Source organism: Quercus lobata, chromosome 5 (genome assembly GCF_001633185.2).
Source record: "Quercus lobata isolate SW786 chromosome 5, ValleyOak3.0 Primary Assembly, whole genome shotgun sequence".
Classification (NCBI taxonomy): Eukaryota; Viridiplantae; Streptophyta; class Magnoliopsida; order Fagales; family Fagaceae; genus Quercus; species Quercus lobata.
This window is the reverse complement of record NC_044908.1, coordinates 44,636,335-44,708,423: the sequence shown is the minus strand read 5'-3', so window position 1 is coordinate 44,708,423 and position 72,089 is coordinate 44,636,335. Positions and strand designations below refer to the sequence as shown.

The 72,089-nt window shown below is 38.6% G+C and overlaps 1 protein-coding gene and 1 long non-coding RNA gene across 3 annotated transcripts; both read right to left on the bottom strand.

The window, feature by feature from the left end:
- Positions 1-23,396: 23,396 nt before the first annotated feature.
- Positions 23,397-43,466, bottom strand: LOC115993108. Of its 2 annotated transcripts, XR_004092779.1 has the most exons (5): positions 43,356-43,466; positions 42,689-42,741; positions 41,953-42,213; positions 24,437-24,494; positions 23,397-23,635 (listed from the first exon to the last, which is right to left on the bottom strand). It is a non-coding gene; the product is annotated as an uncharacterized LOC115993108 (long non-coding RNA). The 2 variants fall into 2 exon arrangements; XR_004092778.1 differs by lacking the exon at positions 23,397-23,635 and having other exon boundaries at positions 23,833-24,494.
- On the bottom strand, positions 33,964-40,847 carry LOC115993107. The gene is made up of 4 exons (XM_031117387.1): positions 35,933-40,847; positions 35,769-35,831; positions 34,680-35,600; positions 33,964-34,502 (listed from the first exon to the last, which is right to left on the bottom strand). The coding sequence occupies exons 1-3, from the start codon at positions 36,014-36,016 to the stop codon at positions 35,151-35,153; spliced, it is 597 nt and encodes a 198-aa protein (XP_030973247.1). The 5' UTR covers positions 36,017-40,847; the 3' UTR covers positions 33,964-34,502; positions 34,680-35,150.
- Positions 43,467-72,089: the final 28,623 nt, after the last annotated feature.

Genomic DNA, 72,089 nt, shown 5'->3' with positions numbered 1-72,089 from the left:
CTTTCGTTGTATGTTCTCGGCAATATCTCTTTTCGGCTCGGGCCTTGGGCCCTAATGTAAAATGGGCTGCGGTCACAAATTCTCTGGCCCCACAATAGCCCTTCAAAATCCTGCTGTCCGGCCCCTCGGATGGAGATGAGGGTTTTGGTGATGTCTGGCCTATGTCACGGCTTGCCCAGCCTTGTCCTTCATCAATGCCGGTGCCTCTTCATTTGCCTGGGACATGCTCCTGGCTATAAGACATTCTTTTAGTTTTACTCACGCTGCGTTCCTACCATTTCGGTGCACGAGGCGCGTTTTTAATAAGTTTTCTTTACGAGGCGACGCAAATCCAACGGTTGAAGATGGCGTTGGGAGTTGAGCGGGACTTATCTCGTTTGTAGCTTTTCTTGGAGATTTGTATGGATTAAATGCCACCAGGCTTGTCCCCCATATAAGAAGTATGGTAGGGGGTCATTTTCTTTACTTGTAGACCCTTTAAGCCTTTCAAACCCCTAACCCTCCAGTTGTGCCCATAGTCCCCATTACCAGTGTGACTGAGCTTTCGGGGGTGATATGGTCAAGGTCAGGATGGGGATGAAGGGACCACACCCTCTCCAGAAGCATTGGGTTTCTCCGAGACTCAAGATGGCCCGGTCAGGGCAAGGGAGACAAAGACTCAAGACATTTCTTCCCCTTGATAAGGCAGGAAAGGAGCCTCTTCTTCCTTCAGCCAAAATCCGAAGCAGGTGGAGGTCGCATCAGATTTTCGGTGCGACAGCACTGAGGTTTCTCATCGTCGGTACCATCCGCTCTCTCTCGAGTGCTACTAATATGACACTTGCTTGATGAGAGTCAGAGTTGGTACGGGGATTAGGCATCCCCGCTTCTTCCTCTCTTCCATCACTGGTGCCACCTAGGTGCCTCCGCTTCTTCTTCTCTTCCATCACTAGGGCCATCCTCACATGCTTAGTTGCTGCTAGAGCAGAATTTAAAGGATTTATCGATCCCCTGTATCTTTTTCTTTTTGCTTTTCATTTTGCTTCTATAGTTAGCTTCTGGTATAGGCTTGCTTAAGCCCCTTATTGTACACTGTACTATTTCTTTGTCTAATAAAAGATGGCGTTATCCCATTTTACGTGTTCTTTCTTTTCTGCAATAATTATTTTGTGAGTGGATGTGATGGTGTCCTTTTCTTTTGAACAATACTTAGGGCCGAAACTCTTGTTAACAAAGAGTTATCACTTTGAACTTATTAAAACTAACGGGCACAATAATGCCGACCTGAAGTAGGTTAACCATATAAGACTAACCGAGATAACAGTTGAATGCTTTGTATTGCATATGGGGTGATCATCCGAGGATGGGTAACCTAAAATGAACTATCCGAGAGGGTCGCCGAGCACTAGGGTGCTTTGCCACGTTCCTGACAACATTCATAGCTTTAACCTTTTTTGGCATCCGGTCCGAGGACCGAGGTATGACTGTACTGGGTCTAAACACTCAGTTGCGTTAGTTTCTTTAAAGCTAGGGATTTGAGGACAGCGCGGGATTTCCATTCTGTCTAGGACTTAAGCCATTTTCTAGTGACTAGTTTCCCCATAGGTTTGAGTTCGAGGACCATACAAGACCTTTGTTCTGTCCAAAACTTATAGTTTTTCTCAAAGTAGTTGGTTTCCACATAGGTTTGAGTCTGAGGACCATGCAAGACCTTGGTTCTGTCCAAAACTTATAGTTTTTCTCAAAGTAGTTGGTTTCCCCATAGGTTTGAGTCCGAGGACCATGTAAGACCTTGGTTTTGTCCAAAACCTATAGTTTTTCTCAAAGTAGTTGGTTTCCCCATAGGTTTGAGTCCGAGGACCATGCAAGACCTTAACTTTGTCCAAAACGTATAGTTTTTCTCAAAGTAGTTGGTTTCCCCATAAGTTTGAGTCCAAGGACCATGCAAGACCTTGGTTCTATCCAAAACTTAGATTTTCTTTAAGTAGTTGGTTTCCCCATAGGTTTGAGTCCGAGGACCATGCAAGACCTTGGTTCTGTCCAAAACTTAGATTTTCTTTAAGTTTCGAGGATTAGCCCTTCGACCAAGGTGTGGGGCATTGACTTGATGTTGGAAGCCCCTAGAACTACCCGTGCCACTAGCGCTTCGAAGTGTAGCCCCTAGTGGAACTTTATATTAGGGCAACAACAGCAGGCTGCTGGAAATGATGGAGGGGCTTTCGCAGACCCTTGTTTGACAGGGGCTTGATCCTACCACCGCCTGTGCCAACGCACAAGCCTCCCACAGACGGCGCCAATTGTAAGGACTCAATTTTTAGCGACCCCAAATTGGTTTATTGGGTTTGAACATTAAAGGCCCAAACAATAAATTTGTAGAGAGTGTGCTAAAAGGCTAGGCCTTGGTCACTGGACAGTGGTTAGTCATGATGTTCATGGTAATCCCACAAGGGTGAACCGCGCTTGGCCAAGAAGATTTTCTCCTCGGCATGGCCTGGGAGGCTCTAGTTCTTGACCTTCCTCCCCCCCCCTCTGAATTGCTTCCTTCTCCTTTTTATACTAGCCTTTACTCTCCCTCCAACGTCCACGTGTAGGTTAGCTTTTCAGGGCTGATACTTATCCTATCAGCCCATACCCAAAGTGGTTGGGAGTGGTTGTAAAAGCTGAAAAGCATTGCTCTGTCAGGCGCAGAGTACTTAATTGCAGTAATGGTAGCCCTTCCCTTGTCCTTTGTTGCTGCACTATTCAGGGGTCCTTTCCCCATCAATACGGAGGTGCTTAGCTTTTCCTTGCACCGCTCCTATACCATACTCCCCCTTTCTTCTAGGAGCGCTTTGGGATGCCGAGGACAGAATTGTCCTCGGCTATATCTCTAGGCCATTTGGACTTTCGTTGTATGTCCTCGGCAATGTCCCTTTTCGGCTCGGGCCTTGGGCCCTAATGTAAAATGGGCCAGGGTCACAAATTCTCTGACCCCACAATTACATATTAAAGTATAACAATAGTTTTAAAATACATAATATATATATATATATATATATATATATATCTCAATCAATTTTAGATAAAATTAAATAATGAAAGTTATTTTTAAATGTCTTAACATATACAATATAAAATAAGAGAAATATAATAACTACAAAAAAACTAAATGAATATTTTTTGTTAAGATGGATGCAAAAACCATTATTCACTTAGGCAATAAGGAAAACTTATAATTTCATCCATTGTGGTTTAGTTATTTAGTGTTAGGGACATATTTATGTAATTGGCTAATCCTTTGACAAAACGCACTTTACTTGTAATTGGGTAGATCTAGAATGAGTTTAGTATTCCAAGAAACAAGTGTTTAAATTTAGTATTGAAGGCATGCAAATTTGACCAAGAAAAAAGTGAAGGAAGTACTGTTCATTAAAGCTCAACAGAAGCTCGACAGAAGTTGTATTTGTCAAGAATTATGAAATCAGAAATTCTAGATCTGATTACACGCATATCCTTGAGTATTTGTGCAGGGTTTCTTTTCTCACAACTCTAAACATATATAAGGATTATTTTAAGGGCTGTCACGATGTTGTTGCAATTGTTGTTACATGCACATTGCCAAGGGTTTTGTAACTAAGGAACTTCTTGATCTTCATTGTTGATGAATTGAAGAACTTTGTAGCCAACAATCATTCTCAAGTTGGTGTGTTAGTCACCTACTAGAATTTGTGCATTGAATGGAGAGATTGTTGCTACAATACAAGTCTAATTGGGTATTGGGGTAAGAGTTCAATTGTAGGTTGGTATTAGGTACTGAGATTTCTTTTACTGGTAACCGCTTATTATTGATAATAGTGGATTCTTGGAAGTGGTGACCTTAAATTCACTTGGTTGGGTTTTGCCACGGTGGTTTTTCCCATTCTTAAACAAATCACCTATGTCAAACTTATTTTTCACTGCATTTAGTTATTTGGTGATTTGTTTGTGCTACCACGCTATTGCATGTTAAATTGACTTAATTAATTATCTTGGGTATTAAATTAATTAATTTGCCAAATGGGTCAATCCATTTTTGGCCTATCATTTAGTCTATGAAATTTCAATTCTTAAATCTAACTTCCTCAAGTATAGATTAAAATGAATTTTTTAGGTTTATGTAAAAATTAATAAAAAAAGGTAGTTAATTTGTGTATAAACAATTTACTCCTTTTGGTTTGGCTCATTCACAATTTAGTCCTATAGGTTTTCTTAATTGTTTCATTTTGACCTTTAAGATTTGGAATAAAATAAAATAACCATTAGTGGATACTTTGGATGAAATCCTAACAGTTTTATTTTTGATTTATAAAGAAATCAAATGGGACCAAATCCAAGTTATGGGTCCAACAATGATAAAACACTTTAGCATGTATCAAAGTTTCAAGATCTTGCCAAAGGCTTTGTAGCTGAATTGGCACCTCCCCATGCACAAAGTGCTTGGGGTCTAGGAGAAAAAGGGTTCGAACTGCGGAATTAGCAGCATGTTGTAATTATTTCTCAAAAAAAAAAAAAAAAAGTTTCAAGATCTTGGTATAAAATTTTTTTTCATAATGGCTAGCTACTAAAAAAGAAAAAAGAAAAAGAAAAGAAAACTTCAATATCAAATAATCTTTTCAAAGAAATCAATCCAGAACCACATATAACGTTAACATAACACTAACAAAGAAAATCTCAAGTCTTCTGGCATTGGGTATCGGCACAAGGGGCATAAATGACTCGTCTTCAACCGCTTGAAGATACATTTTTCGTGATAGATATGCAAGCAAGGCATGCGAGTGACTACTGAAACAATTTGAAACTCTTCCATGCAAATTGTACATTCTTGAATCGAGTTTGACCCTCCTTGAAACCAAACCTTCTCCAAAGCTCAAATGGAATATTTCGCAGCGGAATGGGCTTAGGTTCATAAGTCTCTATGGAGTGCAAAAGTATCATATCATCGTCCGTCTCATCCTCATCGCTTGAAAACTCCAAATCTTGATTCGTGGGCATCCTTATTACACGTTTCACCATGAGCATCATATCCACAACAATTGGCATCCTTGATCCCCTTGAATCGAGTTTGACCCTCCTTGAAACCAAACCTTCTCCAAAGCTCAAATGGAATATTTCGCCGTGGAATGGGCTTAGGTTCATAAGTCTCTATGGAGTGCAAAAGTATCATATCATCGTCCGTCTCATCCTCATCGCTTGAAAACTCCAAATCTTGATTCGTGGGCATCCTTATTACACGTTTCACCATGAGCATCATATCCGCAACAATTGGCATCCTTGATCCCCTAGCCGATGCAGCAACACTTGTTATTTTTTGTAACACAGGAGCGTCATATCTCTCTGGGATGCCCAAGTCGTGAAGCAAACAGAAGCGATCACCATTGTCACGCAACAACACCTTATCTTCTTCGGACAAGAAGGCAGATACCCTCTTAGGGAATGTATTTTCTAAGGAAGTATGTGGTTCAGGACTGCCGCCTTTGTAGATCTCCGATTTCACTAGCATACGCAGTTGGAATTTGATGGGGAAGACATTCAACATCGTTGTCATGAGATGGTGGCTGCTGGTTGCTGCTGGGTTGGTCCTGTTGCCATACGACTCGGGCCCAATGTAGACACCGCATTTTGTACTTGGCCCCTTGTTCCCCAATGATGCTGAAATTCTAAGACTCACGGTTGGTTTAGGGCCTAATCAGATGTTAAATTGACTTGAGAAATGTTAAAATAAAAAATATAACTTTTAATGAACAAATAAATCTATTTTTTGAAAAGTAAAGCCAGGGAAATCCTTAGCCTGCGTGCATGGCCATGATGCATACACACGCAGGCCCAAGCCTACATGTGCATATAGGGTTCCAAAAACTATGAGAAATAAGTTTTTTGCATTGAAGACTGAGGTTTAGAACAAATCCCACATCGTCTGGGAGTCGTTCCAAACTCCCATTTCATAATATAAATAACCATACATGGTACCTTTTCAAAACACACAAAAGTCCTAAGGGAAAACATGAAGATTCACTAGAAATAGTGAATCAAAGAGGAAGTTTTTCACAAAATATCCTTAAGTAAATTTTCTTTTAATTGAGGCTTTTTTTGGCCTTGATCTTCGAGTTTAAAATTACTAAACACTATTGTTTTTAATTGTGAATTGATTTGACTAAGGGAAATGGTCAAAATCAAGCCTAGGAGCTTTTGTTTTGAGGTATTGAGTTCCAAACTCTTTTCTGTTTTAATCTTGTTGTTAATCTTGTTTCTTTGCTTGTTTTATGTTTTAGTATGTTTATATAGCTTAGTTTTAGATAGCTTTTGTATCTCTAAGCATGTTAGGTTGTTAGATTTATTGTTTTAAAGTCTGCTCTGTTTTTTGTGCTTGCTGCGTTTTTGGGCTAGGGTTTTTGAGCAAGCTTGCGCATGCATGCATTATGCATGTGCATGTAGGCCACTGCCCGGAAACCCTAATTCAGGTTTCTGCTTTGTTTTCTTTGCTTATTTCACATGTTATGCCTCTTTTTTAATCCTTTTTCATAGATATAAGTCTCTGCTTTACTGTTTATTTGTTTATTTACTTTTTGCATGATTAAAGTAAGGTTTATCTTTACTTTATTTATTTTGATGTCATGAACACACATTCACATGTTCATGCATTAATGCCATAGGTGTTGAGATGCTGTAAGGTAAGTGAGGAAAATCATGCATTCATATGTACATGCATTTGTTTGTGACATAATCTTGTTTATGGTTGATAAACATGATATGGTGGTTCGAATGAGCATGTTTGTGCTCTTAATTTCTTCCAATGATCCCTTGATGATGCCATGATCATTTGTTGCCTATATTCTACCTTGATTTAATGCTTACATGCTTCTACCTTGGATGTGATATGATGACAAGATGCTAGATGAATGCTACATTGATATCAGTTCCCATGATAGATGTATGTTAGGGTAAGTTGTGATATGTCATGATAGATGAATGATTAGGTTTTGGGATGATGGATGCAATGATTGTATGCTTGTGTGTGTGTGTGAGTATAAATATAATATTGAATGTGCCTTTAATAGGGTTAAGACATAAGATACAATGAGAGGAAGCCAACCCTAGGATTGGGCAGTTTTGGGTGCCTAACACTTTCCCAAAACTGTGTTGACACCCCGTTTTGCAATCCGCATTTAACCTCATATGTAGGGTAAAAGGGTAATTTCATATTGAAAATAGGCATCTTAATTTTGGCCACTAGATCCTTCATTTCATTTCATTAAAATGATCTCGATATTGTAACGATCAAATTGACTAGTCATAAGCCCTAATCGAACCATCAGATTGAAAGTTATCATCAAATCAAGTTTTAATGGCTGAGATGCACTATCACAAATTAAGTTCGACTATATGTGATTATGAACAATTGATTCCAATTGGTTATAACTATAATCAATTTGAGATAATTGATGTGTCATAATTTGAATGGCTACGACTACATCTTATGATAAGATTGCACACACTTAATTAATTAGATAGTAAAATATTAATTATTCAATGAGTAATTTGTATAATTATCTTTTTAATTATGGTAAATTTGGAACTAATTAAGTTTGAAATGGAAGTGATTGGAGTCTATTAATGTTAATTGGAAACTAATTTGGGACCTATTAATGTTAATTATGCTGATATTATTTTCTAACAAATGACCTCTGCTCACCATTTTATTGATATCTCGCATAATATTTTGAATTTGTGAGTGAGGTTAATTTTTCCAGAAACTAGACATCTAAGGCTTCAATGTGAGCCAAAGAATGAGGCAATTCTAGTTAGAATTGAGACAGATATGATTTTTGGAAGTTAGCTCCAAAAACTGTTATAGGAGCTATGGGAAAAACCGAAGTTTTAAACATTTTGCTTACTCATTGTTGATGCTCACTTTTGATAAAGGGCCCAATAGTAGAAGAAGCCTAACAATGTGAAGAAAGTGAGAAGAGAAAATAGTAAAGCAAGCCTAGCAGGCCAGAATGGCAGGAATGATGGCTAGTAGGCCCACAAGGATAATAAGAGGTAAAGAGGAAGTAAATGGGCTGAGGAAGCCCAATGAATGAAGTAGTAAGCCCATGGGAACAGTAAGAGATAAAGAGGAAGTAAATGGGCTGGGGAAGCCCAGGAAATGAATTAATAAATTCATTGGGTTGGCTTAAAGGTCAATAAGCCTGAAAAAGTAATAAGAGGTAAGGATGTGGTAATTGGGTTGAGGAAGCCCAAAGGATTTAGCAAAAGGCCCATGAGAGTAAAAGATGTAAAAAAGAAATAAATGAGCCGAGGAAGTCGAGTAATGAAATGGGCTGGCACAACAGGAATGTTGGCCAATAAAGCCAAAAAGAGGTAAAGATGTGGAAAGTGGGTCGGCACGACAGGAGCATCAACTCGTAAGCCCGCGGGTAACAAGAAATAAAGAAGAGGTAATGCTATAGCTGGAACGATGAAGTGGCATGTCAGGATCCACAGCCAAGAGGCCCACAGACATAGGAAATAAGAGAACATCCAGGAAGGTGAGGGCCTTCACCCAAGCAATACCCAATCTAGGGAAGGAGTGAAAGGTAGGGAACATGAGCCTAAAAGCTCATATGTCCTTCACGCTGCAAGAGTAAAACACCCACCAAAATGTATAGCAGAATCAGACAAACACGGAGGCAATAAAAATGGTGTGAAGGCCAAAAAGGAACAGATTCAGACGAAAATAGAGCATACACAAAAGGCCCAAGCACCACCTACTTGTGCCTAGCTAATACATAGGAGGTGGGCCACAGGTTAAGTGTATTCGAGGGTGTGGTTTGGTGGTGGGGAGAAAGAGGAGGTCTATTTTAGGGTTCCTGCTCAAACTTCTTTGGAAGAAATGTCCTGCTTGGATGACATCTCACCCAAAAGAAGTAAGAATGAATTGAGACCACTTGATGCATGCCATAGAGGTAGGTGAGGGAAAGGCTTAATCCTTATCCAGATAAGAGTAGTGAGAATAGAGGGAGGTAAGAAACAAGACAAGCCATTTTTGTTTGGTAATGAGGAGTGGTGCAACCAACACATTCAGTGAAATGGTAGTGGCTGGGCAACCGGCAGGCCAATGGGCAGTCTTGGAAAGACACCCATAAGGAGCAAAAAGCAATTGAGAGGTAAAAATGGTAAATTCCATCACGGAAGATAGTATAAAGGGTGGTAGCTATGAATAGTAGGGGATCATTAGGAAAAAAAAAAAAAGAGGTATCACCATCAAGGAAAGAAGTGGAGTTAGAAAAAGGAAGAAGAGTAGTGAAAAGAAAAGAAAACACAACAAAACCAAAGAAAAGCATGAGTAATAGAAATAGAGGCATGCATCAATAGGCTACCCATTTCTCTCCTTCTTGACAGACCCACTCTCTGAGAAATTAAGAGTTAAAGTTTAAGTCATCTAGGTCCTTTTCTGAAAGTGCATAATTTATATGGTAGAAGCCTTCTTTGAGATTACTCGCATTGGAGATTGGTTCCCTTTTTGGACTTGCACTTGTTGAGAAGAATACGCTCATTTCTCTGCTAGACAAGTTTTACTTTCATGATTTATGAATGATTAACTTTTTACCTTGTTATTGAATTGTTTACTACAACATTGTTCCCCGCGGTTGTATTATTCTACCATGACCTCGTTGGGTTTTCTTTTTTCCTTTATTTAAGTGTTAGTATTACTTGTCAAATGCTATAGTTATTTTCTAACAGTTGTTCTTGTTGTGGGCACGTTATACACTCGATACTCTAGCCGAGGCACGTTTGTATTGGGATGGCCCAACTTGTGCACAAACTTGCCTAAGGCGTGTTTTACTTAGACTAGCCCCAGCTCTCATACCCTGGAATCAAGGGTCGTGATATACCAGAAGAAGTTAAAGCCCAACACACAAAAGGCCCACCACATTTAAGTTGGAGACTTCACTAGGGAATTGGGAAGAAGATAGGGAAAATAGATAGATCCCTCAAAATGACATGAAATATGAGCACTATGCTATCACAAGTAGAATCGAGGCCGGCCATGCCGCACTAGCCCAATCAAGCAGAAGGTGCTGATGGAGTGGGGGCTGGGCCACTGCAGCAACAAGGATTCCCGCTGACAATACTAACATTCCTAGCAGTGGCTGATGGAGGAAATTCGCTAGTTGAAGGTGGACAAGACTAAGGAAAAAGGAAGCCAACATGACCCCAAGCATATGGCAAATAAGGAAGAAACCCCTGTGGGTGGTGGCTCGCAAAACACAGAGTAGCGTTTCATCATGATGGTTGAGGTCGTAGCATTATTAGAGCAAGAAAGGGCTAAGGTGCCCAAAGAAAGGTTTTATGCACGAAGACCTCCCAATCCACTAAGGATACTCAGCAAGACGTATCTCCAGAGATTTGAGCTGCGAACCTTCACACAATATAATGGTAGAAGGGGAAGCATTGTTGAGCACATAAGTAAGTTTATAGACACCCTTGGTCCCTACGTAGTAGGCAAGGACCTGTGTCTCTGAGAGTTTTCGAAGTCCCTATGTGACTAGTGTGGTGGGCCTTTTTTGCGTCTTGGGCTGGATTGCTCCTGCTGTACCACAACCCTGTGATTTTGGGGTAGGAGTTTTGGGATTGGCCTAACTGAGACACACCTTAGGCCAGCTTGTGCGCAAGTTTGGCCCTTCTTGTGTTGACATGTCCTGGTAGGAATCTTGAGCATATTCATGTGCTTACGACAAGAAAAACTGTTACAAGTGTTATAGCAGGAAAACACAATACAACAGGATAACTAACACTCTTTAACTAAAATATTTTCTGCTAACAACAATAATACATGAACAATTCCACAAAGAAAAAAGTATCACAACATGATTACGGCAGGAATAGATTAATGGCAAGAAGTCACGTTAGTCCTTAATCAACCATGGCAAAAGAAAAGAAGATTAGTCTACTAAAGGAATGGGCTTGGCTCTTTGGTAGATTCAAGTCCAAAAAAGGAACAAATCTCCAATGTGGGTAACCTCAGAGGGGAATCCTGCTATAGAAGTTACTCATTTTGCCTTTTCATCCTCTGACAACTTTGAACTTATTGAAATGGGTCTTGACTTTTGCAGGTCCGTACCCGAGTCAACTTCTTCTAACTTTTCTTCTGCCGGTACTTACATGTCTTTTTTTGCTGTAACCTCCTTTTCACTTTCCATGTCGCTTTTGTCTTCCAAATTTTCTTGGGCCATACATCACACTAAACTTTTATGTTGTGACCTTTGTTTGGGACCCCCTCGCGTGCTGCAGGTTGGCCCCGTGCACCTTTATAACTTGTAGACTATCCTACCGTCAGTGGGTGTTTCTTTCCTCTTCTTCCTCTACATTAGTAGCTCTCTCAGGTTAGGTTCTGGGTCATCTTGAACATCCTCCCACCTAGGGACGAAGGTGCCTTGCGGTTTGAACACCGAACTTTTACCAAATAGTGCCCATTCATCATAGAACATGGTTTTTACTAAATGGGCTTTTGCTTGCTCAAACGATGACGGGTTTGCCACTATCCTTATCATCCTACCATTCAATCTTCCCTTCACGTACTGATGATAGGTAGACGGGACCAGTTGGTGTTTGTGCAACCATGGTTTTCCTAATAATATATGATATGAAACTTATGTTTTCACTACATGGAAGTGGGCCAAGGAGGCTATCGGCCTCACTTTCAGCCATAGCTGAATGTAGCTTGTGGTGTACTCACCTTTTCCTCCAAATCCCGTCACTTCCATTGGGCATCCCTAAACCTTTCCTTTTGAAATTCCTGCTGCTTGTAGCGTGCTAAGCGGGATGAGATTCACTGAAGCGCTTGTCTCAACTAAGACCCTCTTAATAGGGATCTGGTTTATGGAGGCTACCAAGTAGAGAGGTCTCCTGTGGTTTGGATATCTTATTTATATGTCTTCATTGTTGAAAGTAATCTTGTTGGTATACTGTAGGAAGGCTTTGTCAGCTCTAGTTTCTACCGCCAAGCATTCTACTCCTGCCCTTGAAGCAATGCTTACTAGAGCCTTTGTGGCAATTCTTCATTCATTAGCTATAAGTTCTAGTTGATCAAACAGGTTCTTGAATCTAGAACTTCTTTACAAGGTGGTAATGTCTACGATAGGTAGGGCCGGCCTTTCCTCTTTGTCTTCTCCTGAATCTGCTCAAATAATGACTGCTACTACCCCCTTTCCCTTGTGGTTTGAGAGTGGGTTTCTTTGCACTTTTGGCTGGGACAACTCAAGAGTTCCTTCTCTGATTCAGCGGTGCACTAGTCTATGGAGCGCCCATCATTCTGTGGTAGGGTATTGCACATAATTATGCAAACAACAGAAATGTAGGTCCTTCTGCTGTTCCTCAGTGGGATCTCTAGAAACTTGATTGGGCTTGAAGACCCCATCTGTAATCTATTTATCCAGGAGCACATCTAGCTCCTTTGGTGTACATGGTAGTGGCTAACGGGTCTCATACTCCTTCCCATATGATTTCCTCTTCTTTTCGCCAGTAGATATTGCCATAACTTGCTGTGTGGATCTCTACTCTTTGGGTCTATCAAAGCTTGGCCATACTAATTAGGCGATCTTCCTGGCCTTTTGCAATAGCTACGCAAATTGGGAGATTTCCAAGTTCTCCAGGACAACTTTGTACTCCATGATCATTTTACCCATACATAGTTCCACCAATGTCTTCTCTTCATAGTGACCATAGAAATCGAGGGCTATGTCCCTGAATCTTTTGATATACTCCATCAGGTTTTTACAACTCCTTTGCTTAATTCCTTGCAAAGTTACAAGCATTATTGTTTCTTTTCCATGAAAATATTTGGTGCAAAATACATCCACCATGTCATCCCATGTCGGGATTGACCTTGGCTTCAAACTGGTGTACCAGGTGTATGCTTGGTCACATAGGGATTTGGAAAATTCCCGAAGACACAAATCCTCGTCTACTGCATAAGGACTGAGGGTGTTAATAAACTTACTCACGTGCTTGATAGATCTTCCCCTTCTGTCATCGTATTATGCAAAAGTTCATGGTTCATATCTCTTAGGATATGGTTTGCTAAGTATCCTTGGTGGATAAGGAGGCCTTTGTGCATAGAATCTCTCCTTGGGAACCTTGGCCCTTTCCTACTCTAGAAGTGCCGTAACTTTGGCCATGGTAATGAAACGTTGTTTTATGTTCTGTGGGCCACCCACTACAAGGGTTTCTTCCTTGTTTGCCACATGCTCTGAGTCATGCTAGCTTCCTTTCTCTTTCATCTTGTCTGCCTGAATCTTTTGATATACTCTATCAGGTCTTTGCAACTCCTTTGCTTAGTTCCTTGCAAAGTTGTAAGTGTTATTGTTTCTTCTCCATGAAAATACTTGGTGCAAAATACATCCACCATGTCGTCCCACGTTGGGATCAACCTTGGCTTCAAACCGGTGTACTAGGTGTATGCTCGGATTTGGAAAAATCCTGAAGACACAAATCCTCACCTGTTGCATAGGGACCGAGAGTGTCAATAAACTTGCTCGTGTGCTTGATAGCACTACCCCTTTTGCCATCGTATTGTGCAAAATTTTGTGGTTCATATCTCTCAGGATATGGTTTGCTAAGTATCCTCAGCAGATAAGGAGGCATTTGTGCATAGAATCTCTCATTGGGCGCCTTGGCCCTTTCTTGCTCCAGAAGCACTGCAACTCCGACCATGGTAATGAAATGCTGTTCTGCATTCTGTGGGCCACCCCCTACAGGGGTTTCTTCCTTGTCTACCACATGCTCTGGGTCATGCTAGCTTCCTTTCTCTTTCTTCTTGTTCACCTGAATTTGGCGAATCCCTTCCATCAGCTACTACTGGGAATGCTGCACAGATTGCAGCACCTCAATAAAAAAGTTGGTATTGTCGCAAGAATTCGTTGTTGCTGTTGCAACCTAGCCCCCGCTCCGTTAACACCTTCTGCCTGATTAGGCTGGCGCTGGTGGAGCGTGGCTGGCCTTGATTTTGCCTGTGAGGGCACGACACTCATGTTTCACATCTGTCTTTGATCTCGTAGGCATAACATGCGAGGTATTTATTTGCTTTCCCTGTCTTTTTCCCAACTCACTAGTGAAGTCACCAATTTAAATGTGGTGGGCCTTTTTTGTGTCTTGGGCTAGATAGCTTCTGCTGTAGCATGACCCTGTAATTCTAGTGTAAGAGAGTCGGGACTGGCTAATTGAGACACATCTTATGCTAGCCTGTGCACAAGTTTGGCCCTTCTTTTGTTGAAGCGTCTTGACAGGAATCCTAAACATATTCTCGTGTTCAAGGCAAGAAAAAATGTTACAAGTGTTATAGCAGGAAAACATAATATAGCAGGATAACTAACACACTTTAACTGAAATATTTTCTACTAACAACAATAATACATGAACAGTTCCACAAAGGAAAAAGTATCACAACATGATTACAGTAGGAATAGATTAATGGCAAGAAGTCACGTTAGTCCTTAACCAACCATGGAAAAAGAAAAGAAGATTAGTTTGGTAAAGGAATGGGCTTGGCTCTTTGGCAGATTCAAGTCCAAAAAGGGAACCAATCTCCAATGTGGGTAATCTTAGAGGGGAATCTTGCTGTAGAAGTTACTCACTTTGGAAAATGGACCTAAGTGGCTTAATCTTAGATTCTTGACTCGTTAGAAAGTGGGCTATTAAGAGGGAGAGAAGTGGGTAGCCTATTGATGCGTGCTTTTACTCCTATCACCCATATTTTTCTTCATTACTCTTGGTTTTTTGTTTTTCTTTCTTTCTCTTACTCGTTTTTCTCAAATTTCTTCCTTTTCCTTCTCCCTTTTTTTTCCTTCCTTTTTTATAATGCACATCTATGACCTTTTATTTGGGCTCCTTTGGCCCGTTTTTTCTTTCTTTCCATTTCTTATGATTCCCATGGGGTTATTACTTCATTCTTTAGGGCTTCCTTAGCTTATTTGCTTTCTTTGGGGCCACTAATTATTTTGTGGTCCTATGGACCATTATTACTGCCATTTTGGCCCAGTGGTCTTTACTTTACTGCTTTCTTTCTCCACCTTTTTCATATTGTTGGGATTTTTCTGCCATTACACCCTTTTGTTAAAAAAATGGGCATCAATAACCGGGCATACACCTAGTACACTAGCTTGAAGCCAGGATCAATCCCAACATGAAATGACATGGTAGACGTGTTTAGCACCAAGTATTTCCACGGAGAGGAGACAATAATGCTTGCAACTTTGTAAGGAACTAAGCAGAAAACCGGTGAAGACTCGATAGAGTACGTCAAGAGGTTCAAGGACATAGCCCACAATTGCTATGACCATTATGAAGAGAAGACGCTAGTGGAAATGTGCATGGGCAATTTGATCATGGAATATAAAGCCATCTTGGAAAATTTGGAAATCTCATAGTTTGTGCCACTATTGCAAAAAGCTAGAAAGATTGCGCAATCAGTCAGGCCCAGCTCTGATAAGCCTAAGGAGTGGAGATCTACACCGCAGGCCATGACAGTTTCCACCGGCGAGAAGAAGAAGAAGTTAGATGGAACGGAGTACGAAAACCATCTACTAATACCATGCACACCAAAGGAGTTGGATGTACTTATGGACAAATGGATTGCAAATGGGTTTTCAAACCTAATCAAGCTTCTAGAGACCCTATTGAAGAAAAATGGAGGGAACCGCGTTTCTGCCATTTGCATAATTATGTGCAACATGCCACTACAGAATGCTGAGCACTTCGTAGACTAGTGCACCATAGAATTAGAGAGGGAACTCTTGAGTTGTCCCAACCAGAAGTGTAGAGAAACTCACTTTCAAATCATAAGGGAAAGGGAGTAGCAGCAGTTGTCATTTGTGCAGATTCAGGAGAGGATGAAGAAGAAAGGTCGGCTTTGCCTATCGCAGCCATTACTACCTTATAGAGGAGTTCTCGGTTTAAGAACTTGTTTGACCAATTGGAGCTCACAGCCAACGAACGAAGGATTGCCACGGAGGCTTTGGTAGGCATTGCTTTAGGAGCAATAGTAGAATGTCTTGCTGCAAAAACCAAAGATGACAAAGCTTTTTTGCAAGATACCAACGAGATTACCTTCAGTGATGAAGACATACAGGTGGGGTATTTAGACCATAGAAGGCCCTTCTACTTGGTAGCCTTTATAAACCAAATCCTTATTAAGAGAGCCCTGGTTGATACGGGCGCTTTAGTGAATCTCATCCCATTCAGCACGTTGTAAGCAGCAAGAATCCCCGAAAGCAAGATTCAAGGATGCCCAATGGAAGTAATAAGGTTCATAGGAAGAGGTAAGTATACCGCAAGCCACATACAACTATGGTTAAAGGTGGGTCCAATAGCTTTCTTGGCTCATTTTCATGTGGTACAGACAGAAGTTTCCTATCATATATTATTAGGAAGATCATGGTTGGACAAGCACTGCCTAATTCCATCCACCTATTATCAGTGCGTGAAAGGGAGATTGAATGGCAGAATGATATGGATAGCAGTAAACCCATCACCATTCGAGCAAGCGGAAGCCCATCTAGTAGAAACCATGTTCTACGACGAATGGGCACCGTTTAGAGAAAGCTTAGTATCTTAGCCGTAAGGCACCTTTGTCCTCAAGTAGGAGGACATCCAGGATGACCCAGAGCCTAACTTGAGAGATTTGCTAATGTGGGAGAAGAAAAGGAAAGAAGCACCAACTTTAGAGCTAAGCAGTACGCCACGTGGGCCCGCCTGTGGTATGCAAAGGGGTCCCAAAGGAGGGCCACAACATAAGAGCCTAGTATGCTGTGTGGCCCAGGATGGTTCAGAGGAGGAAAGTGACACGGAAAGTGAAAAAGAGATTGCGGTAGAAAAGGATACGCAAGTAAGCAAGTAATTACTGTAGAAAAGCTAGAAGAGATTGACTTGGGCAGGAACCCACAATAGCCAAGACCGATTCAATATGCTTAAAGTTGTTAGAAGAAGAAAGGGCAGAATTGATCCTACTATTAAAAGAATTCAGAGGTGTCTTTGTATAGGACTACAACGAGATGCTTGGGCTAGACCCAGGGCTAGTGGTACATACGCTCAACGTGGATCCTAAGGCTAAGCCGTGGCTTAGCCTACCAGGGTGTTTCACAATGAAATAGAAAAGCAAATAGTGAAGGATGTACAAAAATTGTTGGTGGTCGGTTTCATCAAACTGATCCAACATCCGTGGTGGTTATCCAACATCGTACCTGTGAGGAAGAAAAACAAACAGATATGATGCTATGTTGTTTTCAAAAATCTTAATCGGGTCTACCCCAATGACAATTCCCATTGCCTAACATGGACTTGTTGATAGATTTGGCTATAGAAAATGCCACGTTTTCCTTTATGGACGAGTTCAGCGGGTACAATTAGATTTGAATGGCACCAAAGGATGTCGAAAAAACCGCTTTCAGGACACCTATTGGGAACTTTTACTACATAGCGATGCCCTCTGGGCTAAAAAATATAGGTGCAACTTATTAGCGGATGATGACAGCCATATTTCATGACATTATGCACTAAGAACTGGAGGATTATGTGGATGACATAGTGGTGAAATTAAGAAGGTGAGAAGATCATGTCAAGGTATTAAGAAAGGTATTCAAAAGGTGTAGACTTTTCAAGTTAAGAATGAACCCCCTGATATGCTCCTTCGGAGTGTCTGCTGGGAAATTTTTGGGGTTTTTGGTCCTTAGCAGAGGGATAGACGTAGATCCGGCCAAGGCATTGGCAATAGCAACCATGAAGCCACTGGCCACAGTTAAGGAGTTATGAGTTTTTTGGGCAAAGTCTCCTACATTAGGAGGTTTATTCCTAGTTTAGCATCAATCACTTTGGCTTTTACGAAGTTACTAAAGAAATGACAAGGCTTTGAGTGGGTGAAAGCACAGTAGGCAGCTTTTCAGAAGCTACAACAGATCATGATGAACCTCCCCACAGTACAAGCCCTAGTCCGCAGGAAACCATTGCTGCTTTAGTTAGCTTTAAGCTCGCCTGCCATTGGAGCTTTGATAGCCTAGGAGGATGGAGGTGGCATTGAATAGTGAAGGATGTACAAAAATTGTTGGTGGTTGGTTTCATCAAATTGATCCAACATCCGCGGTGGTTATCCAACATCGTACCTGTGAGGAAGAAAAACAAACAGATATGATGCTATGTTGTTTTCAAAAATCTTAATCGGGTCTACCCCAATGACAATTCCCATTGCCTAACATGGACTTGTTGATAGATTTGGCTATAGAAAATGCCACGTTTTCCTTTATGAACGAGTTCAGCGGGTACAATTAGATTTGAATGGCACCAAAGGATGTCGAAAAAACCGCTTTCAGGACACCTATTGGGAACTTTTACTACATAGCGATGCCCTCTGGGCTAAAAAATATAGGTGCAACTTATTAGCGGATGATGACAGCCATATTTCATGACATTATGCACTAAGAACTGGAGGACTATGTGGATGACATAGTGGTGAAATTAAGAAGGTGAGAAGATCATGTCAAGGTATTAAGAAAGGTATTCAAAAGGTGTAGACTTTTCAAGTTAAGAATGAACCCCCTAATATGCTCCTTCGGAGTGTCTGTTGGGAAATTTTTGGGGTTTTTGGTCCTTAGCAGAGGGATAGATGTAGATCCGACCAAGGCATTGGCAATAGTAACCATGAAGCCACTGGCCACAGTTAAGGAGTTAAGAGTTTTTTGGGCAAAGTCTCCTACATTAGGAGGTTTATTCCTAGTTTAGCATCAATCACTTTGGCTTTTACGAAGTTACTAAAGAAATGACAAGGCTTTGAGTGGGTGAAAGCACAGTAGGCAGCTTTTCAGAAGCTACAACAGACCATGATGAACCTCCCCACAGTACAAGCCCTAGTCCACAGGAAACCATTGCTGCTTTAGTTAGCTTTAAGCTCGCCTGCCATTGGAGCTTTGATAGCCCAGGAGGATGGAGGTGGCATTGAATAGCCAATCTACTACATAAGCCGCGCCCTGAGGGATGCAAAGACCCGGTATCCCAGAGCGGAAAAGGGTATGCTTGGCAATCACCTATGCATCGCAAAGACTACGCTATTATTTCCTAGCCTACAAGGCACACTTAATGATGAAGTCCCATGCGATTAAATATCTTCTCTAAGAACCCATTCTATCTGGCAGGATATCACATTGGCTATTGTAGCTATCACAGTATGACTTAAAGGCGGGAACATCCAAGGCGGTGAAAAGCTAGGCCATAGCAGACTTGTTGGCTCAATTTCCAGGAGAAGAGGAATTCTTGCTAGATGATGAGGTACCAGGAGAAGTGGCTATAGCAGAAATGGCCAAAGAACTGTGGATCATGAAGTTTGATGGTTCCTCTATAGCAAACTTAGGAGGCGAAGGAGTACTCCTTTATTATAGTGAAGAAACTGTGGCACCTTCATTCAAGTTGGAGTTTCCACGTTCAAACAATACAGCAGAATACGAGGCCTACCTGATGGGGTTGGCAACATCCCTTGAGATGGAGAACAAACATTTAAAGGTGATAGGTGACTCCAATCTGGTGGTCTGCCAAGCTAAGGGGAGTTTTTCTTTAAAAGAACTGAGTCGGCCCCGTACAGAAAACTGGCCTAAAGAATGGAGGAAAAGTTTTCCATGTTTGAAGTAGAGCACACTTAAAGGAGCGAAAATCGATATGCGGATGCATTGGCCACGTTAGGCTCATAGGTAGCCTTTGAAGGGAATAGTGCTAGAGTTGAGATCAACAAGCAAAGATGATACGCCAAGAATGTATTGACCCCTTTTTGGCAAATTAATTAATTAAATACCCAAGTGAATTAATTAAGTCAATTTAACATGCAATAGCATGGCAGCATAAACAAATCACCAACTAAGTTAAATGCAGCAAAAATAAATTTGACACAAGTGATTTGTTTATGAATAGGGAAAACCACCGAGGCAAAACCACACCAGGTGAATTTAAGGTCACCACTCTTGAGAATCCACTATTATCAAAACAAGTGGTTACAAGTAAAAGGAATCCTAGTACCTAATACCAACATATAGTTGAACCCTTATCCCAATGCCTAATTGGACTTGTGATGTAGCTGTAATCTCTCCGTTCAATGCACGACTCCCAGTACATGACTAACCAATGATACACGGATCCTAGTACGTGACTAACACACCAGCTTGAGAAAGATGTTGACTGCAAAGTTCTTCAGTTCATCCAACAAAAAGATCAAGAAGTTCATTGGTTACAAATCCCTTGGTGCAAAGACGCAGTAGCTTCTAGAGAGAATATGATAAACTAGGGCAAATTGTTTCTGGTCACAATATGCATGTATTATCACTTTGCATCAAGTTGCATCATCTGTAACTGCCTGTAAAATAATCCTTATATATGTCTAGGGTTGTAAGAAAATAAACCCTACACAAATACTCAAGGATATGCATGTAATCAGATTTGGAAATTCTGATTTTGTAATTCTATAGATTCAGCTTCTGTCAAGGTTTTGTCGAGCTTCAACATTAAACCTTGATTGAAAGGCCTCTATCGAGACATCTGTTAAGTTTTAATGAACAACACATCTTCACTTGTTTCTTGGTCAGATTTGCATGGCTTCAATACTAAACTTGAACACTTGTTTCATAATATACTAAACTCATCTAGATCTACCCAATTACAAATAAAGTGTGTTTCGTCAAAGGATTAGCCAATTTACATAACATATGTCCCTAACAATTCTCACATATGTCTTAACAGAAGAGAGTCCATTATTGAAGTACTTTAGGAAAGGTTTTAGGAGAAGTAAGGATATGAAGAGGATTGGAGGGTTCCCATCAAGGAAGCCCTGTCAAAAGAGGAAGACGTGGCAAAATTGAAGATGTTAAGGAACTATGTCCTGTTGAAAGGAGAGCTATATCGTAGAATGCCAGGAGGAATTTTGTCAAGATGAGTAGGGCATGAAGAGGCCCAAAGAAAACTAAAGGAAGTGCATAGTAGAAGTTGTGGGTTCTACAGCAAGATCAATCTATACCGTAGGTTGTAGAGGGAGGGTTTCTATTGGCCAAGAATGGGCAAGGATGTAGACTTAACTTAAACCCAGTGTGAAGCGTGCCACCTAGTTGTAGACAAGGAAGAGATCTATGCCATGTTTACCACTAAGGATTGGAGAAGCCTGTTCATGTGATACTTGACAGAAGGTGTCCTGCCACAGAAGCATAGCAAAAGGTATAAACTCAGGAAGCTGGTAACCCACTACTTCCTACATGAGGGAATTCTTTTTAAGAAGGGATATGATGGAGACCCACTATGATATTTAGGCCCAGAAGAAGCTGGTGAGATGTTAAAGGAAATGCATACAGGAGAATGCAGAGAGGATCAAGGAAAGAAGAAGCTATGTCGTTGCGTATTGCAGATGGGCTATTATTGGCCTACTATGAAAAGGGATACGACAAAATTTGTGAAAAGGTGTCACAGTTGCCAAGTGTAAGCCAATTTGATCCACACCCATCCACAAAGCTTACATAGCATGGTCACTCCATGGCCCTTTCACACTTGGGGGCTCGATTTGGTTGGACCAGTCAATCCACCTTTCCACGAGTACATATGGATCCTTGTGGCCACAGAATGTTTCACGAGTACAAATGGGTAGAGGCCATTCCACTCTGCAAAGCCACTAGAGTCTGGAGTTGTTGCGGCAAATTTCATTAAAGAAAATATAATTGTCCGATTTGGGGTGCCTCATAGAATCATTAATGACAATGGTACTCAATTTGTCAATAGAGAAGTGAGGAAGATGTTGGAGTTTTATCAAGTGAAGCATCACCAGTCATCACCTTATTACTTGCAAGGGAATGTGCAGGCGGAAGCAAAAAACAAAACCCTCATCAAGATCATCTGTAAGATGAGCCATGAGTACAATAGAGGTTGGGCAACACATCTACTAGATGCACTTTGGGCTTACTGAAGCTTGCCCAAATCTGCCATAAGATTCTCTCCTTTCTCCTTAGCGTATGGGACAGAAGTGGTGAGCCCAGCAGAAGTAATGATACCATCTTTGAGGGTTATGTAGACAGGAAGGACGGAAAAAGAGAAGTCTTTATGACAAAAAGTTACAAGGACCTAGAAGGGTTGGATGAAAGAAGGGAGGAAACCCAAGAGCGTAGCCGTAGATATAGGCAAAGAATGATCGAAGCTTATGGTAGGACAATTAAAGAAAGAATGTTTACAGAAGGTCAGCTCATGTTGAGGACATCAAACTATGTCAGGCGAGGTATGGTAGGACCATCTAAATTCTCACCAAAATGGGAAGGACCCTTCATGGTATGGGAAGCATATGCAAGTTGATAGGCCAAGAATGTATTGACCCCTTGTGATGAATTAACTAATTAATAAGTTAAGTTAATTAATTAATCTGATTAACATGCAATATGTATGGTAGCACAAACAAATCACCAACTAAGTTAATATGTAGCAGAAAATAAAGTTGACACAGTGATTTGTTTATGAATGGGGAAAACCTCTAAAACAAAAACCCCACCGGGTGATTTTAAGGTCACCACTCCCGAGAATCCACTATTATCATAACAAACAGTTATAAGTAATGGAATCTCAGTACTTTATACCAACCTATAGTTGAACCCTTATCCCAATACTCAATTGGACTTGTTTTGTAATGATAATCTCTCATTTTCAATGCACGGCTCCCAATACGTGTCTAACTAATCGATGCACGGATCCCAATACGTGACTAACATACCAACTTGAGAAGGATGTTGGCTGCAAAGTTCTTTAGTTCATTAACACGATGAAGATCACAAAACTCCTTGGTTACAAAATCCTAGCTTACAAACGTAGCAGTTTCTTTAAGAGAAAGATGAACTAAGGCATATGTTTCCTGTTACAATATGCTTGTGAAAACTTTTTCATTCAGTTGCATCAGTTGTGATGGCCTTTAAAGTAATCCTCATATATGTTTAAGGTTGTAAGAAAGAAAACCTAAATAATTATACACGGATATGTGTGAAATCAGATTTGAAAAACAGATTTTTGTAAATCTTGATAGATAGGTTATTTATCGAGTAGCTGTCGAGCATCAGGCTAAAGATCCATTTTAAACCTCAATAGATGCTATCTATCGAGTTTTAAAATCCAGCACTTCTTCACTTGTTTCTCGGATGAATTTGCATGGCTTTAACACTTGGACTTAAACTCTTGTTCCTTGAAGTATTAAACACATCTTAGATCTCCCCAATTACAAGTAAAGTGCGTTTTGTCAAAGGATTAGCCAATTATAAATGACATATGTTCCTAACATGATTCACATATGTTGTAACACCCCAAACCCATACCAAGGATTTAGATGCACAACTTGTTTTTATAAATAATCAACAATAATATAATGGAATAGAGCATAATTAAATATCCACAAATATACTTCAAACCATCAAAATCTTTCCTATGAAATCCATAAAAAACAAAAGTTTAACAATATTGTCTCCAAATACAATCTCAAAAGGTTCCACAAAAGCCAAACTCACTATCCTAAGAAAATATACTAAAACAGTCCATCAACTAACATAGCTTCAAAAGAAGTCTTCAATCTATGGCTCCAATGATCTACCTCCAAAAGATATTGTATTGCTCTAATCTAAAAGGGTGGAGAAAAAAGGGGTGAGCTAGATGCCCAATAAGAGACTACATAACATGAGGATGTCTTTCAAAATAGAACATTAGTATCATTGACAAAATATAGTCTTTACAAAACATTTACAAATAGTTTTAACAGCAATATAAGATATTCTATAAAACTGTCGAGTCATTAAATAAAATAATAACCACTTTAGTTAGCCAAAATATACTATATAGGTAGAAACAATATATTATAGTAATAAACAATTTTTCCACTTCTAAAGGTTGATCACAATAAAACAATAGTTTGATATGGAAAACATTAAATATTAGCCAAACAAAGACATAAGCTGCTAAACACTCGGTGGGTGATTCCCATAGGGAACAATAACACTAACCTTATAGAGGCAACACTGGCTCCAAAGAGAAAACAATAACACTGGCTCCAAAGAGCAAACAATAACACTACACTACACCACAATAACACTACATTGGCCGAAGGCCAACACTTAACCCTGTGTTGGCAAAGGTTGTAGACTGTTTGAAAACGTTCTTACTTTATTACAATATTGTCAATACCAATCATATATCATATAACAAATACTTTCTCAAAAATATAGTTTTGAGTCATTCTTAACACTTACAGTTTCAAGGTAACACTTAAGAAATAATAAAATTTAGGTATGTGTACAAAGCATTGATAATGGTATAAGTTTTTGAAACTTCACTTTTGCAATTATGTATATATAAATATATTTTTACCAAGAATATATATGAATATACATGTCTTGAGAGACGTCATGTTCTGAAGTCCACTTACCTTTAATTGGTAATTCTCGTAGTCTAGATCCAAAATCAAATGAGCTTTTCCTCCACACCTAAAAATAAAGGAGTAACATAATTATATAATTAATCCACCTTGACGTAAACCATAAGGATGTAAGGGACTCTTTCTAATAATTTATTAGTCTATAAACATCTCTACAATCCTCTATAACATATTACTTCTCCTTACTACTATTATGTCTTTGAGGCTAATAGAGGTATTACCACACGTAAGGATATCATCTAATGAGAATATGCATGCTGGTGGTTCCCCAAGATTTTCATCAAGTCCTAATACGTTAATACCAATACAACCATTGTCTAGTTAAGTGTCAGATTTATATTTTCTTTGAGATTTCATATAACACTTCAACACCACCATGAACTACTCTATAAGATCCAAATATATCTATAGCATCCATAAAAATCTCTACCCGTATAGCAATCTATAGCATGTACTGAATGTTAGAAATTTAATCTAACATATATATAATATCCAAGGATTTTCCTACCCGTAAGCCATAGAAAAAACACAGTAGATTTACCAATTAATTCCTACCCGTAGGACTTAGTGAACTGAAGCATGTATTGATAAAAGTTTAGAAACTTGACCATGATATAGATTACAAGATTCAAAAGTCCAGCCCCACTACCATGCGTAAACTCTAGCAACTATCACTCAAGAGCTTATCGCCTAATTCAAGAGTTCATATGGGACTTAAAGCAAATCTATTAAATTACTCTAGCAACGTAGGTTATTTCCATTAGGGTTTGAGAGAGAGGTATACCTAACCACACGACCACACGGATGCAGGATTTGTTTCTTGTAATTTTTCCCTCTCTCTCTCTCTCTCTCTCTCTCTATTTTTTAGCAGGAAACCCTAACTTACTTACACGTTAAAACTATTTTCATTTGGGCTCAAATTTAAAACCCACTAAAAACTTAAATAAGCTTCCCAAGACTTTAATTCCCACTAAACTCATATTAAGGTTGTTTAGATGGGCTAGAACTCTAAAGAATTCCAATAACACTTAAACTCCTAATCCAAATAGGAAATCTCTTATCCTTTTCCTTAATTGATAAGGAGACTAAAAGTTTAATATGAATAATCCACAAAATAACTCTCACATTACATCTTTTATTTATTTTCTTTGTAGATATCATAATATAAAATAATATCACCTTCAAAATAAATTAAATTATTCATCGATTTCCCTTTAGAAGCAATAAAATTAAATTTAAGTGAGGTGGGTGTTACATATGTCCTAACAATCTCCCCCTTTGGCAATTCGTGACAAAACCACAACAAACAAATGAACATATGAAAGAAGTCATAAATCACTCAACTCATACTCACTTGTTGAATACAATAAAATCTAATCCTAACTCAAACTCTTGAAAAACTTTGCAAGAAGAGAGTTCATGGCAAGAAAGACTTTGACAACCTGTATTTCTAAAACACTTTGAACAAAACTCATCATGGCATCTTAGTGGGAAACAGAAATAAAAGATTGCATACAATAAATAAAAAGCATGTGTATAAAGAGAGAAAAGAAACAACACATGAAAAGATAGGTGAAAGAATGTAATAACAACCTCAATACATGTATAAAAAATGAGTACAAGTTTTGCTATCACAATGTAAGAGCAATGTATCTAAAATAGAAAGAAAAGAAAAGAAAAGATACAAAAATTCCTCACTACCTCCCTCATAAATAAAAAACACTCCCCTTAACAAGAATAATCTCCTATACTAACTCTCCCCCTAAGTACATGACTAGTCTCATACCCAAAACTACTTCCTCTTTTCGTCATAAATGACAAAGGGTAAGTCACTGAGAAGCAGTCATGTCCTCGTCACCGGAAGAGCTATCACCATCATTCTCATTAGCATCATCACTACCGAAGCCATCATCACTCTCATCCTCTGAAGCCTGTGGAGATGGAGATAGAGACACTGCGAAACCACCTATGACAGCCTGTCGTCGAGCAATACGATCAACACGGGTGTTCACCTGACACAACTCATCACTGAAAGTGTCAAGCGAGCATCCATGTGCACAAGCTGTACCATGATGGCCTCGAGAGTCACTCCACTTGTGGAAGGAAGAGCCAAGGTGGATGGAGCAGAAGAAGCCAGAGGAGTCGCCATCTCGGTTCGTGGTCGCTTCGGTTGAAGCTGGGCCTCGCTCCGTTGAATGGTCACTGTGTCTATGGAACACATGATAGAGAAGTGTGGAGACTTAGGACAAGAGACAGACGCATGACGGAGAATCGGCGTGATAGCAGGAGGGAAAATGAGCTTATTACGGGTTGTCGTATCCTTATAGACATTTGTAAGGGAGAGTATGAAGTGAGAGGGAAAATCTATAGTAAGTCCCTCAAGTAGGGATAGCAAAAATCGTGCACTAGTCTCAGTAATAGAGTTACAGTGAGACAAGGGATAAAGAACAAATGTCATCACCATATTAAGAAACCTTAGACCTTTTGCAAAGCCCGAGCATAAGGTGTTTTAACGGTTACCCCATGATGAAGGTGTCTTACAAAAGAAAGACGAGAGTTCGTCTTTGGACACAGTCCTAAGACGATCATAGTTGGGGTAGTTAGCAAACTCTACCCTTGGTATGTGTAGCACCTCAGATATAAGATCTGGATTGACTACAATGTACATACCTTGAACGCGAGTGATAAAATGAGGTATAGAGTAATCAAATCTGTGCATATTGGAGTAAAACTCTTGTAAGATCACGGAGGGACAAGTGATCGAGAGTCACATAGTGACTCCTAACCCCTACTGTAGATGACAGTGGGAAGGTCAGTATCAAAAAAGTCCGATAGGATGACTTGGCATTCTGAATGAATGCCTCATCAAGAAAAGTTCTCCAAGAAGTCCTTACGGGCTTTCTCATCACAGAACCGGATGTGAGAGGGGTAGAATCAGAAGTAGATGCCCTGGAACGAAAAGGGTTCCAAGACGGAGTAGACTTGCCCTTTTTATGTGCCATAGAGCAAACGAACCAGAGAGAGAGAGAGAGAGAGAGAGAGAGAGAGAGAGAGAGAGAGAGAGAGAGAGAGAGAAAAGTACCAAGCACAGATCAATATCAATAAGATAGACAAAAAAATGGTACGTATGCATGAAAATGTGACATGCAAAAGTAAAAACATCATGGGCTCAGCCCAATCCAATCCTACCAACACACATGATTTCAACATAGTAAACACACATCTATAATGCATGAAACATTGTGAAAATGCAAATGTGATGTAATACATGAACATTTAAGATCATTTAAACAAAACCCAACCCAAAAATTTCACAGAAACTTCATCAATTTTGAAAAACCCCAAAAGTTTTCAAAAACCCCAAAAGTTAGGTCAAAAGAGATGAAAGACATGATAAATGTAAGAGGGAAGATCATACTAGAGGAAGAAAACACACTTGAGGCTAAAGATTGAGTGGGGAAGATGAAGAGTGTGATTGAGAAGTGTTTGGGAGAGGGAGAGACATTAATCTGTCGAGAGAGATTGGATAAAATAAGAGAAAAAAAATCGCACTGAGCTATATATAGAAAACACGAAGCTCAATGGATCAAGAGGTATTTAGAGGTGTCGAGCTTTAATTTTCACCAGATGGAGTTGTCGAGGAGCTATCAAGAGGTGTCCATAGCTAAGTGACCTCGATGGATCGAGAAGCTATCGAGCATCTATCGAGCATACATAAAATTTCTTGATGGATCGAGAATTTGTAGAGAAGCTATCGAGACAAATTCTCAAAAACTTCGATGGATCAAAATTGCGATAACCGCTGTCAGGAAAGGAAGATCAAGAGGCTTGATAGATAGCCTAGTTGTCGAGAGGTATCGAAAGCTGTCGAGATTGCTCAAAAATAGTTTTTCAAAGAAGAGAAAAACATAGAGATGAATGCAATCAAGCATGCTACTCAACCAAAGATCCAAATAACATTTTAAGTTCTCAAGAACATCTCTCAACAAGAAAAAATTTCAAGCATATAGATCCAAAACACACATACATACACACAAAAAACAAGTCTAACCAATTTTATATTTCAAAAACAAGTTAAGACAGTTTAGTGAGTATACATTAACACATGTATTTCTTGTAATGACTAAATCACATTGTACTTGCATATGTATCAAGAGTAGCAAAGAATGTTGCGTGTTGTGTGTGAAAAACATTGCAAGATTGCATGAGTGTCTACATGTTATGACAATTTGAGATATAAGAAGATTACTTTAACTCACACACAATCATAACTGCTTGATGGGGACTATCACCTTTGTAGTACATCCTATAACTCCCACATCTCTTAGAAGACACGCTTGCAATCATATATAAAGCATTTTGATTCTTTTTGCTTTTATTTTTCTTTGCATATTTTCTTTTGTAAAGCATATCATGCATGGGCATTTAAGAGAAAGAAAAGAAATACCCAATGATGTTAAGCTTTTGACATTACACTTTTGCTATGCCGAAGCATACAGATGTCATTTCATGAATAGCGGGCAACAGTGGTGTGATGGTTATTTATGCCTTTCTCGTCAAAAAGAGTGATATGAGTGTTAAGTACAAGAGATTACTTAATCTTATTCATCACAAACATGAGGCACAAAGCTCACTTGCTTAGAAAATACAAAGTTTAGAAAATTTTGTTTCAATAGCCATCCAAGGTACACAAGTACTAATGTACACAAACACACACTGTTTTTGTATTTTTCTGATTTTTCAATTTTTTTTATGAAAAAAAAAAAATTCAAACACAATTGAAAACAACACAAACAAAAACATGTTAAACAAAGCAAAGCATAAAACTAGATGCAAATGCATGAGGAAGAAGGAGGAGAAGAGGAGATCAATTCATGGAGATAACACCAATGTTTTGGCAAAGGAATTCAAATCGTATGCTATCAAGAGGTTTAGTGAATAAATCAGCCTTCTGATCATCAGTGTGAATGAACTCAAGAGTAAGAATACCATCTTCAACAAGCTCCCGAATGAAGTGATTTCGAATCTCTAGGTGTTTAGTTCAAGAATGTTGAACAGGATTCTTAGAGATGTTGATGGCACTGGTATTGTCACAATAGATGGTAAGATGTTCTTGGTGAATACCATAATCAAGGAGGAGTTTTTGCATCCACAAAAGTTGGGTGCAACAACTATCGGCAGGGATGTATTCAGCCTCTGCAGTGGATAATGAGATGGAATTCTAGTTTTTGCTCATCAAGGAGACGAGATTATTACCAACATAAAAACAACTTCCCAATGAACTCTTTCTATCATCAACATTCCCAGCCCAGTCTGCGTCAGAATACCCAGCTAAGACATCATTTGTGTCCTTGCTGTACCACACACCAAAGTTGATAGTGGTTTTGACATACTTTATGATTCTTTTCAAAGCAATCATATGAGACTCTTTGGGATTAGCCTAATATCTAGCATACACTCCCACAGTATAACTAATGTCAAGTCTACTAGCAGTAAGATAAAGAAGACTACCTATCATGCTTCTATATAGAGACGAATCAACACTTTTACCCAACAAATCAACAGTGAATTTAACATTTGGGCTCATAGGGGTTCTAACAGAACTAGCAGATTCCATACCAAACATTTTCACAAGATTTTTAGCATATTTAGATTGAGATAGGAATATACTTGACTCTTGCTGATGGATCTGCAACCCAAGGAAGTGATTCAACTCTCTAATCATGCTCATCTCAAACTCAGCCTGCATGAGTTTAGAGAAACTATGAGCAAGGTCATCCTTAGTTGACCTGAAGATGATATCATCAACATAGACTTCAGCAACTATCAGCTCATCGTCTTCCCTTTTGATGAAGAGAGTTTGATTAGCTTTTCCTCTTGTGAACCCATGTGACATCAAGTATTGTGTGAGCCATCATACCAAGCTCTATGGGCTTGCTTTAAACCATAGAGTGCCTTCTTGAGGTACAACACAGGATCTAGAAAGTGTGGATCAATGAATCCTTTTAGTTGAGCCACATAGACATCTTCTTTAAGGAACCCATTCAAGAAAACAGTCTTTACATTCATTTGGTAGAGCTTGAACTTCAAGTGATATGCCAGGGCTAGGAGAATCTTGATGGACTCCATACGGGCTACTGGTGCAAATGTCTCATCATAGTCTACTCCTTCCATTTGAGAGTATCCTTGGGCCACAAGACGAGCCTTGTTGTAGATTACATTACTATTCTCATCAGTCTTGTTACGGAAGATCCACTTTGTGCCAATGATGTGCTCACCTTCTGGTTTTGGTACTAGAGTCCAGACATCATTCCTTTGAAACTGAAGCAATTCATCATGCATAGCCTCAACCCAGCTTTCATCCTGAAGAGCTTCCTCAATCTTGGTGGGTTCAACTTGCAACAAATAACAAGAATATGACACAAAGTTAGCAACACATTTATCAACTGTACGCTTCCTTAGTGTAAGTTCATTCGTGTTTCCCATAATAACTTCGTGTTGAATCTTTTACAACACTTGGAGTGTCGGGAGTACTTGGAGATGCGGGCTCTTGATCAACAATTTCTTGAACATCCTTGGGCTTGGGAGGAAGAATTTCTTTGGGGATTTCCTCACTAATTTTCTTAGAACTAGACTCTGAAGCTTCATCAATCACAATATTTGCAGTTTTCATCACCTTTCCGGTCCTTTTGTTGTATACTCGATAAGCCTTGCTTGTAGAGGAGTATCCCAGAAATATTCCTTCATCACTTTGGGAGTCAAATTTTCAGACATTCTCTCTATCCTTGAGAATTAAACAAGTACTTCCAAAGATTTTGAAATACTTAGCATTTGGCTTCCTTCTCTTCCATAACTCATAAGGAGTCTTCTTAGTACCAGGTCAGAAATACACCCTATTAACTGTATGGCATGCAGTGTTGATGGCTTTTCCCCACAAGTTTCTAGCCACATCCTTGTTGTGCAACATGGCTCTAACCATCTCCTGAATAACCCTGTTCTTTCTTTCTACTGCACCATTCTGCTAAGAAGTAATAGAAGCAGAGAATTCTTGAGATATACTTGATCTAGTGCAAAAGGACTCCACGTAAGAGTTCTCAAATTCTTTATCGTGGTCACTTCGAATTCTATCAATATTTAAGCTTTTCTCATTTTGCAATCTTGTGCACTAGGCTTTAATGTGCTTAGGAGCATTTGACTTGGATCTTAGAAGAATGACCCAAGTGTACTTAGTGAAGTCATCTATCACAAATACGATGTATCTCTTTCCCCAAAGAGACTTAGTTCTGGTTGGACCTATGTGATCCAAATGTAGTAGCTTCAATGGTCTAGATGTAGCGGATGTTTGAGTGCCCGGATGTTTAGTTTTCGTCTGTTTTCCAAGCTGACATGGTCCACACACCACATTGTTCACTCTACTGAGTTTTGGTATTCCTAAAACTGATTCATGTTTAGATACAATTGAAAGATGTTTGTAACTAGCATGTCCTATCCTTTGGTGCTATAGATCTTTGTTTGGCAAAAGAATGCTATTGCATACAATATCAGCATCAAGGACTAAACCATAACAATTGTCTAGAGTGCGAACACCACTTATGAGTTTCTTTCCAAACTCATTCAACACAAGGAATTTCCCTTTCGATAACAGCACCATAAAGTCTTGATCACATATCTGACTTATGCTTAATAGGTTCACTCTCAGACCTTCTACATATAGCACATTTGCAATGTTTGGTAGTCCAGGTAGAGAGATGGTTCCCTTTCCTTTAATCTGTGATTTGCTCCCATCACCGAAAGTGACATTACCACCTTTCTTAGACTCGAAAACCTTAAAGAGAGATCGGTCTCTAGTCATGTGTCTTATGCAGCTGCTATCAAGGTACCATAAACATGTGTCCATAACCTTAAATGCGGACTTCATCATGAAGCACACCTCATGCTTAGATGAAAAATCAGTAGGAATTGTGTTTTCTCTCATCTGCAATTTATGAACAAAACTTTTATCTTTCACTCTACTCAGACAAACTCCTCCGCACATTTTCATTCTGAGACAGTCTAGTTTCTTCTTTGTCATGCTAAGATCTTTTCCAATAATCATCTTAATGGATTTCAAATAACTTTTAGACTTAATCAAGTAGAGATTAGAAAAACAAGATGTATTTGAAAACAAAGATCTTTTCATGTTGGTTGTAGCCATGAAACAGGGGTCAATAGATCACACAACAAAGATTAACCCTAATCAGAGTGTGCTTGCTTTGATACCACTTGAAAGGCCAAGAATGTATTGACACCTTGTGATGAAATAACCAATTAATTAGCCAAGTTAATTAATTAATCTGATTAACATGCAATACAAGTGGTAGCACAAACAAATCACCAACTAAGTTAATATGCAACGAAAAATAAATTTGACACAGTGATTTGTTTACGAATGGGGAAAACCTCCAAGGCAAAGACCCCACCGGGTGATTTTAAGGTTACTACTCCCGAGAATCCACTATTATCACAACAAGTGGTTACAAGTAAAGGAATCTCAATACCTTATACCAACCTACAGTTGAACCCTTACCCCAATACCCAATTGGACTTGTTCTGCAGTGACAATCTCTTATTTTCAATGCACGGCTTCCAGTACGTGACTAACCAATCAATGCATGGATCCCAGTACATGACTAACACACCAACTTGAGAAGGATGTTGGTTGCAAAGTTCTTCAGTTCATCAACACGATGAAGATCATGAAGCTTCTTGGTTACAAAACCCTATGGCGTACAAATGCAGCAGCTTCTTCAAGAGAAAGATGAATTAGGGCATATGTCTCCTATCACAATATGCTTGTGAAAAACTTTTGCATTAAGTTGCATCAGCTGTGACGGCCTTTAAAATAATCCTTATATATGTTTAGGATTGTGAGAAAAAAAAGCCTAAACAATTATACATAGATATGTGTGAAATCAGATCTGAAAAACTGATTTTCGTAAATCTCGATAGATAGATTATCTATCGGGCAGCTATTGAGCATTGGGCTGAAGATCCCTTTTAAACCTTGATAGATGCAATCTGTCGAGCTAGCTGTCAAATTTTAATATCCAGCACTTCTTCACTTGTTTCTTGGAAAAATTTGTATGGCTTAAACATTTGGACTTGAACTTTTATTCCTTGAAGTATTAAACACATCCTAGATCTATCCAATTACAAGTAAAGTGCATTTTGTCAAAGGATTAGCCAATTCTAGATGACATATGTTCCAAACGTGATTTACATATGTCCCAACACAAGTGAGTATTAATGTTTAGCCCAGATGGATGAAAAAGATTTAATGGACCTTAATAATGACAAGTGGTTGAAACATTATTATGCATATGAGATATTGTGCAATCATTCCTTTTCTTTCCTCTAAGTGACCACCCTCGCAAGGGATATGTCACAAGAAAGCATTGTAGCACACTTGTAATTCATGATTAAAAGCAAAAATGGAAAGTAATGAAGATCATGAAGCATTAGCAAAATATATTGTATCATAAAGCATAATAGTAGCTGTAATAGATGTAGCATAATAGATTACAAGCCCAAAATATATAAGTCATATTAGACTTATCAAAATAAGTGCTAGAGAAATAAAGTGTACTATGTAGAGAAAGGAGGGAAAGAAGTAAACATGGGGGAAGGAAATAAAGCTACATAATAGATAAAAGTCCAATAAAAGGCCTGAATTAAGAGTTTGGTCCTTGAAGTGGCTAGAGCTAGTAACGCCAGAAAGAAGATGCTCGCGACGTGCCTCTAAGTCTGTCACTTCCTTATTCAAACTCTTGATGCGAGCATCTATAGAGTCCATAACAAACTAGACCTTCTTTGTGAAGAGCGCTCGAGCAGTCTCTTGTAGGTGGTCCAACAGAAACTCTACAGCAAATCCAACTCTAATCAACTCCTGAACCATAGCCCTCCACTGCAAGATCCTCCCCGTAGATACGGTGTTGATGAAGTTATGCTCAATGTCATTCATCATGCTTCCCAACAACTTGAGGAAGTGTTCCCTCGTAGAACGACTGAAGAGTAATCCCTGCATAAAATCTCTGCGGCTGTTATAGACTGCCTCCAAATGGGTGACACACTCGTCAGGGACTTAGAAGTGATGAAATTCAACATAGAGAACTCCGACACCCTAGAATTCTATAGGATCAAGGTCATTAGTCTTGGCCTAGTCGAATCAGGTAAAGAAGGTAGTGGTCTCACTCACAGAGTTAGGAATGGTGGCAGAACTACTACCAACCTCAAACCGAGAGGACAGAGCCACCTCAGCATGAGACGGACCTGAAAAGGAACACAAGGTACAACATAAGTCTTTAATGCAACGATGAAGGCTTTAATTGAAAAAAGTATGAGGGTAAGGAAATTACTAGGACCCACAAGAGTAGGGGCCATAGGTACTGCAAAACAGGAGTTGTAGGCATCATGGGGTCTGCTATAGTCTTAGGATCCTCGGGTATATCCGTGATTGGAAGGCAAAGATAGCATGTGAAGTGGATGAAGGGACATATTGAGAAATAGCATGTGAAGTAGATGAAGGGTCATAATAAGAATGAAGGACACATACCCATAACCTCGGCCTCCTGCGCATCACCATCACCATCCTCGTCAAAATCAGAAACTAATGTCTTCATGACAGGTTCATCCTCGGAGTCCTCAAGGACCTCCTTTGACTCCCCATCTAAAGACAAGTCCGAATCAGGTCCTCAGGTGGTAAACTAGGGATTGAAGATGGAGTGACCACCAAGGAAGAACAATCCTTCACGGCTTGGGAAAGGGCAATTAAGGCGTCACTAGCAAATATGACTAGAGGAGTAGCTGAAGAGGTACTCTCGGTCTGGGATGTGCCTGTAGGAGTAATTTCCTTTTGAGGAGTGGGGAATTCAACAAGAATAGGAGCAGACTCACCACTAAAAACTTTCCTGGCGTAGGTACTCTCCTCGGCAGGAACAGGCTTAGATGGAGGGATTAGAGCTTTGGCAGGAGCTTCTTTTGCAGTGGCAGCAAAAGCAGAAGCCATAGCCTCAACCACGACATTTGCCCTGTTAAAGAAGCCCTCCATAAATGCACTAGCAGTCGTAGAAACCTCCTCACTCATGGGGTGATAAACAGAGAGGGGTTTGGGATCAACCTAAAAGAAGAGTATTTAAGTAGAGAAAGGAAAAACAAACATGCAAAGAGAGAGAGAGAGAGAGAGAGAGAGAGAGAGAGAGAGAGAGAGAGAGAGAGAGAGAGAGAGCACATGGCAATATGTGATAATGACAAAAAATGAAGATGCATTCAAAGGAAATGAGTGTACCTCAAACTTGGGCTCATCAAGTAGTATAGTGTGAGTGGCTGAAATGTCCTCCTTGTGCTTAGACTATCAATGGAGAAGAAAAGAAATATATATACGGAGTTAACCGTAGGAAAGCCCTATAAATAATTAAAATAAAGAAAGAATGAAATTTAGGGATAACATACTCTCCTCACGGCAGTGGCAGATGGGGCTGGTGGAGATGTCTTCCTTGTACTGCCACGAGTCCTACTAGAAGAAGGAGCATCCATGGATGGCCTTGGAGTAGAAGGCTTGGGCTTGCTTATAGTAGAATGCCTACTGGAACAGGTACGAGAAGGAGGAAGAGAGCTCTTGAAAATTATGTTGCCTATAGGGGGAAGGCCTCCCACATACGAAACAAGATCAGAACAAGTCTTGAAAGAGTCATCATCTCTCTTGGTAGACTTGGGCTTGGCGGTCTGAGACACCAAGCCCTTCTTCGTAGGTATAGGAAGGTTTACCACCTTTACTTTCTTCTCCCAACCTAGAGGAAACTCACTAGCATATAAACACCATTCCTTCTCCTTCTCCTGCAACTCAAATATAGCAGACCTACTCTACTGCCTAACATACACTACCACAGACTTGGTGAGAAGCAACAATCATGGGTTGGCAGAAATAATGGCATGAAGGCCCTTAAGAGGGATGAGAGTAAACCCATAGCCACTAAACAATTCCTGGCCAAAAGAAATCATCATGGCCTGCCAATTCTTGTGCATCAGAGTAGTGCAAAGGCCTTTTCTCTGGGAACTCGGAATAGTGACTGTGAAGCGCCTGCTCTAAAACTCAAAGGTACTAGGGTGCAAGAAAGACTGGACAAAAGTGGTAGACTCTAAGATAGTAGTGAAGTCATTGGGTATGTCCTAATTAAGCCCAAATTGCCTCTTTACTCTGTTGGTAGAATAATGAACATAGCGGATACCCTCATCAACCAGATAAGGCAACCAACCAGCATTGGTGGCTGCCAAGTACATAATTTCCCTCTCATCAAAAGCAGTCAACGAGGTGGTGGTCCCAACGACGAGCATATAGGGGCCCATGGCTGAATTAGTGCAAGTGAACTGACTGCTTAAATCCCTATAAGCTCTCCAAGAAAAGCCTACTCCTTTAGCAAAGAACTCAACGACAGGATGCCTAAACGGCTTCAACCCAACCCGGCGGTAAGTCAACTAAAAATCAGAAGCAAAATAGCCACAAAAGTTAGTAATCACTCTTGGACAAGACTGGTACTTCTCCTTGAAAAAATGGACTGACTTGCAATTGGCCAATTGCTAGCACAACACTTCCATAGTAGGTGTTGCAATATGGTACTGTGGGCGGAGGTAGTAATTATATGGCAGGAACTTGCCTACCTCTCATCGCTCTGCAAAATATTCAGTTGTATATACAAATGACCCAGACACATAGGGGCCAATGGCAGACTCACCTCGGTAGAAATCTTTATGGCTAACCAAAAGTAAAGGGTTTTTATATGATAATGGGGATGAGAACCAAAAATGAACTTACAAAGCCAAAACACGACAAAGGCCACATAGCTGACGACGGTGGAAGCCTTGGAGAAAGCCCCAACCCAATGAGATAACTTTGCGTTCCCATTCATCCCTTTCCTTAAATCAGCCTCCACGGCCTCCGCCTCGGCAGATTGCTCAATAACATTCGGATCCGTATCGCTAAGAATGGGTAGCAATAGTTGGTTCGCCACATCCTCCAAGGTCATGGTGATCTCGTCGCAAGAAAGGAAGAAGGTATGGGTGGTGCTACACCACCGGTAGACTAAATGGCGAAGGTTGAACAAATCCCGATAGTTGGATAAAAACCGAGAAGAAACGATGGCCTTCAACACACCGGGCTACTGCAATGCCGTCATGAAACCCACATTGAACAACTCTGTGTCCACCCATTCTTTCCAACCCAAAGAAGTACCTGACCCAAATTTGAAGAACATGGGCATGAGTAGTGAAGTTCCTTGGTGAATATCAAGGTCAGGAATGGTGGAAACCAAAGGGGCCTAAGAAACCTCCGTGTCACAATGGCAAATGGAAAGCCACACGCAGCCCAATGGCAAAGGCAAATAATCATCGGGTACTATGGGGAAATGGATATAGATGTCGTACCATGGGTTAATGAGAGGACACTCACTACCCAGATCTTGACCCCCCTCCTCCTCCTTCTCTTCAGAGTGGTCCAATTTGGAATGGGGAGCCTCTTCACCCATGGTCTTGGTAGGTGGATCGTTGGCAACAACCTCTTTCCCCATTCGGTTGGATGAACCATCACCTTTTGTTGGCAACATGAAGGATTGTTTGAATAGAGAAGATGGGTAATGAGGTTTTGGGGAAGACGAGATGGTGAAGGGAAAGGAAAAGAGGAGTTATGAGAGAATGATGAGAAAGAAAAAAGCCAAAGGACTAAGGACAATAAAAGTGACACGAAAGGAAGCAACGGGTCAGTCGTCAAAGGAAGCATCGTATTAATGAAGCGGAGGCTGTGTTCCAGAATAACTGCTAAACTGGGAAATTCAAAGAGACAGGCCTGTCCATAGGAGGAAAGGAAATAAGGCGGGGTCCACTATTTAAAAAACTCATGAAAAAATTATTACATAAGTATTCGCATAGGAATTGCAGGAGCAATTTAAATGCTCAGGGGGTTGAATGCTGATGCCCACTTTTGACAAAGGGCCTAATAACAAAAGAAGCCCAACAATATGAAGAAAGTGAGAAGAGAAAATAATAAAGCAAGCCCAACAGGTCGGAATGGCAGGAATGATGGCTAGCAGGTTTATAAGGATAATAAGAGGTAAAGAAGAAGTAAATAAGCTGAGCAAACCCAAGGAATAAAGTAGTAAGCCAATGAGAATAATAAGAGGTAAAAAGGAGGTAAATGAGCCAGGGAAGCCCAGAAAACGAATTAGTAAATTAATTGGGTTGGCTTAAGGGCCAACAAGCCTGAAAAAATAATAAGAGGTAAGGATGTGGTAATTGGGCCGAGGAAGCCCAAGGGATTTAGCAAAAGGCTCATGGGAGTAAAAGAGGTACAGAAAAAGTAAATGGGGCAAGAAAGCCCGATGAATGAAATGGGTTGGCACAGTAGGAATGTTGGCCAATAAAGCCCAAAAGAGGTAAAGATGTGGAAAGTGGGCCAGCATGGTAAGAGCATCAACCCATAAGCCCACAGGTAACAAGAAATAAAGGAGTGGTAATGCTATAGTAGGAACAATGAAGTGGCATGGCAGGATCCACATCCAAGATGCCTATAGACACAAGAAATAAGAGAACATGGGCTAGGAAGGTGAGGGCCTTCACCCAAGCAATACCCAATCTAGGGAAGAAGTGAAAGGTAGGGAACATGAGCCCAAAGCCCATATTTCCTTTACGCTACAAGAGTTAAACACCCATCAGAACATATAGCAGAATCAGACAAACATGGAGGCAACAGAAATGGCGTGAAGGCTAGAAAGGAACAGATTTAGATGGAAGTGGAGCATACACAAAGGGCCCAAGCACCACGTGCTTGTACCCAGCCAATACATAGGAGGTGGGCCACGGGTCAAGGGTATCAGAGGGTGTGGTGGCGAGAAAGAGGGGGTTTATTTTTGGGTTCCCGCTCAAACTTCTTTGGGAGAAATGTCCTGCTGGAATGGAATTTCACCCAAAACAAGTAATAATGAGCTGGGACCACTTGATGCATGCCATAGAGGTAGGTGAGGGAAAGGCTTAATCCTTATCCAGATGAGAGTAGTGAGAACAGAGAGAGGTAAGAAACAAGACAAGCCATTTTTTTTTTTTTTTTTTTGGGAATGAGGAGTGATGCAACCAACACATTCAGTGCAATAGTAGTGGTTGGGCAGGCTAGTGGGCATTCTTGGAAGGACAACCCTAAGGAGCCAAATGCAGTTGAGGGGTAAAAATGGTAAATCCCATCATGGTAGACAGTATAAAGGGTGGTAGTTGTGAACAGTAAGGGATCTTCAGGAACCAAAAAAAAAAAAAAGAGGTATCACTATTAGGGAAAGAAGTGGAGGTAGAACAAGGAAGAAGAGGAGAGAAAAGAAAAGAAAACACAACAAAACCAAAGAAAAGCATGAGTGATAAGAATAGAGGCATGCATTAATAGGCTACCCATTTCTCTCCCTTTTGATAGACCTACTCTTTGAGAAATTAAGAGTTAAAGTTTAAGCCATCTGGGTCCTTTTTCCAAAGTGCGTAATCTCTATGGCAAAAGTCTTCTTTGAGATTACTCGCATTGGAGATCAGTTCCTTTTTTGGACTTGCATTTGTTGAGAAGAATAAGCACATTTCTTTGGTAGAAAAGTTTTACTTTTGTGATTGATGAACGATTAACTTGTTACCTTATTATTGAATTGTTTATTGCATCATTGTTCCCTGCGGTTGTATTATTCTACCATGACCTCGTTGGATTTTCTTTTTTCCTTTATTTAAGCGTTAGTATTACTTGTCAAATGTTATAGTTATTCAGCCATGTTGTATTTCCTACTGTAATACTTGTAGTAGTTGTTTCTGCTATGGGCACGTCGTATACTCAATACTCCAGCCAAGGTACGCCTATATTGGGATGACCCAACTTGTGCATAGACTATCTTGAGGCATGTTTCACTTAGGCCAACCCCAGCTCTCCTACCTTACAATCATGGGCCGTGATACAGCAGAAGAAGTCAAAGCCTAACACACAAAAGGCCCACCACACTCATCACTCCCACCAACCCCTAAATTTAAAGCACCAGCTTTTCCCAAAGTTTGAAATAGGGTCTGGGTTGATGATTCTCTTTGATCATTTGTCAACCTTCATTAAATTTCCTTCCGTTCATATTTTCTCCACTACTACTATATAAACCCTCATCTCCTCCATTCTAAGACACAAAAACACCATTTCCTCTTCCCTCTTGAGTTCTAGTGAAGTAGAGTAGTCTTGTCATATCTTGGTCTTCCTAAAACTCAAGGTATTGAGTGAGACTCACTTTCCCTCTCTTAGCTCTTTTTTTCTACTCCACCTTGAGGACCTCTACCAAGAGTTTTCTCCTCCACCGTGTGGATCTTATATGAAGATATAATCCCTTTTCTTAAATTATATTTTATGTTGCTATGATGAGAATTTAAGATTAAAGCATGATAGTAATTATTTAAATTTCTTGAATATGTTTGAATGTTTTTAAATTTTTCTATGCGTTCTTCACATGTTCTTGGTTGTTCATCACATCTTCATGCATGACACTAGCTTTGATCTTAAATCCACGTTAAAAATATGAAAAATATGTTTGTTTCATAATTCTCTCAAATCCTTGAATCTAGGATATCACCATCCACACACATTCACTAGAATTTATTTTTTAATCCAAATGCAATGATTAGTTAACTGAATTAGGGTTTATCACATGCACACACAATAAAATTCAACATGCAAATTGATTGATAACATATTGGATGATATGATATGAATGTTGGCCACCATAGTTTAGAAGATTGGTTTCACCGGGCAAGATGGGTGCCTAATATCTTTCCATCTTGTAACATAGCATCTAAGCTTAGATCAAGGGTTAATAGATTGTAACTAGGAAATAAAGCCATGTACTTTATCTTAGATTGTATCTAAGACCAAAGCCATATAATTTCTTATGATCAATGTAAATTCATTTGCAGATCAATAAAATGAGGAATTTTTTAATTTTGGTTTTCTTATTTATTTCAATAATTAAATAAGTGGCGACTCCATTGTAAAATCCTTAATCTAAAGGGGAAAATATAATCAGTAGAACCTCCATTTTGAGAGGTAATAATATGACTCCACCAATTCACATGGGTTTGGCCCAACACCAAAATACGGGCCAAGGGCACGGTCTCTCACACTCTGGTAGTAAGATCAAAATGTCCTTTCCTGAGGGGACGCTATATTCATGGTTCTTAGACCATTATAAAACGAGGTGGTGACTCCCCCCCATTGTGTCCACACCCAAGGTTTCTAAAAAATAATCACCATGAAACTACACGAAACTACATAATATATATATTGTGAGCATAACAACATTGTTCCAAAAACCTGAAAAGCCAACCCAAGCCATATGACAATCCACCACAAAGACGGAAATGTAACATAGACATTATACCACCATAAAGACAAGTCAGAACCCATGAACCACTAGCATGATATGTACCTTTTTTGGCATGTGTTCTATTGGCCTTGCCTAGCCTCACCTACACCCTCAAGGATTTACCTATCCCTTTTATGGGCAGCAGGGGTTAATGCGCCTTGTAGTACCTCTCTTGCATGTGGTCTCTTGGCCTTGCCTAGCCTTACCCACACACTCAAGGCTTTACCTGTGTCAGGCAAAGTGAGAGCCTCCAACTTGACTTGTCGTCACAAAGATGGGGTAATCACACGTCACAAAGACATCATCACAAAGACAGGGTAATCACTGACATCATAGCACAAGGGAAAACCCACATCAAAAGCCCACAAGTTAAATGTATTAAAAATATATAGTTTACTTCCAAGTAGTTTCATAAGATATTTGAATAACCAAATATCCACAATTTTCTCAAAGTCCTCAAAACCATTTCTTGTCAAAAATGTTTTGCATCAACTTTCCCAATTATCAAAGCATCTTTAAATTTTGCAAATAATGCAATAAATCCATAAAATTCATTCTCAAGAATTTAATCAAAGATGCTAGTCTTTTCCATGCTAACAAATTATGCATTTCCCCATATGCAATAAGAAACATGATGCACTTTCAATGCCTCACATGTTTTCCGTAAATGATTAACAATAATAGTACACATAGTAAATTTTAGGAAAACCATGAATAATGTTCCAAAATGGTTTTAAACATAAAACAATTGAGTGCAATAATGATTCATTTTCAAAAATCCCATTAAGAAGCCACTTACCTCGCAACCCGCAAAGCCTAATTCCTCAAGCTCCAAATGAGATTAGCTAGAACCTAAACAATATCAAGCAAACCTATCACGATAAGCATAAGGCTTGACATAGCATATAGCTACGAATTATAAATTGCTAAATAAGAAATTAATTAGGCAAGCCTATGTATTTACCCTCACAAATAATGTATTCCACTTCCAAAGTTTTTCAACAAGTTAATTTACAAGGCATAGACTCCAATTTATAGACTTAAATCATTCATGTGTTCTCACTAACATTAAAACCTCAACACTTAATAAGTAGTTCTCACAAAGTTTACACAACGTTGTCAAGAGACCCATGAAACCAAAATCACAATATCCTCCAAGACAAATATTATAAATCTTTAACTAGCTCCAAATAAACCCAATAGCAATGGAAAACTTTGATTTACCAACTATCACATGACATAACTCAAAACTCCTAAATTTCTGCCATAACAAACCTTAGATAGCTATCATTGTAAAAACCATAAACTCACTTATCAAATAAGCCTACCAAATCAAAAACCCATATACATAATCTCAAGATTATCTCCCAAGAAGCTCAAAAATTACATGAATATCATTATCAAAGCTTAGATAAAAGAACCTCAAGAAAAATATAAAACCCACCAAAAAGATTATGAACTTTTACCTCATATAAAAGATATGGAGGTGCTTGCGGGAAAAATGATGGTAGAGATGGTGGTGAGGAGGTACACCGGTGGGAGAGTGTGAGGGAGTGAGAGAGGAGTGTGTTTGTGTGTTTGTGAGAAAATAAAAAAGAAAACAAGTTGAGAGGACCACTTAGTTCACCGGCCAGCCAAGAGAGTGAGGGAGATAATGTGATGTGTGGTGGGGAACAATTTGGGTTGGTGGGGCACGTGGGAGCCAAAAAAATATGACCTTTGTCTCTTTTTTCTTTTTAGTTGAATTGGGCTGGGGCGTTACATTGCCGCTGCTCATGGTGCTGTTGCTCAAGTTTGATTTGGGGAAGAAAACGATCTCGAGCCAAGTTCAATCATATTGGTTTTTAAATCTAGGTTTGACTTGTGATTTTTGTATTTCAATCAAATTGGTGTTTCTATCTAGATCCGATTTGTGATTTTCGTAGTTTGATCAGATTGGTGTTTAAGTCTAGATTAGATTTGTGAATTTTTTATTTCAAAGAAATGCCAAATTTGCATGAGTAGTCTCTTTTAGATCTATTTGTCTTTGTTTGGTTAGTGAGAAAAAAATTGTTTGTTTGGTTTGTGAGAAAAGGGAAGAAAGTGAAAGTAAAAATTGTTATCATATTTTGTGTTTCTTATTAAAAAAATAAAAATTTGTTTAGTTATTTCTAGGGATATTTGCATAAATTCATTAGTCCATTTTCTTAGAATGTGATGCAAATGTAACTATTGAACCAAGCATTGAAATGTTACATTTTTCCAATCTCATTAAATAAATATAAGATTACACGAATGTAACATTATTATTGATAGATAATGCACATTATGATAATGGAACTATTGAACCACTTTTTTTTTTTTTTTTGAAGAGAAATCTGGTATTTCATTAATAGAAATTGGCGAACAACAGTAAGCACATGGACAACAAAAAAAGCAAGACAAGTTTAACATTTCGCCCTGTCAGCTAAAAGGAGATGTTGTAGCGTTGTTGGCTCTGCACCATCCCATGTCTGAGATTCTGCAGAACCCTTAGCTATCTGTGCCAGCTCATGCGCCACATCAATGTACAAATCAATGTAGCCCTCGATAGATAAAATGATGATGCGGGTCTGGTCCTCCAGGACTCAATCTATTGGGCTGCTCGTTATGGGTTTCGTTTGTACTACTTGCCACATTTGGGCCCATTACTTCCTTTGCAACCTGATTTGAAGCTTGTAATAACCGGCTTAGTTCTATCTTCTCTATTGTTGGCTTGAGAGGACGCGTTTCGGTCCTTGCACATACAAGTAGGACTGAGATAATGAACACCAAGCACCTCAAGCTGGGCATATTCTGATTCCAATTATGGTGTTTTAGTATGTACTTTTATTGTGGTATCCACTAGGAACTTGGAGAATTCAAAGTCAGACATTTTCAGTATTTATAGATCATCTTCACGACTTGCCCTGCTTGTACATTATCTAAAGTAAAGATTGGTCAGTTTTGGTTGGCTTAGCATGGCCAAGATCCCAGTCGATGTACACGTAAACCTACAACCCTACCCAATAACTTTCAATATGAGTGAAGGATTAGGGTTGGCTTAAAAGAATGACGCTTATGTTTATCCTCTGGTATTAAACAAAGGAATAGATGGATAACGTCAAAAAGATTTATGTCAGAGCCATGTGTGTGCCTTGAAGGATTGCCATCAGAAGAGAAGGTTGATGACACATCTAGTAATTACTTTACTAAATAATGCCGTGTTAAAGTTAGAAAATCCATCAGAAAGCAATACTTTTGACACCGCCTACGTACATAGCTGATCTATTAAAATAATGGATTTCGGCTGTGACCTCAGATGGATAAGCACTATCACGGTTGAAACCTTTGTTGTCAACTTGTCGTAAAAAGTTAAAGGGTTCAATGGATAAGTTACTAGTGTTCTTCTTCTTATTGAAAGATCAGCACAGCAATAGCATCGCCAGTGATTATGGAAACAAATATTAAACAGCCAAACATTGAATCTCATACCAGACCTACACCTACAACCAGATTGGCAATACACACCGAGTCTCTCTGGTAGAGGCAGCCTAAGATGCAAATAGCAATGATCATATGAAAAGAGCTAATAACAAATCTCACACTCGAGCTACAAAATATAACTTATAAGTCGATCAAAGAAATTTCTGACGGAATAGATAACAATCAGATCAGCAACAATAGTGTACTAGAGACTTCAAAATGCAAGCTAACCAGCAGAGGATTGAATATATATGAAGTTAAGAGTTACAACAGAATTATTAATTGTCTTAATTATGTAATTTACAAGTGAATCATTTATTTCCATGAATTGGCATGCACCAATTCAAAAACAATAATAAGAAAGCAATTAGACACGCAGGTTAAGTGACGAAGTTAAAAACTAATAGAAAACTCTCAAAAGAAATATAAAATCACAACTAGGGTTGCATAACCCATTTAAGTCAATCTATAATAGGAGTTTTACAATCTAGAACAAAACTACTGTACCGAGACTATAGTTCTGATAGATAACGCACCAATGCGGCTCCAATACTTTCAAAATTCTAAACTTCTTTTTATATGGATTGTTTTTGAACGACACGTCCGCGCGCATCAACAAACCAGAGCGTCCGGCGCACTAAGGCCTAACCTAGCCAAGCCTAAGTCAGTTCAAAACCCAAACTTCTTTTTTCTTTTTTCTTTTTTGAGAAACTTGAAAACCCAAACTTGGTTCAGAAAGGTAGAGTTGTTCGCACATAGAGCCATAAACTCGTAAGCTGTGCTTATTGCCCAAATTTAACTCTGATAAAGGAAAGAATATACCATGCATCCGATACATGATACTTTCCTCTGATAAATGCATAAATATTGAGAATACATGTGAAATGTAGCAATAGTTGAACATACATTGTATGCAAGGTTAGAGTACATAAATATTATATCTAACAATCTGCATTTAATGCATTGTTTGGCATAGTGCATCTACAAACTACGTCCGACTATAAAAAATTGGGCCAGAACCCAATTTCAAATTTTTTTGTCCAACCTCTCAATTTAGAATAGAGCTTAATTAGCCAGGTACATAGTAGGCAAAGACTACTATGAATAGGTCTCCCTCGCCTCATTGAAAACCTCGATCAAAGACTATGAGAGTAACTCCAAAGAGCATTCAAAGTAGTTTGATTGAGTTCCTAATCTTCCGTCTGAAACTTGACCTAATAGTTTGAGCCCAGGAGTCCTTCTGAGGCAGTCAATGGCACAGAACCTAGAGTGGAGCACCCATCCACATGAATAAGCGCAAGCATAATGATAAATGAATGTTCAATTAGTGTGTAAAACACTAATGAATGTTTAAACCCCCAATTTTAAATTAAACTAACACAAGCTTATACTCAAACAATATATGTACGGAATAATAGGTACAAGCAAAAATCCAAACAAATAAACAACTCTACACCATAATTAACCACAACACAGCAGCAATTACAAGGTAAGAGTAAGGGTTAGAGATATGCAAACACAAAGATAACACTGGTACGTGTTATCAAAGAGGAAACCGAAAAACTCAGGGAAAAACCTCTCCGCTGCCCTCCAAACGGTGAAATGATCCACTAGAGAATAAAATTGGGATACACGAATAGCAATAGACCCTCCAAGCCTAATCTACCCAATGCACCTAAGCCTTCCAAACTTTTTGCTCTAACAAGGTTAAGCCTAACTGTGTCTTCTCTAGCTTTCCGAATCCCGCAATAAGCTCCATATTGCATCCACCATCCTTGGCATCTTCCAATGCTTCCCAAGCTCCAAAAATACTCTCAACACTTTGAACGGGTGTGGGTAGTATTTGGATACAAATCTTCTCTCAATTGGGTATAACAATGGACGAGGAAAGGAGAAGAGACTACAAAGATTTCTCTTCTAAGAATGAGTAGCTCTCTCTCTAATAAGGTGGGTGTGTTGTAGAAGATTTTCTTAGGGTTTTTCTCTCAATAGGCTTCACATCATTTCTATGGATAATGAGGGTATTTATAGTAGAGTTCATGAGGAATGTGAAAAGTCATTTTTCTGCAACACAGGGCATTCTGGCGACTCACTCTCGTGACTGGAATGAGTCGTGAGTTAACTGCCAGGCCAGACTGTACTTTTTGTCCTATAAGAGTAAGGGTTAGAGATATGCAAACACAAAGATAATATCGACACGTGTTATCGAAAAGGAAATTGAAGAACTCAGCGAAAAACCTCTCCGCCACCCTCCAAGTGGTAAAATGATCCACTAGAGAATAAAGTTGGGATACACGAATAGCAATTGACCCTCCAAGCCTAATCTACCCAATGCACCTAAGTCTTCCAAGCTTTTTGCTCCAACAAGGTTAAGCCTAACTGTGTCTTCTCTAGCTTTTCGAATTTTGCAATAAGCTTAATATTGCATTCGACATCCTTGACATCTTCCAATACTTCCCAAGCTCCAAAAACACTCTCAACACTTTAAATGGGTGTGAGTAGTGTTTGGGTACAAATCTCCTCTTAATGGGTATAAAAAATGAAGAGGGAAGGAGAAGAGACTACAAAGATTTTTCTTCTAAGAATGAGTAGCTCTCTCTCTCTCTCTAATAAGGTGGGTGTGTTGTAGAAACCTTTCTTAGGGTTTTTCTCTCAATAGGCTCCACACCATTTCTGTGGACAATGAGGGTATTTATAGTAGGGTATGTGAGAAATGTGAAAAGTCATTTTTCTGCAACACAGGACATTCTGGCGACTCACTCTTGTGACCGGAATGAGTCGCGAGTTAACTGCCAGGCTAGACTGTACTTTTTGTCCTATAATGCTCCAGCTATCATGACCCTTCAGCTTCCTGTAAGCTTCACACTTATGGCAATTTGGCAAGTAGCTAATCGCGAGTCACTCGCGAGATCTAGTTGCGAGAATCCTCTGAATGCTCACACATTTGAATTCGTCACACTCTCTCATACACAACTCTTACATTATTCCCACCTAGATACATGGTATCTAATTGCTAAATTATAAACAAATTTGGCATGAAATAAAGCCAACACATGATTGAATAGATTCAACCTTACAATAGACAACTCACCTTGGGTATGGATCTAGTTACTCTCTTTTAGAAGCCACTTGTACAGGGTTAGCTTCATACCCTTTCAAACATTGGACCTTGAATCACACTAACCTGATAGAAGAAGAATGATGATGTTCAATAGCATTTTATGATAGCTCATACTATTTCCTTAAGTATTAAATTGTTATATTATTCAAGATGATTACACAAAGATAACTATAATCAAACATTTTCCCCATACATAAACAAATCCTAAAACTTATATCATTGGTTTGTAGATATTTTATTGCATCATTTATAGTGTAGAAAACAACTTACGCTCTTAACCTTGAACTACTAACAATGTTAATTGGAAATTACATTGTCAACCACGTGTAGGAAATCTTACGATTGTTATAGACTCTACTCAATCGTCAAAAGATGAGACCTCTTTTAAGCATAAGCTTGAAATCCAGTATTGATATGGCAGTCCACCAGTTAACGCTAGTGCTAGGGTTTACTATTCTAATTAGAAAAATCGTGCAAAGACAAAATAGAGGTACCCCATATCGCTATGGATGAAACCTTATCATCTAAGAGTTCTCTGTCTCTCTCTCTTCTCTCGTTATTTTGTTCCTTATTGTTCTAAGGTTTCGTCAAAAAAAAAGAAAAAAAAAAATCATAGGCCTTAGTTTGTGGATCTTTCTAAGTGGTTCTCACACTCCAGAAAGTTATGAAGGACGCCCTAATATGCTTGCTAGAATTTTGAATTTCAGGTTTCATGAAATCCTTGAAAGCACTAGACCAACGCGTTAGGGCAGGCTAATTTCATGCTATAGGAAAGCATTAGGTGAATATTATCTCATCATGTCAATTGGTTCTCTTTGAGAAAAGAAAGGATTAAAAACATATTGCATTTAATAATGAAAAATTATTGTTCGACACTCATGGGAACACAGTTGACAGAATACATCATGTGTAAAAATGTGGATACCAAGTGTTAATAATTTATACAATCAAAGCCATTTAATAATGTCACGCCTCAAATCCAACTATAAAGATAGGCACATGACAATGGCTGCACACTTATAAAGTAAGCACCTTACAAGTGTGCAAGGCATTCTTAGCAATTAAAGTTATCCTCAAAAAATTATACCCAATAAATCCAAAATACCTCAACAATTTGTTTTTGAATTATTGAAATTGTTAAAGATCTCCAAAGTACCAATAGATACAACAAACCAAACTTCATGATTGTTAAACAAAAGAAATACTAATATTACAAGATCAACTTTTTTCAAAAATTCTTAATCTCCTTACAAGTGTACACCCATAGCAAAAGTCTTAAAACTTGCTATTCTTCACAATTTGAAACTGAAGGGGAAAAAGGATGGTGAGTTGACAACTCAATAAGTAACCAAAATCCTAATAAGTTCTACCAAACAAATAGATCTATAAAATAATAAGTTGTACATAGGTCGAATATTTTAATCTTACAAATATATCATAGATGGATTAGAAAATAATTAGTTTTCCATATATTAAAGTTATAATTTACAATAAGTTCCAAAAATGCATAAGCAATTTCAAGGAATTAAAACAGTTCAAATATTCAAACATAATTCATATTCTTAACAATCTTTATGACTATGGTCAAGTTATATACCCGTGACTGGACATTAGATTCAGATTAAGCTAGTTTCATGCTAATATATATCCCCTATTAGCTAGGTCTAGAAACAAGGTAGACACGTGATGCCTTATATAGAACTAGTTTCAATACTAATGAATAACCCCCATTAGCTGGGTATCAGAGTATCAATAAATAACCCCTATTGGCTGGGTATCAGAGTCAAAACGTAGTCAGATTGTACAAAATCATATATGTATATATATATTGTAAGGTTGAATTTATTCAACCATCTAATTAGCTTTATTCCGTGCCACATTTGCTTGTAATTCAGTATTTAGTAACCCTGTATTTAGGTGGGTTTGATGTAAGGGTAGTGAGTGAGATAGAGTGAAGATTGCTCAAGAGTGTGCAAGAAAATAGAGACTCGCGGCTGGGACTCGCGGGTGACTCGCGGCTGCAAGCCGCCAGAAGCAGCACACGTGCCAAGCATGCTGGAAGATGAACAGTCATGCTAGCTGGAGCACTACAGGACAAAACAGGATAACTGGCCATACGGTTATCTCGCGACTGGATCTCGCGACTTGGTCAAGCCGCGAGGTCAAGCCGCGAGCCACCCCTGTTTTGTAAAACCTGACGTTTTACATTCCTCTCCCACTCCAGTATAAATACCCCTTTTACCCACGATTGAAAGAGAGCTTCCAGAGAGAATTTTGAGAGAGAAACCCTAAAGAAAAACAAGATTGATTCACCCACAATCTATACCTTAGAGTCTCTTCAAATTCCTCAACTCTCTTCCTCTCCATTGTCAAATCCTTGAGAAGCATTATACCAAACCTGGTTCTCACCATCATCATCACTGTGAGACAGTTGTTTGGATTTCTGGGAAGCAGTTAGGAAGGAACCAATCTTCATTGGTTGATGCTATGGTCTAGTAGCGGAATCCGGGAAGCTAGAAAAGAAAAAGGTTCGGCGCAACCTCGTTGGAGCAAGAAGCTTGGAGGGCTTAGGTGCACTGGGTAGATTAGGCTTGGAGGGTCTATTGCTGTCCTTGTATCCCAACTGTATTTTCTAGTGGATTGCTTACCGCTTGGAGGGCGGCGGAGAGGTTTTACGCCGAGGGTTTCGGTTTCCTCTTCGATAACACATCGTGTGTTGTCTTTGTGTTTGCATCTTCCTTCCTCTCTATCTTTGCCTTTTCATTATCTGCTGTGGATTTTAATTTGTTATGGCTTAGATAGTATTTAATCAATTTCATATTATAGCATATGTTAAGTTTCCGCACACTAGTTGTTTGACATATTGCTTGATTTGATTAAGTTGTAATTTAGGGGTCTAAACGTTCAAAGGTGTTTTTACACGTTTTTGAACTTTCAATTGGTATCAGAGCGGGTACACTGATATTGGTTTCATTACCATTGTGTGATCCTTGACTCCCTTTTGAGATGGATAGGTCTCAATCCCTAAATGCACCTCCATATTTTGATGGTAGTAATTATGCTTTTTGGAAGGTTCGCATGAGAGCTTTTCTGTGTTCTATTGATGAATCTGTTTGGGATGCTGTTGAGACTGGTTGGACCAGACCTGAGGCAGCCAAATCCACTTGGGATAAGGCAGCACTTGCTGCATCCAATGCTAACAGTAAAGCACTCAATGCTATTTTCTGTGGTGTGTCTCCAGATAAATTTCACAGGATTTCTCACATTACCATTACCAAAGAAGCATGGGAGATTTTGGAAACCACCTATGAAGGCACGAAGAAAGTGAAGGACACCAAGTTACAAATGCTGACCACCCAGTTTGAGGAGCTCAAAATGAGTGAGGATGAGTCTCTTGACTCTTTCTATGGGAAGCTAAATGAGGTGGTTGTCAGTAAGTTCAACTTGGGGGAGAAAACGGAGGATTCAAAGATAGTAAGGAAGATCCTTCGATCATTGTCGGAAAGTTTTCGTGCTAAAGTGACAGCGATTGAAAAGAGTAAGGACCTTGATGACATCAAAGTACAGGAACTGGTTGGTTCTCTGCAGACTTATGAGATGTCGCTGCCCAATCAACGGAAGAGTAAATCTCTTGCTCTAAAGGCCATTAATGAGAAGGTGGAAGATCAAGACTCATCGGGAGAAGATGTGGTTGACAAAGATGTTGCATATCTTGTCAAAAATTTCAAAAAGTTTTTGAAATTCAAAAATAATGGCAAATTTGATGATAAAAGAAAATTCCAAAGTTCTGGAAGGGAGAAAAGGGATTTCAAAAAGAAAGATGGAAAAGAATCCCAACCCACACAAGGTGTCACTTGTTTTGAATGTAACGAGTATGGACACTTTAAGAAGGAATGTCCGAATTATTTGAAATCGAAAGGTAAAGTGTATGCCACGACATTGAGTGACTCGAATTCATCTGGCTCAGAATCAGAAGAAAGCTGTGATGGAGAGGGGAACTATTCAGTTTTTATGACTATTGCTCATGTTGAGTCTTCTGATGAGTTGAATCTGCTTGTACAAGACCTTGGAGAACATAGTGATGATGAATCACTAGGAATTGTTGAAGAATCAGATGCTGAAGAAGATGAAAGCACAGCAAATCTTCAAGAGAATTATAACATACTCTTGGAGAAGTCGGGTGAGTACACAAGGGTGGCCAAGGCTGCTGTGAGAAAAATGAAGAAGGCTGAGGAGGACTACAAAAGTCTCTTAATCCGATATAGGGAGGCCAAATGTGAGATAGAAATACTGAATGGTGAGCTGTTCGAAGCTTACACAAAAGTGAGATTTCTTGAGAATGAGGTTGTGCAAGCAAATGCTAAAATAGAGAGGGTCACTACCAAGAAGCTAGATGATGTTATCTCATCTCAAAAGAGTTTTTCAGACAAATCCGGATTGGGATATACCGGAGAAAGTGGTTCATCTGGAAATGTCACTAAAGAAGTGAAGTTTGTAAAGGCCAAAGATCCAGTTGTAGCTGACCCTACTGGTGAGAAGCTCGAGGTGGAGGAGAAGAAGAATGTGGTGAACCAACGGATGCTGAATCCCCGTAATCAATCTGTGGGCAGGTCTGAATCTCGTGCCAAGTCACGCCCACGACCACAAAGAGGTCCTAGAGCGACTTATGTGTGTCATTATTGCGGACTTCAAGGGCATACTCGACCAAATTGCCAAAAGCTGAGAGCAAAGAACAATGCAACTCCTCAAAGGTCAGGAGGACCTAGAAATGATAGAAGAATTTGGGCTGGAGATCAATCTAGAGATCAGAATGGTGATCCCGGAATGATGAACGTGATGAAGATGATTGGTGCATTCACCAACTGCTTGGAAAGCTTCTCACGAAGGTTTGAAAGCCCTAACTCCCGTACCCAATCCTATAAGGAAATCACCCCAAATGCAAGTGACGTATGGGTGAAAAAGGGTACTCATGCATAAGCATTATAACATGTCCATGCATTAATACTTCCTATGCTTTGTGACAATGTTTGTTTGTTTGTGTTGCTTGCTGTTTTTGCTATTGGTTGTTTGCTTGTCTACTTGTGCATATTTTTAATTTTGTCTTTTCAATCTTTTTGCTTCTTGTGTCAAAAATCCAAAAATCACATAAAAATTAGAAAATCAAAAAACTTGATTGACTTTGTTGAGTTTTTGTCTCAAAACTTGTTTTGCCTTGTACCTTTGTGCTAATGGCTTTGTGCATTTTCGAGCATTGCTTGTTTTCATGCACTCATATCACTGTGGGAAAAATCTTGAAATCGTTGTGATTGTTGTAAATAGATCTTCAAACTTGTCATGAATGATTAGTGAATGGTTATGTTGATCTTGAGACATGCATAGACTTGTGTCTATATATCTTCCCACTATTTATTTTTGTTTTGCTAAAAAGAGCTCACCAAATGTAAATCTCCAAATGAAAAGAGATATTGACCTGCAAAAGCCTGTCGCACATTCTAATATTTGACTAGGAAAAAGAGTAAGCGACCTTATATTAAAGTGAATGTTTATTCAAAAAGCCAAAGGCTTATTCATTAAAGTGAAATATCAAATATCACTCTCACAATGAGAGGTGATTGACTCAAAAGATAAAAAAGATCAAATGTTATGATTGAAAGTGGAGTCAAATGTAAAGCTCCAAATTATGTTATCAAGTTTTGTGGGAGGTCATATATACATACTTCTATAATTGAGATGGGTCACATGATCTAGTGCTAATTGTGTATGTCTTGGTTGAATTGATCATTGAAGTTTTACATTAGACTAAGGACTATCTCATTGTTGATATCCACACACAACACACAAGTTTATGTTCAATAAATGCCATATTCATTTGTGTGATTGTACTTGAAAAAATGTGTTTTCACATGCTCAATCTTTGTTAAATCAAGCACAAAAATATTTTTGAGTGTTTTAGGTGTTTTTGGAAAGTATTTTGTTTGAAAAATCTGAAAATTTCAAAAATCCAGTTTTGCCTTGTTTTGGCGGCTCAGTCGCGGGTATTTCAAGTCGCGAGCCTCAATCGCATTTTCGCTGGTCATTTTTGGCGACTTGTTCGCGAGTGGAAGGTCCAGTCGTGAGGTTCACTTAGAGATTTTCGCGGCTCAGCTCGCGACTCACTCGCGGGTAGATCTTCCAGTCGCGAAAAACACTTAGAAAAATTTTACAAATTTTTGTTCTTGTGTGTTTTGGCGGCTTGATCTGGCGACTGTGTGGCGACTTAATCAAGTCGCGAAAAACGCGTGTTTTGCAGAAATAAGAGCAGTTTTTAAAACTTTTTCAGTTTTCCCTCGAATATTTGTGACTGTTCATCTTCTCTCTAAACTTTCTCCCTCCCAAACACTCCGTGCTCCCATTTCCAATCTCCATTGTTGCATACTTTCAGCTCAAAATCTTCAAGTCACAGGTATGGGTTTTCAGTTTTGCACTCATTTCTACTTGATTTTGTGTTTTTCCCTTTGATTTTTTCGCATATGTTTGTGATTTAGAAATGGGTTTGTGTTTCGGATATTGCCCTTTATTCATGCTTAGCTTGCGGATGCTGCTGCTAGTATTTGATTTGATCTTAGTTGTTTCCTTTTTGCTCTTCATCTTGTGTTTAGCTAAGTGTTTCCTTTATTTTATCTGAACTTGAGCTGTTGAATTGTTTCAAATTGTTCCGTTTGAGGTTCTGGGTTTTACTGTGATAAATGTGCATGCTCTATTGTGTAAATCCATTGGGTGCATCTGTTAGTTTCACAATGCTGTTTATGAGCCTTATCATTTTACATTATCTGTCTCATTGTCATATATCTGCCTTTAGGATAGTCTCTCCATGTTGTTCATGTCTTTCCTACCTTAGGCTTGGTTTATCCATGTGATTGATCTAGGTAACTTATTGTGTAAGTGTTCAAAGTTCATTGGTATGGATGATATCTCTTTGTTAATTACATGGTACTGACTGGTTCTGCACATGTACTATTCTATGCTGTTGTGGCCTTTTCTGATTGTTCACAGATGGCTCCCTCACCTCCTAAGAAGAAAACTCCTGCAAAGAAGGCTGACAAAAGATTGAAAATGGATCCTAAACTATTTAGGTCAGTTCATCACTTTGAGAGATACAAGGATAACTTCTTGAAAGCAGGAATTATTCAAGAAAGATTTGTAGATTTGGAGGACTTGAGACAAACCTTTATCCCCAGCTGTTTTGAAGGAAGAGGATGGGAAAAGCTTCTGAGTGATTTCCCTGTAGTGTGTGAACCCCTGATTAGGGAATTTTACTCAAATACTGTGATAAAGGAGAATGAGTTAAGTTGCTGGGTTAGAGGTAAGGAATTCATTTTGGATGCACATGTCATAGATGATGCATTAGGCCTTGAAGGATTAGAAGATGAGGAATTTATCAACTACAAGGATAGGAGTGTTTCTATTGAAACAGTTCAACAAAGGATAGGTGGGCAGAGAGAAGGGAAATGTTTGAATACCACTGCCTTTCCAGTGGACATGAGGTCTCTAACAATCATCATGATGTTTAACCTCTATCTCATTAAGAAGTTGACTACAATCAATTGTGCTAGAGCAATCTTTCTGATGGATCTCAAAGAAAAGAATTTCATAGACATAAGTTCCCACATATTTGACACCATTGTGGATGAGACAAGAACAACCTCTAGGCCAAAATTGATCTTTCCCAGTTTGCTAATGAGGATTTTTAGAAGGAAGGGTGTTCCAATCCCTCAAGACATCAGTCCCATGTCCACACCTTCTGCAATCAACAAGCTTACCTGCAAAAGGATTAGTGTTAGGCTTCCAGGAGAAGAAGATGAAGGTGATGAAGGAGAAGGTGTCCCAATGGATACTGAAGCAGAGGCAGCAGGGCATGCATCAACCTCAACACCCAGAAGGAGTGGCAAAAGACCTAGAGCATCAACTTCTTCAGATACACCTCCAGATGCTTTCCAAATCATTCTGGAAAGACTTGATGGGATCAGAGAAATCCAGACTGAGCACTCTGAGAGAATGAGAGCCATGCAGGACCAGATTGATGTCTTGTCTGCAAAACTTGACAGCTTCACCACTCAGCCTGAACGGTGACCCTTTGGCCATTCCTGTCAAAAAGGGGGAGAAGTTTCTTTCTGTTGATAATGTCATTGATGATTGAGAAGCAGAAAAGCAGTTCTTAAGGGGGAGTAATGTGTTGAGGGGGAGTTGTCAAAATCAGAGACTTTGTTTATATATGTTTATGTGTTGGGTACTTTTAGTGTTTTTATGGTTTTGATACACTGTGTTTTGGTGTATAGTTGTTTCTAACTCATTACTTATACTCTTGGTTTAATCTTTAATATATTTTGATGATGTTATTCAGGATGTTTAGTGGTTTGTACCCATGTGCTTTTGTAAGCTTTTAGGGTTTATGTTTTATGCATAGTTTTGTAGGCTTTATGGTATGTACCTTGCTTAATGCAGCCTTTTTACTATGTTGAAATTAGTACTTTAATCTAAATGTCCTGCATTTTGGTTTATGTACTGTCACTCTTGTGCCCTTGTAGGATTGTTCCTAGATGCATATACCTTGTGTGTTATGCATTGGTTGAGTGTTGAACATACAAGTGTCTTGCCTTGTGCTTGTTAACTTGTATGTCCTTGTGTTCATTCCAAATGTGAATGAGCACTGTGATCACTACCTTGTGGTGTTCACTTGGTTGATCAAGCCATGGTTTGTTTCTTAAACCCCATCTATGCTTGATCACATATTGCCTGTTTCATATGCATTTTATGATTTTCTGCATACAATGATCATGGTGTATTGTTGTGTTTCAGGAGTATTATGTTCATATGATTCAAGTGCTTCATAGCTTCTAGAGTTAGGTGTGAGTGAGTTTTGTTCAACTGTTCCCAACTCACATGTTAAGTCTAGAGTCTGTTTTAGGGTTTTGTCACGGAATAGCCAAAGGGGGAGATTGTAAGGTTGAATTTATTCAACCATCTAATTGGCTTTATTCCGTGCCAAATTTGCTTGTAATTCAGCATTTAGTAACCCTGTATTTAGGTGGGTTTGATGTAAGGGTAGTGAGTGAGATAGAGTGAAGATTGCTCAAGAGTGTGCAAGAAAACAGAGACTCGTGGCTGGGACTCGCGGGTGACTCGCGGCTGCAAGCCGCTAGAAGCAGCACATGTGCCAAGCATGCTGGAAGATGAACAGTCATGCTAGCTGGAGCACTACAGGACAAAACAGGACAACTGGCCATACGGTTATCTCGCGACTGGATCTCGTGACTTGGTCAAGCCGCGAGGTCAAGCCGCGAGCCACTCCTGTTTTGTAAAACCTGACGTTTCACATTCCTCTCCCACTCCAGTATAAATACCCCTTTTACCCACGATTGAAAGAGAGCTTCCAGAGAGAATTTTGAGAGAGAAACCCTAAAGAAAAACAAGATTGATTCACCCACAATCTATACCTTAGAGTCTCTTCAAATTCCTCAACTCTCTTCCTCTCCATTGTCAAATCCTTGAGAGGCATTATACCAAACCTGGTTCTCACCATCATCATCACTGTGAGACAGTTGTTTGGATTTCTGGGAAGCAGTTAGGAAGGAACCAATCTTCATTGGTTGATGCTATGGTCTAGTAGCGGAATCTGAGAAGCTAGAAAAGAAAAAGGTTCGGCGCAACCTCGTTGGAGCAAGAAGCTTGGAGGGCTTAGGTGCACTGGGTAGATTAGGCTTACCGCTTGGAGGGCGGCGGAGAGGTTTTACGCCGAGGGCTTCGGTTTCCTCTTCGATAACACATCGCGTGTTGTCTTTGTGTTTGCATCTTCCTTCCTCTCTATCTTTGCCTTTTCATTATCTGTTGTGGATTTTAATTTGTTATGGCTTAGATAGTATTTAATCAATTTCATATTATAGCATATGTTAAGTTTCCACACACTAGTTGTTTGACATATTGCTTGATTTGATTAAGTTGTAATTTGGGAGTCTAAACGTTCAAAGGTGTTTTTACACGTTTTTGAACTTTCATATATATATATATATATATATATATATATATATACATATATATATCAAATCATAGTTCAAACAAAAATATATCTCATTCAAATACATATATAGAATCATATATTTAGTTATCAAATATATTTGTGATAATTCTTTATTCTTTACTTTAAATTAATAGTACAATTGAAATAAAAATGTGACAATTATAAACAATTTTTAGTAGTTAAAATACATTAGTATAAGTAAAATAATACCAATTAGGATAAAGTTACTTACCTCAGCTAACTTGCCACACAAGAACTTCTCTCTAACACATCCTCTAAAATCCTTAGATACCACCTAAAACAATTTTATAGGTATCATTTACTCAATAATCAAATAATTTAAGAAAAACTTATAATGGTACCTAGCCAGAAGAGTGACTACTAAAAATATCCAATAACTGTCTTTTATCTCACACCAAAATTTCACATAATCATAATATTTCTCTTTATTGCCCTAGAGGTAAGGCTAAAACTCCCAGTACTATATCAGTATATCATACTAGGAAAGACAAGGCACCTGGACCCATCTCCAAGTATACTTGCGTTCCTTTTTTTTTTTTTTTTTAGAAAAATTTTACTGCTACTTTCTATTTAAAAACATAAGAATAGAAGACACATTTCAAAAATGCAATGGAATCTCAAAAATTCAACCGAATAGATCCAAATACAACTCTCCATCACAAATAGGTGGCAAAAGAGAATTTCAAATGTTAATCAAAATTTGTTCCTTACCCTAATCACAATTAAGTATATGTAATATATGTAATAGAGTTAAAACTTTTCAATAAAAAAAAAAAAAAAAAATCACCTCTCACAAAATTCTTCGTAGTTTTTTTTATTTTTATTTTTATTTTTTCATATACATATATACATTTGCTAATGCAATGTGTACATTAAAATTAGATGGTCAATGTTTTATTAGACCACACGTTAGCTCCACGGAGTCGAATAAATCCACTTACCAACTGTATGAGTCAATAAATACTTGTTAAGTTATACTAAAGTTAGATGCTAAATGATTCACTCGACCACTTGTGGCTAGCAAGGTTCAACTAAACCAAACCAAACTAACCTTAGGGAGGTCAACTATATTAGGCAAAACTATCAAATGAGTTTACAAAAGATAAATCACAAAATAGTAGGAAGATTCTTTTGCTTGTTCTCTCTCTCTCTCTTTTATTTTAATAAGAAGTTTTTTGAATAATTTATCTAATCCAATACTAAATTTCAAGAGTAAAGCACACCCACTTATTACTAGCATATAAGAACATAAAAATATATCAATTAACATCCTCTTTTTGTTCTTTTTTAATTCACGTATGTATAAACACAATGACATAAATATCAAATCCTAACAAATCTGACCTTACAAATCATCATATGATGGAACCTCACCTACACTTCTAATCAAGTCACAAAAAGAACATTATCTATGACCTAATAGCCTCCATAAACAATAACTAATACCGTAATCCCTAGTGCACAAACTTTATTCCAAATCAAATCCTAGTATAGAGTCTGCAAGATCACAACCTAGCTTTGATACCATAAATATTGTCACGCCCCGAATCCAACTATAAAGATAGGCACGTGACAACGGCCACACGCTTATAAAGTAAGCACCCTACAAGTGTGCAAGGCATTCTTAGCAACTAAATTTATCCTCAAAAAATTATACCAAATAAATCCAAAATACCTCAACAATTTGTTTTTGAATTATTGCAATTGTCAAAGATCTCCAAAGTACCAATAGATACAACAATCCAAACTTCATGATTGTTAAACAAAAGAAATATGAATATTACAAGATCATCTTACTTTGAAAATTCATAATCTCCTTTCAAGTGTACACCCTTAGCAAAAGTCACAAAAATTGCTATTCTTCATAATTTGAAACTAAAAGGGAAAAAGGATGGTGAGTTGACAACTCAATAAGTAACCAAAATCCTAATAAATTATACCAAACAAATAGATCTATAAAATAATAAGTTGTACATAGATCAAATATTTTAATCTTACAAATATATCATAGATGGATTAGAAAATAATTAGTTTTCCATATATTAAAACTATAATTTACAATAGGTTCCAAAAACGCATAAGTAGTTTGAAGAACTTAAAACAGTTCCAATATTCAAACATAATTCATATTCTTAATAATCTTTATGACTATGGTTATGCTATATCCTCGTGACTGGGCATCAGATTCAAATGAAGCTAGTTTTGTGCTAATATATATCCCCTATTAGTTTGCTCTAAAAACATGATAGGCTTTGTCGACACCTGGCCTTGATCGAAACGGGGTGCTAGAAAACCACTGCTGCCGTCGTGGGCCCTCATTCGACCACCCGCCGTGGTGACGCTCCCGTGCGCATGGGGGCCTGTTGGAGGCCCTTCTCGATGGTAATTGCATGTGTGCGCATGTATAGTGTGTGGCATGGTTTGCGTGGGGCTTCAAGTGCTCTCTCTCTCTCTCTCTTAGTGGAGGAAGGTAGGTCTACCTTTGGTGTTATGGTAGGATCTTGGGCCAAATTTTAAGAGATTACTAAAGGTAAGTGGAGTTGCCACCAATATTGAGTTTTTCTAAGGTGTGATTGGTCACTTATTTCTAGTTGATTTTATTACCAATCCTAGGCTAATAAAAATATCTTTTTTCTTAATCTAATATGGATGGCAAAATAAATCTTGATTATTAGGTCTGGAAGTTTGGTTATGTGTGGGGAAGGTGTTAGGCACCCCACAATACCTATCCAAGGATAGTCTTTTGTTTTGATAAAACCTTAATTTTCAAAGATTGGTAGTAAAACATGGTTTTGGCATTGGCTTTCAGGGCTTAGCATGCATGGGGGCTTTGAAGTTTAGGTTTTGGACGGGTGTGGTCCCAATCTATGCTTTCCTATCTCATTTAGCAAAGTACCAGATTTCCATAGCGAAAATTTGGTGACATGTCACCTTACTTTCATGGCAGAAATTAGGCATCACTTTGCCTTAGGTGACACGGACTGTGACAATCACACCAGAAGGGACAAGCAGGTATATATATACATACATCATGCACAATGCAAGCACGCAGAGCAAGAAAGTAAATGCCTACATCCCTAGAGCATGGCCCAAAATAGGAAAGTAAACAGGGGTCGCCATACTCTAGAGATGAGGATGAATGGTACATGGCATGATATACCTAATACAATTCATCTAAGAGAGAAAGGGAGGAGGAAGGAAGGGGTTTTAAAGAGTACCAAACCAAAAGGGAAAGGCTAAACTCCTAAATCTATTGAACATTGCCACTTGACTTATATCCTCTTGCTTGCATCCGGTCCTTTTTGCTTGCACCTAGGGGACTGTGCCCTAGCTCCATGCGTCCTTGCTCTATATGTGTACATGCAAAGGCAAAGACAAGAAACCAGCAAATAAGCAATGGAAGGAAAAGATACAAAGAGCATATGAAAAGGCATAAAGCAAACAAGCATGATAGGCATGGCAAGCAAGAAAGCAAGCAAACAGGCAAAAAGACAAACAAGAAAGAAGCAAACAAAAGGTGGTGTCTACGAGGGACATATGTAGGTTTGGATCAAATGTCCATAACTTCATTATGTTGAAAGCATTGACGACACATTAGCAAGCAAGACTCATGCATGGATATGTAAGCAAGCACAGACATGTAAATAAGGATGATCCAAACCATTTGATGTGTGCCAAGGTGTACGGACAGTGACAAAGACCATAGGGTCTAGATCGGGTCTGAACTAATAGGCCAAAACGCAAGAAAGAAAAGCAAAGCAACAAAAGGGCTACAATAGCACATGGCATGTCAAACATAGCCTATGTCTAGGCACACAAACATGGCATGGAGTGCATGTACACATGGGAGATAGTATAAAGCATGTAAAGAACATAGATCCAAGTACATAGGTATGTGAAAACATAGATCTAGTCATATATGCATAGAAACATACATGTAAACATATAGAAACCTAACACATAGACATGGAAGAACATGGATCCAAGCATATAAGCATGTGAAGACAAGGATCTAACCATATAGCATGGAAATAAACACATAAAACACATAGATCCAAGCAATGCATAGCCAACAATATCATACAAGCATGTGAGCACAAAACCCTAACATCTACCTAGAACAAAAGAGGCACAAAACATAGGAAAACATGGTATAAAGCCTAAAGCATGTAGATCTAAACATATAAGCATGTAAGGATGTAGATCTAAGCATGAAACATGGCATAAGGCGTAAAAGCAAAGATATTTAAGCTAGAAACACAAATAAAGCAAGAAACATGCTAAAGAAAGCAATAACTCATGTTATTCAAGCAAAAAGAAAGGATAAAAAACTAGAAAAAGATTTGGAAAGTTAGGGGCGTGGATGATAGCTAAAAAAGCTAAATCCATAGCCCTAAACCCCAAATCCAAAGTGTAGAACCAAGGAAAAGAAGATTGGGTATAAAAACAATACCTTGTGTTTTTGGTGAAGAGAGAAGAATCAAGAAGTTTTGATGTGTTTTTTGTGTGCTTGGAAGAGGGGAAAAATGTGTAGAAAAATTAGGCAAAGAGCAAAACTTAGCAAACAAATGGTCTTTTCCTTCGTCTGAAGGGTGCCTAGGGCTTTTTATAGCCCCAACACAAATTTTGAGGCAGTGGCCCTTCAAGGGCCGCCACCTTCAAACGGTCTCTGACCGGGTTGATCTTGACACCATTGGAAAGATCATGACTTCCTGTTTCTGAAAAGGTAAGGAATTTGAAAATACAATGGCCAAATCAAAAGTTATGGCTCCCAGAAGTTAGCGGTGCATCGATCAGTGCGATATCCCAGTTTTTGTGACATCTCGACTGTTCTAACTCCAATTTCGACCCATGAATAGTTGTTGGAATGAGAATTTGATAATTTTTGCAATGGTGCTGGTTTCAACTTGTTTTGACAGCCGGATCAAAATTAGGGTTGTTTGGGCTCACCCGGATCGACTTTAGGACAAACTTGGTCAAAGTTGTTGAAAATCTTTGAGAAGCTCGAGTTCGATGTAAAACTATAGAAAATGTTGTTTTGTGAGGGTTTTGACCTTCTTTGACCTTTGGTTAAACCTAGAGTTGACTAGGGGCATTTTGGTCATTTTAGCTAAAAGAGGCACTTGAGGTGCTTCGATGCCCGAACGGGTTGTGCCACATCATTCTAGATGTTCTTGCGGCCTCATGTGGAGAAAATAATATTTTTGGATTTTTCGGGGTTTGGCACGCAAATCGAGGGCAGACAAAATACGGTATCAACAAGCTCGTGATGCCCTAGATAGAACTAGTTTCAATACGAATGAATACCCCCCATTGGCTGGGTATCAGAGTCAAAACATAGTCAGATTGTCCAAAATCACATATATATCAAATCATAGTTCAAACAAATTAAAAATATATCTCATTCAAATACATATATAAAATCATATATTTAATTATCTAATATATTTGTGATAATTCTTTATTCTTTACTTTAAATCAGTAGTACAATTGAAATAAAAATTTGACAATTATAAACAATTTTCAGTAGTTAAAATAGAGTAGTATAAGCAAAATAAAACCAATTAGGATAAGGTTATTTATCTCAGCTAGCTCAGCACAAAAGAACTTCTTTGTAACACATTCTCTAAAATCCTTAGATATCACCTAAAACAATTTTACAGGTACCATTTACTCAATAATCAAGTAATTCAAGAAAAAACTTATAATGATATCCAGCTAGAAGAGAGACTACTAAAAATATCTAATAACTGTCCACTGTTACTTAAATACCCCATCTTTTTAAGTCTCTCTCTTTTTCAATTTTTTTTTTTCCTGGTATTACAAATAATTTATACAAATCATGGATGTTGTCCGTGGATAAAATGACGATGAGGGTCAGATCTTCCAGGATTCAATCGACTGGGCTGCTCATTCTGCGATTTTTTTTTTTTTTTTTTGGGGTACTTCCTGCCACATATAGCCTGACTGCTTCCTTCGCAACCAAATTAAGGCCTGCGCCAACAGGCTTAGGTTTCTTCTCCCTATATATAGTTGGCCTGAGCTGACTCGCTTTGGTCTTTGTATATACAAGTAGGACCAAGATAATGAACACCGAGGACAACAAGCTTGTCATTAGAACTATGGAGTCTAAGAATGTAGTTTTTTTCACTTTTATGGCTCTAATATTAAGTACAAACTATGGGACTTCCTGGTCCTGCATCTCATTAGAGAAATGCGAAGGGTCTTGCTCTATGTGCATGTAAACCTATAATTTTTAACCAGTTACTTTCAAGATGAGTGAGAGCTAGGGTTGGCCTAAAAAATGATGTTGGGCAGACTAAGCATTACATGCGGTTTTCCAATTAAAAAGAGGTCTCATTTAGGTTCATCCAAACGCCAAATGATGCTTCTTATGTATGTCCCTTCCTGGTATTGAATAATGAAGGAACAGAGCAATAGAATCAAAGTTTGATGTCAGTGCCTTGAATATATGTTCCATCAAGGATAGCCACCAGACCAGGATTAGGCACTACTTGACTATACAGCAACTAATTTCTTTACCAAACAATGCCAATGTATACGTTTAAATAATGGATTTCACAGTCGACCAAGTGACCTCACATGGATAGCACTATATAAGTCGGTTGAATAACTTAATGTTCTAAAAAGTAGAAACGTTCAATAGATAAGTGCTCTTCTTCTTATTGCCGGTGTCAGTCCGCGGTTAGATAAGCACAACATCGCCAGCAGTACTATCTAGCTCGCTTTCATGACTCATGGGATGGTGCGTGCATCAAACATATTATATATATATATATATATATATATATATCATAACTGAGAGAAAAATCCAATTAGATTCTAAATTGGATTTCAATTGTAAACTAATTTTGTGTTTGTGCCTAATTAATTTTTATAACATTTTGTGCTAGTGAGTTATTGAATGCAAAATATTAAGAATCTAATATTCATGAATTTTAATAAATAAATAAATAAATAAATAAACATAAAGATCTTCTTGGCTTAGAAATGGAGAAAGATTCCATTGGTTTTTTGGGAATCAGTTCTTTTTGGCTCTCTTGATACCAAGAAGTTCTGCCTTAAGATTGGTCTATTTGCATGCATTTTTAAATGGACTATCACGGGTTATTTAGCGAGGTGTAATCTGGTTTTCATTTTACATAAAATAAAATAAAAGAAAATATTAATTGAATTATACAATTGGAGGAAATGATTACATAAATAATGTCATGCACAATTCAACAACTTTAACCCTCTAATTTATTAAAATCAATTAAGCATGAGATGGAAGAAGAATTTATTCATTTATATATATAAAAGCACCTATTCATTTAATACAAGATGCTAAACTTTTTTAACTCTCCATGTTTTACTATTCCATTCATAACTTTACCAATTGGTAAATGTCTTTTTATTTATTTAGTTATATATATTATATTAAATTTCAACGAACTCTAAGGGCCAATTCTATTTAATTCGCATTTGAAACCACTTCCAATCTATTTAAAACTCATCTATATTTTCTTATAAGAAAAAGCCTATGATTAGTTCAAACAAAAATTTCAATGAAAATTTTAATTATGACATCAAAAATTGGTTGTTCATATCTTATTCAAAAATTTTAAACATGAGATAAATTTATAGCATAAAAATAACAAAATGAAATTGAAAAAAAACTACACACACACACACACACACATATATATATATATATATATATTATGTATTGTAAGAACTGGATTTGGAGGCCCAAGCCCACTTAGAGTAATGAAGCCTTGCACTTCAACCCAAGCCCAACAATAGAATTATTTTAGTTTCTAGCTAAGGATGTTGGTCATAGTCAAGGAAAAAAGAGTCAAATAAGTAAAAAAGCTCTCATCCGTCTTTCTTGAGGATGTGTTCTTGTATAAGACTTGCTGAGGTTATCTCAGTTTGTACACTGTTCTTTTTCCTTTTTCTTTTGATTTTCTCCGAAAGTCCCCTCATCTCAGAGCTTCTTTCCTCTTCTATACCTTATTTCTTTGCATCATGACCTTCCACGTGTACACCTCAAAACTCTCCCTCTGATACTTGTCCTATTAAGGTTCTGCTGAAGGTGGTAGAAGGAGTTGTTAGCTATGAAAACACTATTTAGGGGTCACTTCTTCATAAATGCAGCAGATAAGTTTTCTACCGGGCATTTAATGTGGGGGTGGTAGGTATGCCCTTTTAGGTAACTTCCTACTACCCACTGTATGTCCCTAGAATGCTACTTCTCCACCTCGGGTGCTCACAAGACACCACGCCTCTTCCCATCCTCTACTCAAGTAGGTCACAATCTCGGGTTTGAGGCACTTTTACAAATGGTTTGGTAAGGAATGTCTCGCTCCTCACCCTTCTCAATCCTCAAACACCCCCCATTAGCCCCTAAAACCTTGCTATTAACATTTGGCTTAAGAGTAAGGTTTTAGTAACATTGAGCTGAGCAGTACGTGCCAAAGGTGTTCCCACGTGAAGATGTCATTTCAACTGTCCTCTACATGATCCTGATGCATCAGTATCCACTTTCCTGCAATTATTGCGTCAGGTGGCTATTTGTCCCCCCCCCCCCCCACATGTTCTACGATATGATGATGATCCTACTGTCCTCATTTTTCGTAACTTATGGAGAGGGAAATTTACCACTCATTTCTTACTCCTATATATAGGGAGCTAGGGTCAATTTTTCCCCACTTGTTTCCTAGCTATTTTGTTGAAGCAACAGTCCGAGGAGAGACCTTTCTTATGATTGTAGGTGCGTTCAATTTCCCATTTCGTACCGCAAGGGGATTTATTTCTTCTTTTATCATTTTTTATACTTTAACCTTTAGGGACCTATGGGTAGATTTGTTAGGTTAGTTGACAATCCCGAACGTATGGCTGCCTTTAGGGCTAAATATAGGATTCTCAACAATGTTGAACTTCAACATTGTGAATTAGGAGAATGGTTAGTCCTTAACAGACCACCTGGTTCAATAGTTATTCTGATGATCGCCTTCATAGAAGGCAGGATGAAAATTCCCATGGGTAGGGTTACTAGAGATTTTCTTATTAATTATAGGTTATTTCCAATCCAATGTTCTCCTAACCTTTTTAGGGTCCTAGGTAGTATAGACATGATAAACTGAAAGATGGGGACTAACCTTATGTGGAACAATGTAAACTGGGTATACAATTACCAAAAGGGAAAAAAAGCCGATTACTACTTCAAATGTAGGGTCTCCACTGTTAGGTTAATCTCCTGTATACTTGAGTCGAATAAGGGAATGGACAAAAATTTCCTCATTGTCTTGGGTGACTGGCATGATGGGTTGTACACTATCCTACCCAGGATGAGGAACCAGGTAGGGTTCCCACAGATCTTTAGGCTAACTCAAGGCATCCATTTTTTTTTTTAAAGGAAAATAAACAACTTTGTAACTCATAATTTTGATTACTTGCAGATGAATTTCATACTGCCTTGACCAAGAGCTTGTTAAACTTTGCAAATCTCAACCAAATCCTTTAGTTAAAGATCTTTCTCCATTGAGACCGGCAACTCTAGGCGGTACATGTGATCCTCGATTCACACCTATGTCCAAGCGCTTCCAAAGTCCTAAGCACGTGATCAGGGCAAAAGATCCTAGGTTAGCACTGATTGACATAGCCGTTCCGGGATTTCTAACATAGCCTCCTCTATTTGGTACCTAAGACGCACAATTACCAGCCCCACTTGCTGCCAAGCTACTCTATTCTCAGGAGCAACCAGTACCCTTTGACAACGAGCAAGAAGAATGTGCACCCGAACCTACCAAAGAAGACTTGGATAAAGACTTCAAGGTTTTTTACCAGATAGATCCTGAAGATCACCTAGCCCCTTCTTATTGCCATCCAACCATTGCCTCTATTAGCACTAGTAAAGAAGCACCCAACATCCCGAAAGCTATGGTTCTAGAAGAAAAGACGCCAGACTTGCTAGCATTGCTTACTACACATGCTGGGGGTAGTACTCCCACAGTTTCGGTGATACCTCGACTGCCAACCCTTGCTCCTACACGTGCTCCTTTTGGTGATGCTGTTGAGAAGAAAAGAAAAAGGGGCAAGGGATCCGAGGGCACCGAGGAGGGAGAAATAAATCTCCCAGCACAGCAACCCCCTACCAAGGAGCCAAGAGTCACAAGAGCTCAATAGAAAAATAGCAAATCTTCTAGACCTTCCAAAGGTGCTAAGGGAGAGCAATGCTCTAAAGCCTCAATATGGAGCCCATCTTTCATATTGAGGTCAGGGGATCCAGTTATGGATGATGCCTCCCTTCTTGACCCTCAGAAGGGTAGATCTAGCATTTTGTCCGAATGTCTAGAGAAGGCGCTCCTACTTCCGAAGGACATGCACAAGCTATAGTCCTTAAGGAAGCGTGAGGTGTTCCTAGCACTCAAGAGCGACCTTGCCAAGGTATATGCTTAATTTCTTAACTTTATATGCCTAAAACTTTTCACTGTGTACTCATGCATATACTTTTATAGGCCTTGCAAGCCTCCTTTGTCACTGAAGGATGGGTGGATCACAGGCTGTCTAAAGCCTATGAAGCAGAAAGTAAACTAGAGCAATCTGAGAAGGACCTTGCCAACTCAGAGAAAAGACTCAAAGACTTCTACTTTCACTGGTCAAAGCAGAAAGAGCGCATAAGAATGTCGAATCGACCTTGGCAGGGTTCAAGAAGCAAGCTGAAAAGGCACAGCTTTCCTTGAAGAAAGCTGAGACTTAGCTAGCCTTAGCAATCTAGAAAACCAAGCAATAGAAAAAGCAGCTTGAAGGGAAAGACGCTGAGAAGGCACAAGCTGAGCAGGACGCCTATAATGCTGGCATGACCAAGACCGCTCAAAGATTAACCACCTAACTCTGGGAAGTCACTCGGGCTTTTTATGTTGAAGTCTGGGGTGAAGCTCTTAACACTGCAGGAGTGAATGCAGACTCCGAGCTGAGGGAAGTTGAAAAGATTTATTACCCTCAGCCACTCCGTATAGCTCCTAGTTCAACCCCCACTCTTCCTTATCCAAGCTCTGCCTCCTTGGCACCAAAGCCTACTATGACTTTAACCTCTGTCCCTTCCTCTAAAAAGGAGAAGGAAAAACAAACTCAGTCTCCCATCGTGGAGCTAGGACCAGAAGAGGTGATTGAAGTAGAACAGCAGAATAAGAAGAAGAAAGAGAAGGCAAAAGATGTAACTGAATAAGTTCTTCTGCTTTTAGCACTTAGGAACATTTTGTAGGGCAATGGGCTTTAGTGATGTTAGGTTCTAAGACTTTAGGAACTAAATGTATTAGAACTTCACTTTGTATATCTTGGCAAACCATGATCAAAACAATGAATCTAGGTTTAGGCTTGCTCAAAGTTAATTTGTTATAGTTTGAATTGAGCTGAATGCAGAAACTTACTGTGCAAAATTGCAAAGCTTGATCAATCGAGAATCGTATCTGCAGAATTTGAATTAAGCCCAAACAGCAGTTCAAGCCCATTAAGGGTTAGGGTTTCAGATCTACTTCACCTAGTATATAAAGGAAACCCTAAGCACGTTTTTAAAAGGCCTTTTAGAGAGAGATTAGAGTGAATCTTGTGCCTCTTCTGTAGATTTAGGGTTTTGTACCCAAAAGCTTTCTAAGGTCTTTGTTGAGTTGTGTGTTGAATCTTTTGTGAGATCTAAGAGGTGTTTACTTTTATACACACACATAGAGTTATCAAGATCAAGATTTGTATCAAGAACTTGACAGTGGTTTCAGTTGCAGCCTAAAGAACTTTCAAGAAGACCCAAAACCTTTGAGTGGAGTCTCAAAGTCACTAGTAGGAGAACTTGTGGTTGTTGCAAATCAAGGAAAGAAGTAGTCCGTGGACTCGGAGTTGTCATGGGGTCGTGGTAGTATGTTTTCTACTCAAGGTAGCAATAGAATGTTAGTGGTCTAAGTTCTATTATACAAACTTCAATTCTTTCTAGTGTATTTGTTTTATACCTTAAGGATAGCTAGGTTAAATCCTCCCCAGGTATTTTATCTATTTGTTTTTCATGGGTGATCATATCATTGTGTTATTTATTTTCCTCTGCTCTACATGATATGATTTTATTGTGTTAACCTAGATCTGAATAATTTATCTAAGTAATCACTTGGCTAAATAAATAGGTTAAACAACTTGTGTTAAGGGGGTCTAAAAATGTACAAGTGGTATCAAAGTAGGTTAGCTCTTGTGTTTTAGATCTTTTGATCTAAGAGTTGATCCTTGATCCCTACTATCATGGATAATTTGAAGTGTCTTTCTACTCATGTTTGTGACAATTTGAATAAAAAAGATGCTATTAATTCTGTTGATCTTATTGATGCTTTGAAACTCTTCGTAAGAAATTATCTAAATCGTTGAAAATTGCTAAGAAATTCAAGAAAGAGTTAAAATTGGATAATCTTGAAAAAGAGGAATTGGTTGTTAGATTAGATGAATCTAATAAAAAGAACGAATTTTTGAGAAATCAAATTTCCTCTCAAGATGAGAAGATGAAAAGCTTGGAACAAGAGTTAGTTGAATCTAAAGCTAAAATTGAAAATTTGACTAGTACCAAGCCTACTGTTGATAACAGAAGTGTTTCTGTTTCTCTTAAGCCTAAAACTGAGAAAGTTTATATCCCTCCTTTCAAGAGGAATAATAATAAAAAAAAAGGGCTTATTTTGCTAGGTTAGACAAATGTAAAATTTTTGATGTAGACACTGAAGTTTCTAAACCTAAGTTTAAACTTGCTGTTGGAGAGCATAGTAAATCTGTTTTTGTGCCTACTTGTCACCTTTGTGGTGTTGTTGGTCATATTAGACCAAATTGTTCTTTGTTGAGGCAAAAACCAAAATCTGAGACTAGATTTGCTGTTAGGAATACTGATGTTCCTAAATTTGTTCATATCTATCACTTTTGTGGTGTCTCCGGTCATATTCATCCTAATTGTCATAAATTGAAATTTAAAAATTCTATATTTCAATCTAGGATATGTGATGATATTTCTCCTGCCATAAGTCCATACAAATTGTTTCATATTCTTTTGAAAAGTTTTAGCTTGTTGGCTTGTGAAAGGAATTTGTCGGATTTTAGTCTTTCTCAGAAGATTGGTATAATCCCTCAAATACACTCTGCTTCTCATGGATTTTCACCTACAAAACCGAAGACTCGTGCTATATGGGTGAGAAAAGATTTTCTAAGGTGAGTGTTGTTTACTTGTCCTTGATTTAATTCTTTCAATTAATTGTTGACATGTTTTCTTTTAGTTTTTAGCTGTTTTATTTTCTTAGGTTGTTTTGTTTTTAAATGAAAATCCAAAAACATTGAAAATTTTCAAAAAGACAAAAATGTTTTATTTTGTGTCCTGTTTTATTTGTTTTGAGGATTACAAGAGTTATAATATCTCTCTCTAGATTTAGAACATGCTTGACATTGTGGAGAAACTTGGATAGTATGTGTTATATAAGTTCTAAGCTATTTATGATTTTGTAT

Coding starts and splice junctions, on each gene's coding strand:
- LOC115993107 (XM_031117387.1), bottom strand. CDS start 36,016: ATGGATGCTCCTTCTTCTAGTAGGACTCGTGGCAGTACAAGGAAGACA. Junction 35,832..35,932: donor CTGCCACTGCCGTGAGGAGA/GTATGTTATCCC, acceptor CTCCATTGATAG/TCTAAGCACAAGGAGGACAT. Junction 35,601..35,768: donor TTGATGAGCCCAAGTTTGAG/GTACACTCATTT, acceptor CTCTTCTTTTAG/GTTGATCCCAAACCCCTCTC.